The sequence below is a fragment of the Prionailurus viverrinus genome, chromosome B1 (assembly GCF_022837055.1).
Source record: "Prionailurus viverrinus isolate Anna chromosome B1, UM_Priviv_1.0, whole genome shotgun sequence".
Taxonomy (NCBI): Eukaryota; Metazoa; Chordata; class Mammalia; order Carnivora; family Felidae; genus Prionailurus; species Prionailurus viverrinus.
In genome coordinates this window covers 136,907,742-136,979,830 of record NC_062564.1, presented here as the reverse complement: position 1 = coordinate 136,979,830, position 72,089 = coordinate 136,907,742, and the positions used below count along the sequence as shown (strand labels likewise).

Below are 72,089 nucleotides of genomic sequence, written 5' to 3'. Positions count from 1 at the left end.
TGGGTGGAGGCAGGGGGCTACAAGCATTCTATAGTTAAGAATGGAGAATTAAAAGTCTCAAAGACAAAGGTTTGTGATGCCTTCATTCATTATTTAAAAACAAATCTTTTTAAAATGAAAGACTGCAATTCAAGCATTATTTGGTCCCAGACTAATATTCTCTAGGTTCGCTTTACTGGCTGCCTGTTAGCCTGAAAGATGCTATTACTCTCTGGCCAGCAATGGCTGTGCTAACTCTGAGGCCCTGAGGGAAATGGAAAAGTCAACAGCGGTAAGCACATCCCATGTGCATCATTTTTTCTCTAAGTACATAAATCCTGCATAAACCAGTCCCCACACTTGTATCTTCAAAGCCACACTCAACAGAGCCTTATTCTATGATACCTGATAGGAAGACTTGGATAACTTAGTTTCTAAATCTGTGGTTTCCTAAGTGTGAGAACAAAAATGATCAAGCAGCACATGAAGAGAAAATATTAAAACTTCATCTCCTTAGTTTTTACTAGTACATAATATATGGATGGTGACTAATACATGTGTATATTGAAAAATATTACATGCCTTGGAGGAATATAGTCAGAATCTCAGCAGGAAACAGAAGGTATCTTCAAATTAAATAAACTGAGACGAGTTTAATAGAGGAATAACTGGCATATGTTTGGAGCACCACATTTTAGTAAAACCAACAACAGAGGATACATTCCAAACAAATAACTGCAGGGAGGGGCAAAAGGAGGGAATGGATAATAGAAACAAAAGGAGAGGTATGAAGAGAACCATGTGACAAGAGCTGTAGCATTTAGGAGAGGAAACTAACCCACAGCCACTGAACAAGGTGTGAGTCAGAAATAGTACCCTGTCCTCACTTTCTCCTATTCTCCAGGTTTCTTGCCAAACCCTCTGGAAGTCAGGACAAAAGAGCCCATTGAAGTGGTCCATATGGACCTCCCCATATGAACTGGAGAGGTATACAGAAGCTATCCATAGAGGATGTGTCCGTCCCCAGGTATTTTTACAAATAGGGCTATTCATTTGTATAATCAAAAGAGTTAGGATACCACTGCTTTAAATAATTTCACTAGATTCCACGACTATGTTAGAAAAAAGCTAAGCTCAGAACGCTTAGCTATACTTAGGTTCAGTGGTCCATAATTAAGTAAGAAAGTCTGTTCTGCACAAGGGAAGGGAAAGTGTAGCATTTGGGCCATGTTTATTCTATCTCTGCTTTGGGTTATATCAAGCTAGTATTTACTTCACTGGATTTTATTTTAATTCATCCACTCTCATTCATTTATCCATTTGTTGTGCCAGGCATTGTACAGGTGCTCAGAATACAGATATGACCCCTGGCCTCAAGACTGTATAAGTTTATAGAAGGAGACAGACATACAAATAATATGTAGAATAGTATTGTAATCATGCTGAGAAGTCAGAGCAGGTTATGATGGGATTACAAAGGAAAAAATGGTCATTTCTATGAGGTTGGAAGAAGGTCAAGAATTGTAAACATTAGTTTGAGAAAACTAAAGGAGAAAACAGACAACATATTCTAAGCTAAGGAAAACGACTCAGTGATTTGAGAGAATGGAAATATTTCAACACAGCTGAGATTCAGAGTAAAAATGGGGAAAAACACACAATGCAGCTGGAAAGGTAACCGGACCAAGACTGTAGAAACTGATTTGCAAATCTAGAAAGTGAAACTTGTTATCTGAATGATTTTCTATTGAGTGCTTAGTTTGACCAACTCCACCTCAATATATTTGGAGCAGTTACCTTAACTGGAAAATAAAAACTATGGTCATATGCTATCACACAGAATCAATTGAAAAAGTCATTCTGAACTACAGTGTTAATAGCTACCATTATTTTATGGTGAAGGAATCAACATTGAAAAATATGTCCTAAAATCAGTTTTGGATGCTTTAAACACTGTTTCTTTAAGGTTATCTAGACTACTTCACGTAAACCATGTGGCTTAAATAACCTATCTCTGTAATTAGAATTAAAATTTATATTATCAGCTGGATATGTTAATGATAATCAAATACAGTCTAATTAATACAAGGCATTAAAGATACCTCTTTCCTTCTTACAGGTTTTCCTACCTATTGAAATGAAGTCCTATTAAAAGTTCTCAGTCTCACCACAAAAGTTGCAAAGCCCAGACATTTTTCATGGACATCAGATATTGTCACAATATTATTATCCTGATGATCCAACAGTTTCCCAGCTAGCTGACCTATATGGGTGTGAGAGCATTGGCTTTGGCATATTTTATTTCTGAAAACAGAGGAGGCTAATTAATTTGCCCTCTCTATGCTGATAAGTACTAGTACAAATAAGTCTGATTTTCAGCCTTCCTCAATCACAAAATATCTATTAATTGTATAAAACAGTTTAGAGAGTACATTGGCTATTTGACAACTCAGATGCACAAAGAAATTCAATAAAGATGGTTTGTAAGGAACAACGGAGTAAAGAATAAATTCTGAAAGCACTGAAAAGTCAAAGTTGACCTCTTAAAGGAGTACATCAAATGAATGAACAATAAATTTTCCATAAGGTAAAAAGCATATTTTATAAAGGAAAATTGTCTCCCCTGAATACTCAACGAGGCACCTAATGGGCCCAATTCTTTTCTAATACAACTTTCACAGAGTGAATCTGTTCTTTCCCCCAACACATCCACTGGCACTCATATTTCATTAGGTTATTCTCAATCAATATTCTTGCCCTGACTGGCTAAGGCACCACAAACAGGGAAGCATTTGGAGGACTTGCCAGCAGTTGGGTCCTCCTGAGGACAAAGTAAAGTGTTTTGTTGCCTCTTCAGAATTCCAAGGCAAAAAAAGGCAGACACCTTCCTATCTATAGTTACTCTTTTTGAGACAAGCTGGTAGAACTTCTCATTATAGACCAAATCTTCAACAAATTTCTCTGAGGGGTTTTCAGAGTTTACATTTGAGCTAAAGGAGCTTTTACCAAAAAAAAAAAAAAAAAAAAAAAAAAAAAAAAAAAAAAAAAAAAGCTACAGGAGCTTCTAAAGGTCAGAATGATTAGGTCCAGCACCCATCCCAAGTATCAATGGCTATAAGTACTGGACCACCCTGAGCCAGCAGAAATGCAGGGGGAGGTGTGGCAAGTAGGTGGTGAGATCTCCTCTGCCACTGAGGAGATCAAAGCTCTCTTCTCAAGAAACAAAAAGAGCCAGGAAGAGGATAATGATGTCATAAGGAACCTCCTAAAACTCCCATTGCCTTCTTTCACCTGCATCCAGTCTCCATCACAAGGAAAATAGTGAGAAAGATCCCCAGAGTCTCTTCATTGCCTTTCAGTTATTCATCCTCATTTTTTGCTGTAATCTATGAAATCAGTGCAACTGAAGGAGTTGCAGATGGATTGATTGTGAACTGATTTATGATCCTTATTGCACCAGAGAAGTAATTTTATGCATATAACTTCTTTTACAATTACCTCCACATGATTTCAAAGGAGTTCACTGCTTATGGGAGGAGGCCATCAATACGTGACACTTGCATATTCATTCATTTCAATCAGAGATTTTTAAAGACTCAAGGGAATAGTTCAATGCCATTGAAAATTACTTTCTCTTTCATCATGTTTCCCCAATTTTTTTTTCAGAGAAAAAAACATATGGTACAATCACTGTCTGTTCTTATTTTACTTAATTTTACTTTTACTTTTAAGCAATTATATTTAAGAGAGTTAAAAAGAGAGGCTGTGTTTATTAAATGCCAACTATGTGCCTCAAACTGTGCTAGCCCATATTTACATGAAGACTTATATTCTTTCCAAGGTAATAATTACTTTGCCTGTACCACTGGAAAGAAACTCATAGACATTATAAGTATTTGCCCAACATCAAACAGCCAGTAAGTGTCAGACAGGCTGATGTTTGAACTCCTATCTGGCTAACTGTAAAATCCATTCCTTTCCATGACTTCACATTGTCCTCAGCTTTGGGGGATAAAACTCAGTATGTTTTATATTTCTCAATCTGTGAGAAGGTTTTTCAGGGTTCTCAAAAATAATCTTAGACTGTTTACTGCACCCCAAAAGTCTTGTGAAACACACATTCTTAATGCTATCTTTTCCTTTTTTCTTCTTCTTTTTTTTTAACATGACTTACATGGGGGAGTTCCTGGTACCTACCAGGATCTGGGGGCCATGTGTTCAAAGCATTGCTTGACCCTGATAACTCAGCCAAACTAATGCTACTTCAGGGAAGAGATCATAAAATCACTTGGCTCTGGGACCTTGTGTTGACCAATTTTTCCCAAAGTTTAATTACATATAACATCTACACCATTTTACCATATCTGAATGGTACTGAGAAATTATTAAGTTACTGTGTTTTAATCAATTTTAATATGACTCTATGAATATTTTCTTATACTTATTAAATACATATACATAACTAGTAAAAGGGAAAATGTCAGTATTGCAACCAAAGTCACACTTGGGAAGTGTGGTTGTTTTTTTTCCCATTTTTTAATCCATTTGTATATGTGTCATTTGTCCAGGGTCTCATGATACAGTTTTTATTCATTCACCCAAAACACATGTATTGAGCACCAACTGTATAATTGACACTGTCTGGACACTAACAGCCGTGTGGAGAATGGTTTGTGCCAAGTAAAGAATGAAAATATGGAGGCCAGACAGAGAGCTTCTGGGTTATTATAGGAACCCAGGGAGAGGTGAAAGGGCCTGAATGAGATCAATAGTAATGGAAAGGAATGGATATGTTTAAGAGACATTTCAGAGGTAAAAACCAACAGATCTTGGTATTAATTCAATTCACAGTGGTGGTTAGGAAAAATAAAATGTAAAAATGAGCCTAGGACTATTTAAATATTTTAGGTACAATAAATTTTTAATACTTTTTGTCTTCTTTAACAATCTTAAACACAACTGTAAACTCATAAGGAATGGAGAAAATGGTGGGGGGGGGGGAACCGTGCTTAAAACCAGATGTAATATTTAACATATTTAGCAACCTATATGGTACTGGCCACCAAGCAATTGGAAAAAAAAGGTGCTTAAAAGGTCCCAGAAGGCCTCCTTCTGAACTCCAGGAGGTAGAGTCAGGGGAGGGTATGAGAAGGGGTTACATGAGGTAGGAGGTCCAGGGTATAAGCTACTTACCCAGAAGTATGAAAACATTTCAAGATTTTGCCAGTGGTTGCAAAACTCTGGATTATCATGCCTACTTAAATCCCTGTAGTGGCCTCCTCAATTCTCTCAGGTGAAGTCTTTGCTGTAGTTCCCAAGGTCTGGACCATGCGCCTCTCCAGCTTCATCTCAGCTCCAATCCCTCATCTTATCTCTGCTCCCCAACCCACTGAAATCCCAAGCTGCAAAGCTTTCATAAATGCCTCTCCTGAGAACACTCATCTGTCCTTCTTCCAGCGAGCTCCTAGTTATCCTTCTGGCTCCATTTGGATGTGGTATCTCACAGAAGTTTCTCCTGATCTTCCATACCAAGACAGGTTTTCTTTTTACACACAGTAAGTACTTTGTTCTCTCCTTCACAGCATTCAAAAACATTGGGTATACATAATTTGTTGGATAATTATTGTGTTCTGTTTGTCTTCTATATTAAACTCACTAAGCTTTATGAAGGCAGGAACGAGGTCAGCTTTTTTCACCATCCTTTTATCAAAACCTCACATAGAGCTTGCTATTTCAAAGATACTAAAAAGTACCCCAAATTTTTTTCCTCTGTAGGAAGGGAGAGAAGACAGTGTCTATTCACTTACTATTGTTAAGGGGAGGTTTGGGACATTTACATGAAAATTATCATTTCTAGAACTCATATCATATCCAAGCACTGACTTTGGAACTTAATTTTATTCCATTTAAGTTTCACTATAAGTCTGAAGAGTAGGTATTATTCTGTTTTTTAGATGAGGAAGCCAAGGTTTAGAGAAGTAAAGAAACTGGCTCAGCATCACTCAGCTAATAAGTAGAAAAGGAAGGATAAAAAATTCTGCCCCACTGAATGCAAGCTGGTGCAGCCACTCTGGAAAACAGTATGGAGGTTCCTCAAAAAATTAAAAACAGAACTACCCTACGACCCAGCAATTGCACTACTGGTATTTACCCAAGGGATACAGGTGCACTGTTTCAAAGGGACATATGCACCCCAATGTTTATAGCAGCACTATCAACAACAGCCAAAGTATAGAAAGAGCCCAAATGTCCATCGATGGATGAATGGATAAAAAAGTTGTGGTATATATATACAATGGAGTATTACTTGGCAATCAAAAAGAATGAAATCTTGCCATTTGCAACTATGTGGATGGAACTGGAGGGTATTATGCTAAGTGAAATTAGTCAGTCAGAGAAAGACAAATATCCTATGACTTCACTCATATGAGGACTTTAGAGACAAAACAGATGAACATAAGGGAAGGGAAGCAAAAATAATATAAATAGGGAGAGAGACAAAACATAAGAGACTCTTAAATATGGAGAACAAACAGAGGGTTACTGGAGGGTTTGTGGGAGGGGGGATGGGCTAAATGGGTAAGGAGCATTAAGGAATCTACTCCTGAAATCACTGTTGCACTATACGCTAATTTGGATGTAAATTAAAAAAAAATTCTGTCCCACTACAGCTTCCCAAGGTTGGTTATTGAACTTTCCCTGGCACATGTTGGTGTTATAATTATTGCCAGCAGACAACAGATAACAAGAAGGTAGAAGAATTTTGCTAGAAGCTTTTATAGTGAGAAGGCACAGCTGGTGGCATGACCTGAAGTGAGACCACCTAAATCAGCCAGTCATAGAGGGACCAAGAACAGTGGTTCATAATAGACTATATTACAGTAAGTGTGTTATAGTAATCGATGTCTATAAAATGGTGACTTTAACCTAGCAAAAAGATTTATTTATTCTCAAGGAATTCTGTTTAATAAAGAAGTATGTATTTATTTAAGAAGTTTTTCATTAAAATCAGTTCTCTTTTTAATGTTGTTTTAGATATCTGGGAAACGTATCTTTTCCAAAAATGTTCTCCTCTGTCTGGATCAATATGGCATTGTAGTGCTTCCAGACTAGACCACACAATGGGCTCAGAATGTTTAGTTCCCCTCCGAAGGTAAAGGAGACATAAAGATAGAAACCTAATCCATTGATAACCAATCTGATTAGGATGCCTTTTTCCTGTGAAACTGATGGCCATTGATTAATTTACAGCCAATTAGAGGCCTTTGCCTTGGGAAAATCACCCTACTTCTGCCAGAAAAGAACCTTGTAAAACAGGTTGGAAACAAAAGTTGAAACATTGGTGTGACTCATCTCCACAATGATTATAAACACTCACTTCATTGTTCTAATTTCTTCCCTGGCATTTCTTGTGTGAAGCTACAACTTTATTCATTTAGCGGTTTTTCTTATACCACTGATTTCCGATACTCTGTCTCATCTTTTTAAAATGCTGCTTTTAGCCACACAGATGAAACATAAACTTCATATGATCATCATTTCTTTCAAATTGTCTATGAGAATGCAGCACTTAGAAATGTTTCATGACGCATTATTACATTGCCTAATATTACTATGAAGTGAACATGCCCAGTGACCAATGATCATATATGTCAGGACTTATAAAGAATATAGGGATGATTTCTCTGTTACCATCCCATATTTCTTTCACCTGCATAAAAAGATTGGAGAGTATATGCCTTCTCAAAACTTCATATATGCCAACATACATGGGAGGAGGTTTTTCTAAAAATTCCTCTTCTCAAGAAAAGAATCACCTTATTTAGAAATCTTTTAAAAGTATCGCATATATATGGTTCCCTCTCAATTATTTCAAACAACTTATTTTTATTAAGTTTACTTTACCCTATAATTATCTCAATCAATACTAGTTCTGGATGTTTACAAAAGATATCTTATTGAATTAATGATAAAATAAATTAAAAAGTCAAAGAAATTTAATACAATTTGTCACTCTTCCTGGGGGATATTCTCCTAACTGCAAGTATTATTAGATGCTGCTGCAAAAAAGCCTTAAAAAACTACTTAAAATATACACACACATGCACATGGACACAGACACAGAGTACATGATTTTAATCAAACTGTGGCTTGGGATGGAATTTCCAAGGAGAACATATAATATACATGCATTTTTAAAAGTATATAAATCAAACAATTTAGATGAGAGCAAAGATTATGCACTCTGGCAAACTGTGGCAATGACTCTGAAAGTGGTTCTATGATGGCAAAGATGCTCCTCAACAGCCTGGACAATATTGTTTTGTAAGTGTGAGAACAGACAAAATACTATTTCTACATTAACATTATTAATAAAATATGACTCTGAGTGTTATAATAAATAGATACCATATACAGACAACTCTTCTCTATAAGCCTAAACATTTGCATATTCAATTTACTCCCCAAGTTATGTTGGTGATATTCTCATTGGGAAAATGAATGATCACCTTTTTTGAAAGCAGAGATATGTATCTTTTTTTTTTAACTGCTATATTCCCACTGCCTAATAGAGCACCTGGAATATTATAGTTGCTTCAAACTATTAATTAATGTATGAAATATTTAGACCTCACTAGTACATAAGAAAGAAGAGGTGTCATCTTCAACTGAATCCACAAGCATAATAACCTCATGACACCCTTGTCAACAGATCCACTTTGAGATTCCTAAAGCTAATAAAACACATAGACTATCTGAATGGAAGTCATATCAGAGATCATCTAACCCAATCTCTGTATTTTACAGATGAGGAAATCAGAGCAATTAAATGCTCTCCTACAGGAGACATGGACTTGGAACTCTGAGCTTCCCATTCAATGGTACTACTGAGTTGCTCTCTTTGGGTAGTTCATCCCAGTCTGATTTATATTTCAAGTTGAAAGCAGCCAGCATCTTTTGTTTAAGAATGAGTTCTGTTAAGCAAGGCAAACACATATTAATTGGGCCCTAAGAACTGATGGATAAAGAGAGAAACGTAGAGTTTGTAATAGAAAATCTAAGTAGATGCCCTCTCTAAGTGTTCATGATCTGCTATGGGAATTAGTCACCTAATCATAGAGAAATATATTTATCTTTTTGGTTTTGACAAGCTTTCAGTCACTATTGGTGTTGGTTCTGTTGACAGCCCTGGAAGCTGTAAGGCAGAACTCCCATACCAGAGGACCAGAAGGAAAAACACACACAGGAGGTAAAGCAAAGCTTTCTTAGATGCTCACTAAGCAGACCATGCAGTTGTGCCCAAGAAAAATCAATAGAAGTGCATCTCTTTCCTTGCATAATGTATTCTTTGTAAAATATAGATAGATATATAGATATATAGATATATATCACGCTATATCTCTAATAGGGATTCACAAACAGAAATAATGGGTATCTCACTAGCAGTCTTAGCAGAAATACCCAAATTTTTGAGTTTATAAAAATCCATTTGAATGCTGCTCACCTACTGTCAAAATACACAAAAATCCTCCCAGTCTTGCCTCTTTTCCTTTAATCTGTTATTTTCCTCACTCAGATTAACAGCTTCAGTATATCTTAAATTGCCCTGGAATTAGTTAACCATGCATGCTAAATTTCCAAACAGGCTTCAGAGTAGATGCATCTATCTTAAACAGCAATGCATATGTAATTGAGACCCAAGCTATATACATACAAAGCACACATATGCCTTTATAAGCCTTCAAGGAAGAATGCCACGGTCTCTAACACTGCTAATAACACACATGCCTCACCTACTAAGTGCCAGACATCCCCCAAACACTTGTATCAGTTTATATAATGCTCCTAACAACCTGGTACTATCATCTTCCCTCTTTGTACAGATGAAGAAATTGAAGCTGAGAGAGGTGAAAGTAATTTAATAGAGGTAGTAAGTTTTGGTGGGGCCAAGATTTCAACCCAGGTAGTCTGGCTCCAAAATGTATGTTCTTAAATATTACGATGTCATTCTACAGCCCAGTTTGTCAATTATTATTTTTACCCACTTTGTGGGCTTCTCATCTCTTTACTTTTTTTTACTTTAACAAAAACATTTCTTAATACTCTAATCTTTCAGTTAAAATTATAGTTTATATTATGTAAATTATTTCTAAGATTAAGTAAAACAATCTCTGTGCTCATAGAAAACACCAAGATTCTGATGGATCTCCCATCTGAAAGGCTCACAATATAGGCAAATGTGAAATTTCTCTAGATTCCCATATAGTTTGTGGCATTGTAAGTTTGTGGATTATTTGAGCACCAAAACCTTCTTCTTCTTTATTTTTTTTTAAAGTATCAGGGATGACTTAAATAATAAAATATGACCTAGCATGAATTATAGTATCTGAATTCATTTCTTCAACTAGTGTGTTTGTGGGCTCAAGGTTGAAAGCAATTAGGTGTGAATTATTACACCATCTTCTGTGCCCTGGACGGTTTTATGATGATTATAAAATTTTATTATTAATGGTTCACTGTTTTGGGAGGAGTTGTTAATTTAAACGTATATATTTATATTGTTAATTAATGAATAGGACAAAATTGGTTTGGTGAAATCTTTCTAGCGACCAGAAGCAGTTGAGGAGTGGAGATGTTGTTGGCAGCAGGGGTAGTAGCTGAAAGCTATGCCTGGAGAGAGACAGTGTGCTGCAGTTTGATCAATAGCTAGTAGAGTCATGGAAACCATCCTGTTCAACATTTAGGTTTTTAAACCAAGCAAAATAAGGGACTTTCCCAGGATCACACCACCAGTTACTGTCAGAGCCACATCAGCTTGGTCAATGGCAATTCAGGATCCTGGCTCCCAGCCCACTGACTCTCATTTTCAACAACTGAAGATCTGACTGAATAGGAGGGTGGGCATGGATTACATGGTTAGAAACAAGAAGACCAGAAAAAAAAATATAAAAAGTGTTAACAGAGTTTCAGTCTAATTGGGATAATCTGAGTGTCAAAATAATGCCCAGTTGTGTGTATAGAGAAGCTGAAAGAGAAGGAGGGGTCAGGAAACTTCCTGTTGATAAGATAGGTTGAGGAATCCAGGGTTATGATATTGAGATTGTATAAAAGCCCGTGGGATAAGTAACGCTTTCCTAAGAATGCATTTTGTGCATGTTGAAACCATAACTGGACAAACCAATTTACCCCAGCAACTATGGAGGTAATGATGGTGGGAGCCCAAAAACTGGTCATCCACCCCTGGACCTCGTCTTGCCATGCTTTTTAGCTCCTCTCTATCCTTCATCCCAAAATTTTCTGCTTCCTGCTCACTGAAGGGTGAAAATATTTTCTGCAACAAATTTAGTCACAAAAGAGCAATCGAAAACCGACTGGACTTTACCATGGGTCAGGCAAGAGAAAGGATGTGCAGCACTTGGTAAAGTTTTTATCAAAGAAATTGGTGATAGAAGCAACCATGCAGAACTGCTAGTACATGGAGCAGAAGTCTATCTTTCCAAGTAGCAAAACAGGGTCTCATTCCTGTTAGGATTCTCCAGGGGGGTCTGAGACAAATGTCCAAAATGAATTTGACATTGTGAACACAGGTGTATGTGTATGTATATTTTTTTCCTTCCCTTAGAACTCTAAAGGTTTGCCAGGCAAAGCCACACTGAAAGCCGTTGTCAATTCAATCTAACTGAGCAGTGACTGACAGCACCCTCTCAACTAAGCTCTTACCTATTTCTGATTGAGTTATTGCCTGGGCTCCTGGGAGCATGACCTGGTTCCTCCCAGTGTACTATTCCAGTCTCTTGATCAGAGACAGAAACAGTTCATCAGAAAAGAAATACATTTTGTAGAAATGAACATGCTTTACTTCAAGTTGAGTATTGTACCCTTGCTGTTGGAAATAAATTCACTCACTTGGACCATGGCATCATCTAAATCTCTTTTTTCTAGAAAGCCAATGGCTCTCTAAGTTGAACATAATGCTTTTTCCATACCTTAAATGTTTCTCACTGTGAATTCTATTAATATCATAGGCAATTAGAAAATTGAGTAAATCACTCTACTAGGCAATACCCTGTCTTATATAATCCTATGAAAGAGACAATGTTTTGTGATGTCTCCATTTCTTCTCTCTAAGCCCCCATCCTGTGCCGACTGCTAACTCTGTTTTAGGGGAAAAAACTATTCACTGGAGTTTCAAACCCTGAAACCCTTATATCATGTCTAATATTCCAAAAGACAGCTTCTATTCACTTCCTTAAATAAAATCCCAACACTCCACATTCCCCAATACACAAAATTTCCAAAAACCCAGGATTCTTCTATTTTTGTCTCTTATTTTAGTGCAGCCTTTCATTTTTAACCAACAAGGGTGAAAACACCTCTATTATGATAAATCAAGACACATGGCACTAATAAAATGGGTCTTTCTCTCTTATTTTCAATCATTGGAACTTAGTGCTGCTAACATATTTTCCACTTGTGTCTTGATCTATAGTAACCTCTTTAACTCTGTCCTCAGTCTATTTGTTGCACTTAAATGCTATGAAAAATAGATTTCAAATAACATATAAAATTCACTACATGGTGAAATGTAAATACCATAGCTAAAAATGAACTATTCCATTAAGAGGAAAATATTCACTGCAGGCAATGGAGAAATAAATCTGTATTTTAGAGTTAGGTATAAAATACACATTATTTTACCAAAAATTCTTGGGAAAAAGCAAAGGCAGAGCAGGAGGGAGAAGCCTGTGAACTTGTATTAGCAACTACCACTCCCAGTTTTACTTGGCATTGCCTGTCCTGCTCTCCCCTTAAATTTGCAACTCTTGAAAAAATTTTTACTGCAACTTTTCTTCACAGCATATATTTTAAGAAGAAAGAAGTCAAAAAGAGAGAAAACATCACATATTATAATAAAAAATTCAGATTATTTTCCAAAAACATATTTCCAGAAACAATCTGACCTTATCCCAAGGCTGAATTGTGACCCCTCCTCTCGTTCAATATGTTCTTATTTGGGTGGGTTAGTAAATTTTAGACTCACTGATGAACAGGGAAAACATGTTAAAGAAGCATATTCTGTTTCTTTTGTGATAATACACAATCTAAGTCTGATTAGAAAGTTGCTACACATTATTGAATTTTTAAAATATACACTTGAGGCATTTAACATTGAACTAGGTACATGCCTTGATAGATGATAGATAGATAGATAGATAGATAGATAGATAGATAGATCTTATGAGCCAGCTATTGCATTTAAAAATTTTCTCATACAAATCTTTGAGGTCTGGCATAATGCTATCTTTTTACAGAGAGAATTGTCATTTGCTCCTGAAAGATACAGGTAGGCATTAGCAACCTGGGAATCCAGTTCAGGCACTGAGATTATTCTAGACCAACAAGATAATTTGATCTCATTCATAATGTATGTGAATTTTGGTTTCTTTCTGGTTTATCCTTACTTCTAGGATCCAACCCTTTGAATCCCAACCCCAAAACCAGGGTTTACCAGATCCCCCATCCTTCTTAGTCATGTATTCCAATTTTGTGCTCCTAATCCACAAGGTTGTCAAAAAGTACTCTCAGCCACATTTATTAGATGGGCAATCACCTGTAGGTAAAAGCTGAGCTTCCTATTTTAGACACTGGTCTCCTGGCTATCAGATTAGTAATTCTCACTACCTGGTCAGCTCTCCATTGCCTTTCAGCAAAATTTTCATCCAACTTTTCTATACACCCTCATTGGAAGGGTTGGTGCATACTACCTGGGTCACGATTACATTTATACTTTAATAATATTTTCTGGGGGCGCCTGGGTCGCTCAGTTGGCTAAGCATCCAACCCTTGATTTCTGCTCCGGTCATGATGTCACAGTTTGTGAGATTGAGCCCTATGGAGCCTGCTTGGGATTCTCCTTTTCCCTGTCTCTCTCTCTCTCTCTCTCTCTCTCTCTCTCTGCCCTTCCCCCACTTGTGTGTGCTCTCTCGCTCTCTCCCCGCCTCTCTCTGTCATAAATAATAAATAAATAAACATTTAAAATAATAATAATAATAATAATGTCTTCTGTATTTTTATGTTTCCAACAATGTACATGAATTACTTGTATGATCAGACCACAAAAACTATCATTCATTTATTTGTTGTTTTTAAGTAGTATGTGAGCCTTTACATGATGAAAAATTTAAAATATTTTTCTGGGGGTGCCCGGGTGGCTCAGTTGGTTAAGTATCTGAATTTCGGTTTCAGCTCAGGTTAATATCTCCTGGTTTGTGAGTTTGATCTCTGAGTTGGACGCTGACAGAGCAAAGCCTGCTTGGGATTCTCTCTCTCCCTCTCTCTATAACCCTCCCCTGCTTGCTCTTTCTCTCTCTCTCTCTTTCTCAAAATAAATAAATAAAATTTTTAAAAATAATGAAGTAAAATATTTTTCTGCACATTTATAGGTAATGACCATGCTTTTCATATTCAGTAACTTACATAGTTGGGGGAAAAGCATGCAAGATGGGCTATGGTTACAAGAAAAGGAATTTCATCTGTTGCTCTTCTCTATATTCACCACTAGAAGTACTTCAGTGTAGAAGTTCTGCTGCATGAAATGTTGAAAGTCATTGATAATTAAAGAACTATTCACTGTGTACTCCAATCTATTTTCTACAATTCGGCCCAAGTAAAAGTTCTAGAATCAAAATCTAATGGAGTTGTTACCCTGCTTGAAACCCTAAAAAGGTCTCCCTTCCACTCTCAGTGGAAAAATCCAAATTTCTGAGCACAGTGCACATGGCCACTCCACTCTTGCCTCTTACATTCCTACCCTCCCACCCTGTGTCAGCATAGAGAACTACTTTTGAGTCTCCCCAGCTTGCCATTCTCTTTTGCTTCTGGCTCTTTACACACTCCTGCTAGCAGGGATATGGCAGCAGCAAGGGCAGCTCTCTTGGACCTGGAGGCAAAAGGCACTTGCTGAGAGCAGCTACATCATTCAAACTTCCTACCTCTAGATGTTTATAAGAGATAAATCCATGTCTTAAACTTAAAATCCTGTTTAAGCCACTGTACTGTAAAGCCTATTTGTTACCAATAGTAGCCGAAATTCTAAGTAACAGCAAACTTTTTCCCCACATTTCTCATTCCTCAGGTTTCCAATGAGTTGTCACTTCTCCCAGGAACTGTTTTCTGTTTCCTTACACAGGTCAGGTGCCTCTCACAGTAACGCCACCACAGGGCACACCACTTGTATTGAAACTTGTCTGTCTCCAACACTAAGCTGCAGTCTCTAAGGTCAGAGATTGTGCTTCTCCATCTTTGTTTCCCAGCACCAACCACTGGGCCTGGCACATAATAAACACTAAGTAAATATGTTCTGAATTAATGCAAGATCAAGGAAGGATTACAAAGCCTAACTCCACATTATCAAAAGTCTGTGAAAAGTGATTACAGGATGAGTACCCTTGGAAATGCCCATTTTTATTTATGGACAAATATAGATGGGAGTTTTGGAGAGAATTATACCTCTTTGATCACCAGTTAAAAATTGGAGATATTTATAATAAACTACACAGTGGCATATACAATATGATTTAGCTTCTCCATTCTTCCTGAACCCTACTTTAAGATATCTTGGCCTCTGAGACAAACTGAGATTTACTACCATTAGATTTATTCCTTTGAGCTAAAACAGAATGTCTCTGAAAAGACTGCCAAAATGCAAATACGTTAAGAGACTTCAAACCATTAGCACACATATGTCCCTTCACCAGGATTAAATATCAGAATGCATAGAAGATATCAGGACCTTAAGGAAAGGAGACAGACAACTGGATGATTTTGTTAGGAAGAAGAGATTGGGACAAAAAGATATCATATGTGCTCCAATGTCTGTGCTAACGTGTGAAGAGGGCACAGAGCATTAGGAAGCACTGGCTCCTACAGGGAGCAAGGAAGTGTCTAGAAGACAGGCTGGGAGCCAGCAGACCAACCTGGTACACTGTATTATTTATTATTTGTCTTGATAGATTACATGATAGGTTTCTGCTGTTGTTTTCCTTAGGTAGAATTACTCAAATGGTCAGATTATATTCACTGAGCCAGCATCTCATAGTTTCTTTGTTGAAGTCATTTGTCTTGAAAAAGAATCTTCATTTTTATGCCCAAATAGGTATACCCTAGCGGCCTCTTGAGATCAAAGGGAGAAATCACTCAAGCCCTTAGCTGAAGGGAGCAAACCAGATACATGTTATGATATATCCCAGAGAATCCTCTGGGGGCTTCTCCTGATTCTGCCTTCCTATGATGACACGTTCAACAAGAACAGAAACTCACGCCAAACTTAATGCATTTTTATGACCAGAATTGAAACAAGAGTGGCAAATGTCTCTCATTCTTTTATACTGGGTCATGACTGTAATCTCATGGCCCTGCTCAGATGTCAACCTCTTGACTGGAAGGGCAGGTAGATGATACAAGAGTTCATTCTTGTTCCACCTCCAATTTGTTCACTGCAAAGTGAAGAGGGGTGTCTCCATCATAAAACAAGGCATGTGCCTCTCTTTTTGCATTTGACTCCCAGTGTGGACAGGAGGGTGGACGGAGTTGACCCTCCCATGTTTTAATCTATCTGTCAAGTTATTTCTAGAGCTTCAGGTCCTGTAATGTGCACGCGTGCACGCGCGCGCACACACACACACACACACATACACACACACACACACTCTCCAATAACAATCACAAGCATATTTAGCCACTAAGTATGCTATTTGTCAAATGCAGCTCTCCTGGGACTTAAAGCAAATAGCATCTCCAAAGACTGGTTTATATGTACCCTAATCTGAAATCTTATTCTGAATAGTTAACTGAAGAAAAATTTAAATAAACTTGCTGTAGAAATGAGATATAATGTCACATATTTTTCTGAGAATGAAGGATCTTATAAGTCTATGGAATTGACTAATGGTCCTTATTTCATGCAAAATGGCACAAATATCATACTTTGGGATAAAAGGCTGCAGCACTGGGGTTCTTAACCTTTCCATGTCACAAAACCACTTTTAAAGCTATGGACACTTTCTCCAAAATTATAAACATACCCAGACAACTTTCTGTATTATATCAAGGGCTTTATTACTTTACAATTTGTACTCTAATGGTAACCATATATTTTCCAAAAATTTGATTTCACTCTTGGTCAAATTTTGTCAACAATGACTTTACAGTTTAATTTCAGTTGCTTCTTTTATCCTGAGATTTTTTTCTGTTTGAAAAAAAATAGAGAAATGACCACTTTCTTGATATAAAAATGCTGAGCACATAATTATGAATGGATGAATAGATGGATGAAGAAAGAAAGAATGAATAAAGGGTTGTAATTGTAACCTATAGTATCATTTGTTACCAAACCATTGCCAGAATGTCAATATAAATATAAGAATTACAATTGATTTCTCAAGTGTGTTTCTGTGTTCTAAGTCAAAATGGAGTTTTTCACATATTGTTCAGAAAACTTCTAGAATCTTTTCCTCAGAGGTTCTGATCCATTTTATTTAAAACATTTCATGTAACTGGGCTGTAACCCAGGGACATTCTATCACATGGAACACATCCTTTTGCTGACACATCATGGAGAGTGACTACCACACTGCTAGTCCTAAGAACCTGAGCCTTTCATTGCTCAGATATGCAAATCTTGCCTCTTATCTAGAAACAGAAGACAGAAACACATAGTATCACATCATAGACCAAATGTCAGTATGCTCTCAAGATTACTGAAAACAAAAAGCCTACTTGACCAAGATTGCTGGGCCTCCTTCCTTATTCACTGGACAAAGATTTATAGAGCACCTCTTCAGCATAAGTTCCTAAGCTAGACCTCTACAGCACTTGCACTCTTGCAAATCCAAGCAGAATTCCCTGGTGAGCTCAATCTGGTTGGCATCAGATGGGAATTACAGCCAAGTGAATTCTCCATATTGTAACCCTATTATCTCTCTCTCCCTCCATCTATCTCTCCTGTGCTGTGCATGGTTGGGCCTTATGGAAAGTTATCATTTGGATGCAAAACAATTATCCTAAAACAGTTAGCCAGAGTGGTCTGGACACACAGATTTATCTTCCCTCTCCTTCAGTGAAGAACATCTATCTTCCATGACCTCTTGATTACTGAAGCCTTCAGAATATATTCTTTGGTCTGTGACACTGTGCTCAGTGCTGGGCTGAGCATTAAATATCACCCTCTATGATTAATTGGAAGTTAATTAAATCTATCACTGAAACAATGGGAAGGCAATGAGCTATGTAATCATTGCAATAGTAAATGAAATGATGTACAGGTCTCTCCGTCTCGCTTATTGACAATGATGGAGGGGTGGCAGGCCTCAGATGCCTAGCAAGGCTTGCTGCCTGACCTCACAGGCGGCTCTAACTTTCACAGAGCCCAGGGACAAGGCAACTAGAAGCGTGTTCTGACCACCTCTGCTGAATGGGAGAGCCCCACTTCCTGAGGCCTCCAAAGTGTCCTTGTCAGGGCCTTTCTGTCTGCAATAATCAGTGAGATAAGGTATGGGAAAGGCTGACTGGACGGAGCAAATACTGGTCAGAGCAAAAACAGTTCAGTGAAGCCCCAGTTTCAAATTTCAAGGGCCCTTCAAATGCAGTGAATAGAATGCATGTCTATTGATCACTGAATGCTTTTCTCTGTATTTAAAAGTTCAGAATTTGCAAACTGCTTTCACAGACCTAAGGGCATTTGGCCCCAGAAGCCCTCATCATATGGGAGAACCGTGAAGCAGCGAGGTTAAGTGGCTTGCCTGAGTTCATATAACTGGTCAGGGTTTTTTTATTAAGTTAATTTATTTATTGGGGGTGGGGGGAGTGGGGGGGGGGAAGAGAGGGCACATGAGCAAGGGAGGGGCAAAGAGAGACAGGGAGAGAGAGAATCCCAAGTAGTCTCGCTGTCATCACAGAGCCCGATACAAGGCTTGATCTCAAAATAGACATGGGGAAAGCTAATCAGAAACTAAACTGGCAGAGCCAGGCCTAGCCAAATCCTTAGTTCCTGTTTCCTAACTTGACTTAATCTGTGGATGTGAGGACCCAGAAGGCCATGAGGTTTGGAAAGGTAATCCTAAATTGCCAGATTGCCCCTTGAATCCAGATTGGCACACTTCAGCATTTGGAATAAATATTACTTTGTACCACAGGGTAGCCATCCAGATATTAATTTCCTTTAGTCTTCTTGGGCTGCCATAACAAAACACCATACATGGGTGGTTTAAACAACAGAAATTTATTTCTCACAGTTCTGGAGGTTGGATATCTGAAATCAAAGTGCCAGCAAGACTGTGTTCTAAGGAGAGTTATCTTCCTAACTTGCAGAGACCTGCCTTTTTTCTCTCTCTTCACATGTCAGGGAGAGAGAGAGAGAGAGAAGGAAAGAGAGAAAGAGATAGATGTCTTTCTTTTCTTAGAATGCCCCAGTCCCCAGCAGATTAGGGCCCTACTCTTAGGAGCACATTTCATCTTAATTACCTCCTAAAGAGTCTACCTCCAGATACAGTCACATTGTGGGTAGGGCTTCAACATACAAATCTTAGGGGGACACCATTCAGTCCATAGCATAATTTTAAAGTATATTTTTAAAAAAAATTTTTTTCAACATTTATTTATTTTTGGGACAGAGAGAGACAGAGCATGAACGGGCGAGGGGCAGAGAGAGAGGGAGACACAGAATCGGAAACAGGCTCCAGGCTCTGAGCCATCAGCCCAGAGCCTGACGCGGGGCTCGAACTCACGGACCGCGAGATCATGACCTGGCTGAAGTCGGACGCTTAACCGACTGCGCCACCCAGGCGCCCCTGAAAGTATATTTTTAAAGCTATCACTCAAGAATTATAAATTAGGATAACCTCTCTAAACTCTAGTCACCCAATATTTTCTTTTCTTTTGCTAAAGGTCACGCAGAAGAGCATGTTCAGTCCTCAGAATTAACTTGGAACTCACCCTCCCCTTCTTTCCCTTCCATCCTTCTTAATGGGTCAAGCCCCAAGTTCTGGTGGCATGCCTCTTCTATTTGAGGAGGTTTGGTCCTGGAGGAGGTCTGTCCCTACCTTCTCAGATACACAATGGGTGTCAGGGGAGAGGAGATAATTATCAGTGTGCCATGGTTCTCATGGACCCAAGGGACCCTTAAAACGACTAAGGCATTATTTGGGGATCAATTGAAAACAAATTAATTGAATAAAGGTCCCTTATCACAGTACTGAAGTTTAATATCATTTAGTGGAAAGATGTTCAGGTGAACTTCTTATCAATGGTAACCACAAAAGATATGCATCCCCCAAAGGCATTTTTCTTTCTCTTTCTTCCCCTCCTGCTGACACACAATCTGGCCCATCTGCCTAACATAGTCTACCCAAATATCCAGGGCTTTAGGAAATATCACATTGGATCTGAGCACAAAGTTTGGTCCTATTCCAGCTCCTCCCAGGGAAATCACTGGCTCACATGTAGTACAGTGGGTATACAGAAACCAAATCAAAGTCCCATTCAAAAAGAGAGTCTAAAGAAGCAAGGGGTGAGCACACCTGCCTCACGGCCTTTGTACTTATTCTTTCTGCTTGGAGCAACCTTCCCTAAATACCTGGATAGCTCTTGTCCCTACCCCCATCAAGCCTTTGTTCATATGCACTCTGATCAAGTTGGGCTTTCTCTGACCATACTATCATCAAAATGGTGCCTCCTTTTAGCTTATCACTTTCAAACATCTTACCCTACTTTATTTTTCCTTCTGAATATTAATCACTGCTTAATATTATGTTATTCATTTACTTATTTTCTATCTTCTCCTCTTAAAATTTCAACTCTATGAAGTCACGGACTTTGCCTGTTTTCTTTTTTATCTTGAAGCTTTGCACACAGTATGGCACATATTAGGTGCTGAATGAATTAATGAATGAACGAACAAACTTAGAGTGTAAGGTCAAGGACAGTCAAAAGGTCAACATCACAAGGCCAAGCCAGCTATGGAAGCAGAGGATATATGAACATATCTGAGATCTATTACAAGCTGTACACTTCAAGCTACTAGTTTAAACTTCCTGGACCAGAGTTTACTTATCTTTAGTGAGTGCACACAGCACTTTATTTCCAGTTCTAACATTCTATGAGCTATGAGATGAATTTTAAAATGATGATGTAATGTACTGTCAGTCTCAGGTGTCCTGATCTTGAGCCTGCTAGAAGGAGCCAGGCAGAGATAGTTGAAACAGATGTTTCATGGCCATTTTTTGAGTTCCAGATTTTTTTAAGTTGAAGAGCCAGTTTGAGCTATCCCAATTCCCTCAACATAGTGGTAACTAAAATTTGATGCTGTTATCTTTATCTTGAGTCTAATCCTGTGTTTTCCCCAGATATTCACCTTCTTAGTCTTTCATAAAAACAAAAACAATGACTTTCTCATAAACTAAGCAAATAAATAAGTACAATCTAAAATTCTATTTAAGAAAAATGAACAGTATTAAAGAGAGAAATGAAAGCTGAACAAAGAATTTCCCTGGAAATATTTTACATGGTGCAAATGGCATCAAAACATCAAAAAGATAAATAGAGATGGCACATTTTAGCTCAAAAATACCTTGGGCTAATAGAAGGGTATAATTATGTTATCAATGTCACTTCCGGTCATGACTTAGAGTATTATAGCCAAGAGAATATTACTAAAATAATTGGAGAAGTTTTGTTTACTTATTTAGCCTATTGACTTAAAGACTCTGGACAAATGTACAAAATACTCATTTGAATTTCAAATTGAATCCATCAGCTAAAGTTCCATATTTTTTAAAGTCAGATTTGGAAACACAAGCCATTAATTCATAAATAGTCTTATGTAGAGTATATGAATTAGCCTATCACAAAGATAATGACATAACATTATTGAACAACATAAAATAACTTCCTTTTATTTTTCCATAATGTCTAAGTTCCAGGTTTCCTGGCTCTCTCATAATGCCTGATGGTGCCGCAGGACAAATACGTGTGAATTGCAGTTGCAGTATGAAAAGTGACTCCGGAAAAGGCGTGTTGGAGCTTTCAGGCTGATTCCCTGTCAATAGCCTCTACATCAAACTGCCTCAGTGTCTAGGTCAAGCAATGCTTTCCAGAGATGCCGGCACTCTCCAGTCAATGCAAGATCTGAACACTGAGATGTGCATAGTTGGTCTCTTACATCAGGCCCAGTAACAATGATCTGCTTGGGGTGGGAGGTGCACGGAAGGAGGAACCGACCTGATGTTACTTTATTGTGAATTTGTATGATCATAATGGCCTTTCACAGAGAAGTGGAACACTTCAGGGTTGATTCTAGTACTGATCTGTAGGAGATGGATGTTTCCAGTCTGCCCCATCTCATGGTGCTATGATGAGACACAGAGGTTCGAGCTGACAAAAGCATAGGAGTTAGAGAACTTACTATGTAACCAAGCATAACTCCTTCAAAATAACTAGAGGGGAAGCAGACGCATTTGCCCATGTCCAAAGCAAATCCTGCAGCCTTCAAGGGTAAAACAAACTTTGGCAGCCTCTATATTCAATCCAGTTAAAACAGAATTATCACGTTATTTGACATTGTGTAGCCTCTGTATTAAATAAACAGGCAAAGAGGAGAGGATTGCATTTTTCACTTTCACTAGCATAAATGAGCATGCTGTTGCACAGAGTAGGAATCTAAAACAGTTTGAGTCATCACTTTCACAATGGTATTTGTTTTGTGATCTTGATTTTTTGTCTAAGGTTTGAGTTCATTTATCCGAGAATAACCAATAGAAAAGTAGAAATTTGGGTTAAACAGCATTGTTTTCTGTTTGATGCCCAATAATTACCATGACTGGATTATTTGATCAGACTGACACAGGCATTGAATGTCACATTGACATAGCCATAATCTGCTATCTTGATTCATTTATTAAGAAAATAAAGAGAACAAGTGATCTCCATGCTTTCTTTCAGCTATACAACATTTGTGAGGCCTGCAATCACTTTCAACCTTCATATTTTTCACAGACGTTAATTTTCTCAGATATTGACAAGAGAAGGTGATTAAGAGAAAAAGGGCTTTGAAGGCAGACAGCTCTGAGTTCAGACACTGACATGTCACGAATTAGGTATATAGCCTTGAGCAAGCTACTTGGCTTATTAGAGACTCAGTTTTTTCATCTTGAGCATGGGATGATAATATAGCTATATCATAGGATTGGGGTGAGAAATAAATGAGATAATACAGATAAAACAGCATAGGGCTGGAAGCGTAATGAATACTCAGTAAATGTTAAGTATTTTCATTTAAAAAGGCCTTTAAATGACAAAAACAAAGCAAAAAAATATCATCTTCAGATATTGTTTCACAAGTTTGTATTTTAACTTGGGAAGAGAAATAATGTTCAAAGAAATTACCATTGAATACATAAATAGATTCTCATGGAAAGTTACTATCTTCATGGAATGAAAGATGAAGGTCTGTAAAATATTCCTTCTATGAAAACATTAGACAATGAAAGCTTCCTCAGCCTGCCTCTCACTTCGATCTCAGGAAAAATTGTAAATGCCCAATTATGGGAAGTGGAAAGCAATCAACTTTCCTGTTCCTGAGTCAGTTAACTAAGAGCATTAAAATTCCTTCACAAAAGCCCCTCTTCCCAATAGCTGACTAAACTTTTAGATCCTGCCCTCAGGGTGATGCAGACTAATGCCTGCAATGCAATAAGTGCAGACTCAGGAAGTGAGTTTTGTTTTGTTTTGTTATTTTGCTTTGCTTTCCAATGTGAGTAGAAAATTCAGATCAAACATGATCTTATTGTGAATTTTTAAAACTCTCTACCATTCACAGCATCACTTCTAAGATGGTTCCAAGGACGTGCTGTCTTGCTATAGGCCTGCTGGCTTTTAACCCATTATATCAGTATTCATGGCATGTTGGCATCAGGTGTGCTCAGTGGGCACCTGAGAGAGCTGGGTCATGGCTGAAAGCACTCTCGGTGACTCTTCCCACAGGTGTTTTCTGCAGAGGTTAGAGTCAACAAACAGAATATTTGATTTAACAAACCTCTCGCTTTATGAGACATGTTTTTTAAAATTATTACCCTCTCATTTTATTTCTAAAATCAAGCAAAGTCAGATTTGGGCTTTCTTTACATTGTGGTGGGGCACAAAGTAGGAGTCAGGAAGACCTCTGTTCAAATTCTGGCTCTTTGCATTGAATGCATAGTTTGTACACTGGGCATGTGATTTCTCTTTCCGAGCCTCAGTTTCCTGAGATTATAATGCATATAAAGTGATTAGCATGGTGCATAGTTGTAGCAAACAATGAAGAAAGATTTGTTCTACTATCATATTACTACTACTATACAGTCTAAAAAGGAAAAAACAAAATGAAAAAAACTCATCTAACCTGTTCACAAAGCTGGTCCCAAGTAACCTTTCATATGGCTTATTATTTTTTTTCAAGTTGGTCTTAATTAAACAGGTTCTTGTCTTAGAGATAGTACTCAGATACTGGTCTAAGGAAGAACCAAAGAGATTTACTCTCAAATACATCTTTACAGCTTCATCACCATAATACCTAAGCATTCATGTGGACAACATCATTTCATCATAAATGAGAAGGTCGTACTATTGAACTGTAATCCATCCATTGATTTATGGTCCCAAGTTCCTCCAAGGATTTTCACAAATGCCTGTGACGTTTCCTAGTGCTGGACTTTGCATTTGGATCTGTGATTTAGATGACAGATGTGTGAAATCATATGTAGCCAGACAAATCCCGGGTGATAACACATTTGAGGGGGCTCAAGCAGTGATGGATTAAGGCCCAATCAACCAGATCAGCTAATCTGAGCCCTCCTCAGTGACACTGGCCCTGATGCTTTAAAGGGGCACCCCCAAATAAATTACTTTCCAGAAATAATACTTTCTGCTCTGCATCTGATCTTACAGTATTTCCTTTTCCACAATAAGTCCCAAAACCACTGGACAAACCCTGCCTGTTTCTGGAGAATAGATTATTATGTCTGGGATTAACATTTGCCTCTATTGACTGCTTAACTTTACTTGTAAAATCTCATACTCCAAGTAAAAATGGGATTATTAATATGGACAGTTTGACTGATAATAACCATTTTTGAAAGTCTGACAAAAGCAGAAGCTGCAAAACCAAAGACTTAATAAAAGCTTCTTAGATGCTAAAGAGTTCATTCCAAAGAAACCCAGCAACTCACATTCAGATGATACATAAAATCAAGACTTTCCTAGGAAGAAACTAATATAATAATTTGACACTGAAGCCTGTCTCAAGAGTGAACCTTATGGCACCATTTATAGGCTTACTTTCAAAACAGATTATCCCACATATATTTTTATGGAATTAGGAAGGAGACAAGAAAAATCACACTTTAGCATAACAGTAAAGAAAGAGAACAAAAGACAAGCAGCTATACTAAAAGAAAAAGCAGAGAGTGTTCTGAGCTCCTGCAAGAGGATCTCTCTAATGCTGTTCAGTCCATGCACCACCTCAAGAGTGCTCCCATTCAATTTCATAAAAGTCAGGCTTGAATGCTTTACTATTCCATCGTTTCTCTAGGCCTCTCACTTGATTTTTGCTCTCAGAATCAACTTTAGACATTTTTTTCCTCTTTGATTGCTGTTTAAAGTGTTATCTAAATTAGGTCCCTGCAGCTGCAGGCCTCTATGCAAGTCTGTGCTGCATGCCTTGAATACTCAAGAAATTATTTGTAGTAAGGATCCGATGTCATTCATTATGCAGTGGGAGAATGAGAAGCAAGTAAGTTTATATGTCTCTATCTTTGATTTTACCTTGTTCTTGACTTGTTTCCTTACCTGAATTTTTTTTACTACCCTGAAACTTCTCTATGCTATTGTCCTTTGAACCAGGTTAAAGATGACATTCCACTCAGCCTAACAGTCTAGTAGTTCACTAATCCAAATCCCCCTTTGAAACAGGCCTGCCTCCTAGCAATTTATTTTCTTTGCAGAACTGCATCAAAACAAGCTTTTAGCAATGTTTCAAATGGTAGAACATAACCTCAGAAGCTGATTTGTACCCTGCCTCCCTCATCCACTCTTCACACTAAAAACAAAACAAAACAAAAACAAAACACGGCCACTAGTGTAGCTATGAGCATAAGAGGGTATGCTGGCCCATATACTCCAAAGCAATCAGTCAACTAAACAGAAATCAGGAAGGGGCAAGAATATAAAGCATTCTCATCTTATCCACTTTGCCAGTTTCGCCTCTATTTTCAGGACTCTTTCTTTACGGACTTCTTGGAATGCACAGGAAGACAGATGTCGGTATTCTTCTGAAACAATTATTAGGGAAAAAAAGTAGTGACAGGGAGCAAGAGTAACAATGTGAACGGAACAAAGGTAAAATCCATAACTCAAGTAGAACTACTCAGATTAATTTGGGGGGGGAGGGGAATATTATTACCTGATCCAGCGGTCTGCAAGCTACAGACCAAGGGCCAAACCCAGCCTGCCACCTCTTCCACATCCATTGGTCTACTCATTGTCTCTAGCTGCTTTTGTTCTACAATGGCAGAACTGGGCCTTTGTGACAGAAAAAGTATGGTACACAGAGTCTAACATATTTATTATCTTTTCAGAAAGATATTTATTACTTTTTCAGAAAAATTTTGTTAGTCTCTAATCTTCAGCCAATGACCTATATAGTATTTAGAAATTACATTTGCACACTCAATACTCTTACAATCTTTGAAAGCTTTACATATTAAAATTCACCTATCTATGTTTAATATATTAGGGAAAGAATGCATGGGAAGGGGGGACTGTACCTGCACACGTTTTGGAGGGTGCCCTAAAATGAAATATATAAAACATGTTTGCTAGAAGAGCTTCTTGAATACTCAGAGGGTTAGCATATACAGAGCATCAATGGTGTAATCATGGAAAGATTCAACTTGAAACCAAGAGCTAGAAGATAGAGTCCCGGTTATATCGCCTTGGACAAGTCATTTAGCCTCCCTTCCCTCACTTGCGTAGTGGGAGCTCTGATGCCTGCCTCCCAAGGTTGTATAAATCAAATGGAATTACCTATGTGTGTGTAAATCCTTTGTTAAGCTGTAAATCACACAGATGTTAAGTTGTTGTTTTTGTGCAGTGCCCTGAATGCTTTCCATGTACACGGTATTCTGCACAAGTATATCTCAGTGGACTGATTCATGTAGTTAGAATTTTCCCTTAACATCCCTTGCCTCCTCCACCCCACCTTCATGAGTTCTCTATATTTATCAAAGCACCACTTCAAAGAAAGCATCCCTTCAACTTGAGAAGTCTAAAACCAACGATCAACACATAAGATCCTCAGTCCAGGTCCATGTCTGGAGGAGTCATTTCAAAATAATCTTCATAGAAGTTTGCCATTTTCTCCCACCTACTATTTGTAGTTCATCTCATGGCATTTCTATACCTGACATTTCCTCTCTTAGCTGCAGCTCCATTCATACCTGTCCCTCCTCACACCCTCTCTCCCCACTCTCCTCTTTCAATTCCACCCCAGTCCCCTTTGATCCTTTTCTCATTTCTAATTCTGAAAGCCCTTTGAGAAAGGGGGAGGGGAGGAAAACAAAAGGTTAATTTTCTCCAGCCTGCCCAGGCCGACTTAATGTAACAGAAGGCAGCAAATTGTATTGATTTAGTGACATGCAACTGTCCAGAAAGAGCTATTTATACATTATTCAGGACAAACACTGTCATAATGGACAAACAGCAGCAGCATCTGGGATGTTAATGTCTACAAATAAGATTATTCTTTGAAAGGATTAGGATGAAGCATTTTGTGTAATTAGATTTCTCCGTTTCAGGAATGAATTGCCTTTTAGCAGTAAAAGCTGTCACTGAGGGAGCCATTAGCTCCTTATAACTGAATTAAATGCATAATTAGTGACATGATCACATTAGGATTTGTTTCATTTTTAACTAATCTGAGGGGGGGAGGGCCGGGGGAACGCTGGGGAGTGGAGGCGGTGCCATTTCCAGGTCACTGCGGCCTTCCTCAGCTGGGATAGGCCTCAGCTGGTGTGCTGAAGTTGGTAAAAGTCAGGCGTGTGTGAATCAGAGCCCGGGCCTCGCCACGGCGACGGCCGGGCTATTCATCACTGGGTGGTGGGTGACAGTGACTGATGGGCTAGGCCCGGGCCTGGCACTTCACCAGTGCAAGAATCATACGAGCCAGGGAACAGAATGACAGCTGGAGCGCTGTGTCAAGTGGTGGAGAGACCAGAGCTATTAATAATGTGTGCCACATGATCTCGGCCGCGAGAAAACAATGACTTAGACATTGGTGAGAATAAAGATTTTACATTTAGTCCAGGGGTGACTCTTCTCCCTGGCACTTGTAGAATAAATCGCTATGCAATCAGCATGTATGAAAATCAGGCAATGCATATATTAGAGCCCAGCCAGTGAAGGAGGGGATAGGGGTGGGGATTTAAAAATCCGTGCATTGGCTATATATGCTGTTAATCCCATGCTCCTGACATTTCTGCAAATGCCTTGAGGTAGAAGGAGAGAATAAGTAACAAGACAATGAGGAGGGCCTTCATGTTTACTCACTCACTTGATCCTTTCTGCGTGTCTTTGCTGAAAGTCTACTATCCTCAGTGCAGTGTTAGGTACTGTAAGAGGAATGAAGACGCATGGGGCATTGTCTCTGCCCTCAAGGAGCTTAGCAGAATTCAAACGGAGCTGAGACACCAAATACGTGTTGTTGCAATGCACTGACATTTTATTTGCTTTGAATGACCTCTAATTTTGTTTCTCAGTCTGAAAGTTAGGTTGAGAAGAAACGAGCAGAGTAACAAAGGAAGCTTGGTAAGGATACTTCCATTTAAATTGCATATACATGACTCAATAATGTACATGATTTATAAAAATTTTTTTTTTCAACGTTTATTTATTTTTGGGACAGAGAGAGACAGAGCATGAACGGGGGAGGGGCAGAGAGAGAGGGAGACACAGAATCAGAAACAGGCTCCAGGCTCCGAGCCATCAGCCCAGAGCCCGATGCGGGGCTCGAACTCACGGACCGCGAGATCATGACCTGGCTGAAGTCCGCGAGATCATGACCTGGCTGAAGTCGGACGCTTAACCGACTGCGCCACCCAGGCGCCCCAATAATGTACATGATTTAACACCAGTAATGGCAGCACTAGGTAATGGTAACCTGGGGGAGATAGCAGTTATTGAGTTTATGAAGAAGGAGCTCACTCCTGGCTTGGACTGAGCACTCTATTACTAGGGGAACTGACAGTTGTTGGGCATTAGGTTCTGGATGATTTCAAGTTTCTAGCAGTAGTAATGGAAGCTTCTCCAAGGAAGACAGAAATGGAGAGCAACTAAAATGCTCCAGTCCTTCAAAAACTCATCCCTCTTCCCCACCACTGAAGCCTATACCATAACTTCATTTAGAGATCCGTGATGATCAGAATTTACCAGCCCACGGTCATCTTTTGACAGAGTCCACCTTGAAGCCAGAAGAGAAATTAGAATCTAACAATTAGACAAATACCCTTTCAGACCTAAATGCTCAGGATGCTGCGATTAAGATGTGCTGTTGAAGAAAGATTTTTAACTCATGATTGGTAAAGACAGTTGTAAGGATATGTCACTGGTAAGCATGATGATTCGGTAAGATGTTCTTTGTGCCCTCCAAAGAGATGGTTTGAGTTCTATTAAACTCTGTTAACCTTTGCTGTACCAGAAACAGACCACATCAAATCACCTTAACTAATGGCTTCAGCAAAAGTCAACAAAAGAGAAGAAAGTAAAATTCTTATTTCTTAAAGTTATCATTGATAGAACTTAACTTTTAAAACAGACTTTTGTGAATTACTTGAGAAAATATAGAGCTTTCATGATGTTATGCCTAGAAAATGTATGTAAAAATTCACATATAACCTTTATATATTGGTGAGCATTAAGATTTCCTGTTCTTTGAGGCAAATATTGACCTTGACTTCACCTCGGTCAATATTTACCTCTCAGGTCAATAGATCTTGATGTTCACCTCAACAGAAGTCAATATCTACTTATTATCTCATTTCTATCTGTCAGGTAGCAGTGTGTAATCAGTAATGTGAATTTTCTTCCCTTATGCATTTCCTGAGGTTAAGATGGGATTAATTTTGGACCTTATCCTTTCCATTTGCTAAATACCTTCTCCCCACAGGAGTGAACAGAAGTTTTGTACAGAATATTAACTATGTATTTTCATCTTCTTCCCTTGCTTGGTCTCTGATACCCATCCCAAATTAAGGTAGCACATGGGTAGGATAAAATGTTTTCATATGAGAACTTCATTCATTTACTGAACAAATATTTATTGTCCATCATATATCTGAACCAGGCTACATCTGGCATATAGTTGGGATATAGGTAGACATGGCCCATGCCCTCAAGAAACTTACTGTCAAGTGCAATACTTTCCAAATCCCAATTTGGGGGAAGATGTCAGGCAGGCTGCAGTAGCATCACTAGAAGAGTGTTTAGGGTCTTTTTGTTTGGTTTTGTTTTTAGAGAAATAATCATTTTTACAAAGAGCAGCCACATACCCAATGGTGTTCTGGTGAACAGGCCTTTATAGGAAAAAGGAAAAAAGCCCCAATTTGTTGCATTTTCTGACTTCTATGGTATAAACACTCTCTACCAGTGTGAAACCACTGGTTGGGAAAAGATGCACAGAATCACAAGCAAGTTCACACTGGCTCCAGCAGAGCACTGCTACCCTTTGCTTAGTATTACCCACTGTTAACACTTTACCCTCTTTGATTTGTTATTGTTGCTTTATTCTCCTCCTCCTCCTCCTCCTTTTTCTTCTTTCTTTCTTCTCTCCATAATATTTTGGGGAGGGGGGCTTTTTAAACACAGATTCCAAAACCCCAAATCAGGAGAGCTGCAGTGAGATTCTGGATGTGATAAAAATTCCACAGGTGATACTAATGCATGCCCGGGCTAAGCAAGAGTGGCGCATTCTAGTAGAGCTAATATAATTTCACTTACTCAATTTTGAAATTTGGAACCTTTATAGATTCCACCTTGACCTTTATTCAAGAAGGAACCAGATGAATTTTCCTGGACTCTTCTTGCACCATGCCATGGCACCACAGCCTTCTATCCACCTGGCTTTAATGTTTGGTTTGGCACAATCTACCCCTTGACTGATTATTCTCTATAAAATCTGATTTGAACTTTTCCCTCTTCACTCTATTCATGTAGAAAAATTACTTCAAAATGCTGTGTACCTACTCAGAGTAAACTGTGTAAATGAAAGTAGTACATAAAGGAATAAGATATATTGTACTGTTCAAATGATCAAGGAATCCCTTTTAAGTCATTGATAAAGAACTTTAGATGGGCGTTGACATTTTTAATGCTTGTTAATTTACTCGTGGGAATGCTTTTCTGGATAAATTTAGCTGCTAAGCCCTGTCTTAATGTATACAGTTTCAGTAACAGATCTATTTACCAGACAGCTCAAACTGTAACTTTTGGTTGACAAAATTCAATTGCAGACTTTTTCCATGAGAGTACTCAACCACAACCTAGTGATGTATACACTGTTGCGATGAAGCCACTGTAATGTGAAGCAGTGCTGATCTGTAAACATCTTTATCTTGCCAGATAGATACATCCTTTGAGTTTCAGGACTGGACCATCATGCGCAGTCAAACTGCTTTGCAGGTATTCTTGGGAGCAGTACAGTTTTGAGGAAGAACAGAGGTTGACTCTTCCAAAAGTCTTGCCAGCAATCCACTTACTAGCGAGGTCATCTCCAACAAGTTACTTACACTCTTTGACTCTCCATTTGTTCATTGGTAAAATAAGAGCAATAATAATATGCACCTCACATTTTTGTTGTGAAGATTAAGTGAGGCATCATAAATCAATTACCTAACAAAGTCTGATGGATAAAAGGACTGTAATAGATTTTATTTCCCTTCCTTCTGCCTGCTACCACTGCAACTACCACCCATATCATGATCACACTGATGGTAATATTGTACATATATTTTAATGTTTCACATATATGTGCACACACACTCATGTACACACAAATATATAAATACATTTTATAAAGTGGAGTCTCAGAAATGAAGAATGATGAAGAAATGGCAATGGTAATGATGACAATGATTTAAAAATGAGAGAGAAAGAAGATAAGTAGTAAGGGGAGCTTACAGCAATAAAAAAAAAAAAATCATGTTTGTAATTGACGAACGGAATCATTGCTTGGATAAAAAGTGTGTTACATGGGGCGCCTGGGTGGCGCAGTCGGTTAAGCGTCCGACTTCAGCCAGGTCACGATCTCGCGGTCCGTGAGTTCGAGCCCCGCGTCAGGCTCTGGGCTGATGGCTCGGAGCCTGGAGCCTGTTTCCGATTCTGTGTCTCCCTCTCTCTCTGCCCCTCCCCCGTTCATGCTCTGTCTCTCTCTGTCCCAGAAATAAATAAAAACGTTGAGAAAAAAAAAAAAAAAACATTAAAAAAAAAAAAAAGTGTGTTACAAAGTTACCAGAATGGCTTAATATTGGAATACTAAAGAAAACAGAGATCAGTCTTGTTTTTTGTTTTTGTTTTTTTTAGAAAAGTGGTGAATTCTATTTGTTTACTTACAAAAAACCTAGACAATAAATTTTTTATCTAGGTAAAGACTGACTTTATGAAAATTTAAATCTCCAGGAAACAACCTGAAAAGATTTCTCAAGTAGCGAGGGTAAGGACAGCCAGTTGTAAACACCAATAAACTGAAAAGCTTTCAAGTTGTTTTCATGCTGACACCTCCTAAGAGGAAGGGCTAACATAGAAATGTAACTTTTATGAACTGAAATTTACATTCATTCACAAATATAGTAATACTATTTATACTTTCCAGAGACAGTCTAATATTTATGTATACTCACTTGGTATGGTTTATGTTTAAAGTTCAGAATTGAGCTCCAAACCAAATTCTGCAAAGAAACTCCCTAAAACCTACAACTATCCGAGATGCCTCTTCCGTACACCCTGGGAGGGCTCTTTCTTTTCACAGACCCTCAACAACCTAACATGGTTCAGGTGTTTACAGAAATTATTTCAGTCTCATAGACAGATCTGCTCATGGCTTAGGTGACTTGTTTCCACTGAGGGAGGACTCAGGTATTGTATGTAGTCTGCAATTAACTGTTCTCCCTCCCTCACTCCTGCATTTACCTGGAGAGGTAAATAACAGCCACCACAGAATTTCCCAGCTGCTTTTCATTGTCTTATTACTTTATTTTTCATCTACGATGTACAATATAGAATTCAATTGAAAGAACAACAGCTTCCAGTGGCAATGTACTCATTTCCAATAGATCCGTTAACTCCAACACAGTTAAAATGGTGATCATTTCAGTTTTAAACTGACTGTGACGAAAATCAATAGATCTCTTTCACCCCTGAAAAACTGGGTTCAGATCTGAATTTGCTCTCAAGTGAAATCAATTTGGTGGCCTCTTAACCCAGTGTCTGGGAACCACTGGTCCCCATCACACAATCACCCTGTTGCTTTTATTCAGCCTGGTTGCCTTTACTCTAGAGAGACAAGGGATCATAGGTGAGAGAAAAGCCAAGATGGAGTTGAGGATGAAAGTTGACTTAGGGGAAATCTGACAACCACCAGTCAGGTGACAATAGTGCTTTATGGAAGGGGGTTGGGTTTGATGAGAAGGAGGGGGAAGGACAATAGATAGATTCTGTATCTTGATGTCAGGATTCACATCTTACATAGAGCTTCTCTCTTTGACTAATTCTGGATATGCTGCCCATTTCCTTTTCTCTTTTGAAACTGAAGTGAAATTTACACTTAAAAATTCACACTGAAAGTAGAACTAGGTGCTTAAAATAAAAACTTTGAAGATTTATATAAATGCTATTTACAATTTTAAGTCTTCAAGAACCAAAAAGTTAAAACATATACCAAAATCCAAATTCAACCAGGTTTTCATGTGACAAAAATTCTCTGACTTGGTTTTTTTTGTTATTGATGTGCTGAGTAATATGTACATATTTAAAAATATAACATATATGATATATATGGTAATTCTCTTCTTTTGTCAAAGTTATCAGCCACTATCATCAATGTTGAACAAGTAGACTTGTTTTTAAATTTTTTAACATTTATTTATTTTTGAGAGACAAAGAAAGAGCACAAGTTGGGGAGGGGCAGAGAGAGAGAGGGAGACACAGAATCTGAGGCAGGCTCTGAGTTGTCAGCACAGAGCCTGATGCAGGGCTCAAACCCACAAACTGTGAGCCAAAGTCAGACACTTAACTGACTGAGCCACCCAGATGCCCTGAACAAGTAGATATTTTCAATTGGGCCTTTCTTTAAAATATTTTATTCTTTTTTGAAATTTGAGAATTCAGTTTTTCAATATGGTAAAGGATTTAACTTTACTCCTTGTGAAAATTATGCTTTAGATTATAGTCCACCAATAGAGATACTTTGCTTTAATAATAATAAAATATAAACTGAAACTTAAAAGTTTTAATTTCACTTCTTTGGAGCTCTTTTATTCATACTCAATGAAAATAAATATGGTTTATTTTCATTTCAAAGTTGTAAAATCACAATAAATCTGGAGCTTGAGCTTTTATATTTAATTGTTCTTACTATATTTACCTAAATAATTATTACAATCACATTATTTCCCTAAGTTGTACCATAAAATCTGACTACAGCTGACCTTTGAACAACACGGGTTTGAATTGAATGGGTCCACTAATATGCAGATTTTTTTTCAATACAGTATAGTACTATAAATGCATTTTCTCTTCCTTATGATTTTTTAAATAACATTTTATTTTCTCCAGCTTACTTTATTGTAAGAATACAGTATATATTTAATATATGAAATATGTGTTAATTAAATGTTTATGTCATTGGAAAGACTTCTGGTCAACAGTAGGCTATTAGTAAAATTTTGAGGGAGTCAAAATTTATAATAAGTGGATTTTTGACTGCAAGGGTGTTGGTGCCCTGAACCCCTGCATTGTTCAAGAGTCAACTGTATACAGATCCACTGAAGAATTGGTGTGGTTATTGGGATAAAGTCCTCTCTTCCTAGCTAGGCTTATAGGGCTCATGATCTGGCTTTTTACTTTTTCAGTGTCCCGTGTACTTTATTTACAACCAATACTGAATTTATTTTAGTGCCTCAAATTGAAGTACTTTCTTGGCTTCTAGCCTTTGCAGGTGCTATTCCTTATGGCTCTTTATTCTTCTTTCATATCTTCACCTGACCCATACCTATTTTTTTTCTTTTCTCTTTTAAGTATATAATTCAATGATTTTTACTAATTTATAGAATTGTGCATCCATCATCAAAATCCAGTTTTAGAACATTTTCATCATCTCAATAAGATCCTGTGGCACTTTGCACTAAATTCGCATTCCCACACCCAGCCCCAGGCAACTAATAATCTGCTTAATGTCTCTGCCTTTTCTGGGCTTTTAATACAAATAGAATTATACAATATGTAGTCTTTTGTGTCTGACTTCTTTCATTCAGCATAATATTTTTGAATCTTATCTATGTTGTATCATGTATCATTAGTTGGTCCCTTTTTATTACTAAATACAATATCCATTGTATGTACCACTTTTACTCATGTATTCACCAGTTGTACATTTGGATTGTTTCCAAATAGATGATTACAATTAGTGCTGGTATGAATATTCATGTAAAAGTATTTGTGTGGATAGATGTTTTCATTTCTGTTGGGCAGTTACCTATGAGTAGATTTATGGGTTATATGATAAATTAATGTTTAACTTTTCAAGAAACTGCCCAACTACTTTCCAGAGTGGCTGTATCATCATATATTCCCACCAGCAGTGTGTGACGATTCCAATTTCTCCACATCCTCACCAACACTTGGTATTGTCTCTTTTTGACTATAGTTATTTTAGTGGATCTCTTAGATGTGTATCTCATAATAGTCTTAATTTGGATTTCTATAACTACTGATATTGAACATCTTTTCATGTGCTGATTAGCTATTTGTATGCCTTTTTCAGTAAAAGCTTTTGAAGTATTCAGCTTCTTTTGATTGTATTGTAGTTTTGTCACCTGATTATTGAGTTATAAGAGTAATTTATTTATACATTCTAGATATGAGTGTCCTTTATCAAATATATGCTTTGCAAAAATTTTCTCCCCATTCTGTGTCTTGCCTTTGCAATTTCCTAACAGCTCCCTTTTGAAGCACAAAATGTTTTAATTGTGATAAAGTCAGTCCAATTATCAATATTTTTCTTTTACAAATTATGCTTTGGTGCTGTATCTGAAACTTGTTGCCAAAACCAAGACCACAAAGGTATTCTTCTATGGTTTCATTAACAGTTTTGCAATTTTATTTTTGTATTTAGATCTATGATCCGGTTTGAATTGATTTTTTTATATAATAGGAGATAAGATTTTAAATTCATTTTTTTGCATGTAGATATCCAATTGCTTTAGTTATTTGTCCAAAATACTAACCTTTTGTCCACTAAATTGGCTTAGTATCTTTGTCAAAAATCAACTGACCATAAATGTAAGGGTTTATTCTGGACTTTCAAATCTGTTCCACTGATAGGTCTATCCTTATGCCAGTACACACATTTTGATTACTGAGCTTTATAGCAAGTTTTGAAATTGGGAAATGTAAGTCCTCCAACCTTTTTCTCTTTCAAAATTTTTTGGCTATTCTGTCTCCTTACATTTCTATGTGAATTTTAGGGTTAGCTTATCAATCTCTGCAAAAAAAAAAAAAGGCATGCTGGAATTTTGATAGCTATTGCACTAAATTTATATGGCATTGTAGGGGTAATTGCCATCTTAACATTATTGAGTCTTCCAATCCATGAACATGGGATATCTCATAATTTATTCAGATTTTTAAAAATATTTCTCAACAATGTTTCATAGTTTTTAGTGTACACATCTGCACTTTTTAAATTAAACTTATCCCTAAGTATTTTATTCTTCTTGATGTTATTTTTAATGTGATTGTTTACTTAGATTCATTTTTGGAGGGTTCAATGCTACTATGTAGAAACACAATTGAATTTTGTATATTGATCTTGTATCAAATAACCTGGTTGAACTCATTTCTTAGTTGTAGTTTCTGAGGATTCTGACTCCAGGTCAAAATCCTATGTGTGATCCTTCAGTCCTAACTATAAACAATTATAGACTTGGTCTGGCAGGCCTCATGGAGGGCAGCTTCCATTCTCATACCAGCCTTGGTGTACAACCAATGCATTGCAGTTTTCTTAATCCTGCAGCCAAAAACTCCGATCTGAGCCAGCCATGCTCATATGCATATCTGTGTTCTTAACCAAGGTACTTTCATTCAGAGGTGTCCTTATTGGAGGCCTGAAATGAGGCCCTTTCCCTGTATCTCTTCTGAGACCTCCTTATCAGGGCCCTTGCTGAAGCACCTTGCCCCATTTTGACATAATACCTTCCTACTCTTAGCCTTTTTCCTTCTCCTTTTCTTCGTTCCCCACCCCCTCCTCCAGCCCATAAGAGGCAGCATCCATTCAGAACTGTACTGTAGCCCCCTGTACTGTTACCCATCTGTACTGTATCCACCTGACCCATGTCCAAAACCATTCCATGAAGAAAATGGAACACTGAGAGCAAGTGCCTCATTCTGCCTCTTGCTTGCTTGGTCACATTTAGTAAATAAAGACTTGATTGTTACTTTCAGTTTGTCTAATTGTTCTAATTTACGAGCTCCACTTATTGCTTGATAGGTTTCTTTGTATATTCATAATATTTTCAACATATAGAATCAGTCATTCTGAATAAAGAAAGTTTTACTTCTTCCTTTCCAATAGATGACTTTTATGTATTTATTTCTGTCCGACTTTGGTAGATAGAATATACAGTATAATTTTGAATAAAAGTGGTGAGAGCACACATGCTTGCCTAGTTCCTGATCTTAGGAGGAATGAACTCAGTTGTTCATTATTAAATCTTATATCAGCCATAGACTTTTTATAAATGTCCTTTATCAGCTTGACAAAGTTCCCTTCTATTCCTAGTGTGTTAAGAGTTTTTATCATGAATGGGTATTCAATTTTGTCAGTTCTTTTTCTGCACCCATTGAAATGATTATGTCGCTTTTGTCCTTTATTCTATTGGTATGGTAAATTACACTAAAATTGATTTTGGGATATGAAATATGCCTTGTGTTTCTGTAATAAATTCCACTTGGTCATCGTATATGATCCTTTATGTATGTTGCTGTATTCAGCTTGAGAGTATTTTCTTGAGAATTTTTGCATCCACATTCATAAAGAATGATGGTCCATAGTGTTGTTTTCTTGCAATATCTTTGTCTGGCTTTGATATCAGAGTAACTCTCATTTTGTAGAATGAGTTGGGAAGTATTCCTCCTCCCCTCTACTTTCTGGAAGAGCTTGGGAATGATTGGTATTATTTATTCCTTATGTGTTTGATAAAATTCATCTGTGAAGCTATCTGAACCTGGACTTTACTTTGCGGAAGTACTTTTAGTATTATTCAATTTCCTTATATTTTTATAAATATATTTGAATTTTCTATTTTTTCATCTGTTATTTTTGGTACTTTGTGTCTAAGAATTTGATCATTTTATCCAAGTCTTCTAATCTATTGATATAAAGTTGTTCATAGGAATTTATTTGAATCCTTTTCAGTTCTGCAAGGGCAGGAGGAGTACAGATGTCAGAATAGTAAGGGACTCTGGGCTTGTCTTATTCCTTGAACATAGCTAGAGCAAAACCAAACCATTTTGAACACCTAGAAAATCAATCTGAGGATTAATAGAACAATCTTCATAATTTGAGGGAGAGAACATGGCAGCTTCTTTTAACAAGCAAACCAAAGCACACCTAGGATCTAGCTTCCTTTATTTTAATTTTTGAATTTTTATTTCATTGTATTATTATTGTTGTTGTTTCTTCCTCCAAAATGAAAAGATAGAGGAGTACACTTCAAAAGAAAGAACAGGAAGCAATGGTGGCCAGGGATTTAATCAATGCAAATATAAGTAAGATGTCTGAACTAGAATTTAAAACAAAAATTGTAAGGATACAAGCTGGGCTTGAAAAAGCATAGAAGACACCAGAGTTTCCCTTTCTGGAGAGATAAGAGAACTAAAATCTAGTCAGGCCAAAATTAAAAGTGCTATAACTGAAATGCAAACCCAAATGGAGGCCATAAAAATGAGGATGGATGAAGCAGAGGAACAATATAGACAATAAAAGTATGGAAAATAATGATGCTGAAAAGAAGAGGGAAACAAAGGTCAAGGATCACAAAGGCAGAATTAGGGAACTCAGTGATTTATTAAAATGGAATGACATTCATATCATAGGAGTCCCAGAAGATGAAGAGAGAGAAAAAGGGGCAGAAGGTTTATGTGAGTAAATTTTGGCTGAAAACTTCCCTAATATGGGGAAGGACACAGACATAAAACTCTAAGAAATACAGAGAACTCCTATTAAATTCAACAAAAGCTGGCCATCACCAAGACATATCATAGTGAAATTCACCAAATACACAGACAAGGAAAGAATCATTAAAGTAGCAAGAGAAAAAAGTCCTTAACCTACAATAGAAGACAGATCAGATTCACAGCCTATCTGTCCACAGAAACTTGGCAGGCCAGAAAGGAGTGACAAGATATGTTCAATATGCTGAATGGAAAAAAATAAGCAACCAAGAATACTCTATCAAGCAAGTCTGTCATTCAAAATAGAAGGAGAAAGAGAGAGTTTCCAAGACAAATAAAACCTAAAGGAGTTCAGTCCTACAAGACATTTTAAGGGAGACTCTTTAAGTGGAGGGAAAAAGAAAGCCAAAAGCAACAAAGACTAGAAAGGACCAGAGAGCATCAACAGAAACACCAACTCTACAGGTAACACAGTGGCACTAAATTCATCTTTCAGTAATCACTCTGAATGTAAATGGACTAAATGCTCCAATCAAAAGACATAGGGTATCAAAATTGATTTAAAAAAAACAAAAAACAAAAAAGCAAGATCCATTGATATGCTGCCTACAAGAGCCTCATTTTAGACCCAAAGACACCTTCAGATTGAAAGGGAGGGGATGGAGAACCATCTATCATGCTAATGGACATCAAAAGAAAGCTAACGTAGCCATATTTATCTCAGACAAACTAGATTTTAAAACAAAGACTAACAAGAGATGAAGAAGGGCATTATATCATAATTAAGGGGTCTATCCATCAAGAAGATCTAACAACTATAAATATTTATGCTACCAATTTAGGAGCACCGAAATATATAAATCAATTAATCACAAACATAAAGAAACCCATTTATAATAATACCATAATAGTAGGAGACTTTAATACCCCACTTACAACAATGGACAGATCATCTAAGCAGAAAATCCACAAGAAAACAATGGCTCTGAATGACACACTGTACCAGATGAACTTAACAGATGTATTCATAATATTTCATCTTAAAGCGGCAGAATATATTCTTTTCAAGTGTACATAGAACATTCTCCAAAATATATCACATACTGGGTCACAAATCAGCCCTCAACAAGTACAAAAAGATCAAGATCATATCATGCATATTTTCAGATCACAGCACTATAAAACTTGAAGTCAAACAAAAGAAAAAATTTGTAAAGCCCTAAAATACATGGAAGTTAAAGAACATCCTACTAAAGAATGAATGGGTTAACCAGGAAATTAAAGAAGAAATTTAAAAAATACATGGAAGCCAATGAAAATGAAAACATGACAGTCCAAAACCTTTGGGATGCAGCAAAGGCAGTCCTAAAAGGGAAGTATATTGCAATTCAGGCCTATCTCAAGAAAGTCCCAAATATACAACATAAACTTACACGTAAAGGAGCTACAAAAGGAACAGCAAATAAAGCCTAAAGCCAGCAGAAGGAAATCATAAAGAGTAGGGCAGAAATAAATGATATAGAAACAAACACATACAAAAAAATAGTAGAACAGATCAACAAAACAAAGAGCTGGTTCTTTGAAAGAATTAACAAAACAGATAAGCCTTTAGCCAGACTTATCAAAAAGAAAATAGAAAGGATCCAAACATATAAAAATCACAAATGAAATAGGGGATATCACAACCATCACCACAGAAATACAAACAATTATAAGAGAACACTAAGGAAATTATATGCCAGCAAACTGGGCAATCTGTAAGAAATGGACACATTTTTAGAAACTCACAAACTGTCATTTCTGTGAGGACAATAATGGTGTCCCCTCTTTAATTCCTGACTTTGAGTTTTCTCTCTTTTTTGCTTGCCGAGTCTCTATAAAAGTTTGGCAATTTTTAAAATTTTTTTCTTACCAAAAAAACCAACTTTTGGTTTCACTGATGTCTTCTATTGTTTTTATGTTTTCCATTTTTTGATATATGTTTTATTTCCTCCCTTCAACTTGCTTTAGGTTTAGTTGGCTGTGTTCTTTTTCTAGTCCCTTAGGTTATTTTTTTGAGATCTTTCTTCATTACTAATATGGGTGTTTAACACTATAAAAATTTCCTCTGAACACTGTTTTAGCAATCCCATAATTGTGTTTCCATTTTCATTCAATTCATATTATTTTCTAATTTCCCTTGTGACTTCTTCTTTGACCCATGAGTTCTGTAGATGCATTTCCTTTATTTTTCAACATTAAATACAACTCTATTGTCATAACAACGGTGCATCTTTAAATGAGAGCATTGACAAGACATTGTCTCTTAACCTGAATTTGCAATAAAAGATGTTTTCAGAAATAAGTATTTATGAAAATGACAAGCTAAAATAAGTTCTTAAGGCAAATAGTTATAAAACCTGGACAGAGGCTTCTAAGCTTTTCATCTTCTAGAAACAGCTTCACAAATCATTTAGAAAATCAACGTAGAGGTAATAATAATAAACCCCATTTCCCATCCATTCTTGAAGCCAATCTTTCTTGAGAATTGATCAAACAGTGCCTTCTGTTGAAGATTGCAATTAGGCCTGACCCCATACTTAAGTTTTGATTCTGGATCAGTTTTCTGGCCTGGGCTAGTCGGGAGTTACTTCCTTCAGAATTATCAGTGAATTTAAATGAGCATGCATTAACATTATCTTCTCTTTCAGCTCTGCAACAATTTCTGGTAGAAAGTTGTGAATATCTATCTCAGATTCATTTACTGTGACTTTTGTTTTTAAGAGCACATCATTTTGTCACTAAGACAGCCGCCAGGGCAGCATGGGTAGAATACAAATGGAAACCAATTGGAGTCCCACAGGTAATACAGAATACAAGGTTGTAAGTGCTCCCTTTGAACCAACCCTCAATGCCAACTAGGAAGGGAGCTTCCCATACCATGTCATTTGTGACTCTATAGAAAACTACAGATCCGAGGGACTGCAACAGGTCCCAGGAGACGTGCAGAATCAGCGAGCACAGCATAGCACACCATGTGCATTGGAACACAGTGCACTTCTCGGGCTGCAGGATGACAGCCATGGGGCAGGATCCTGGCTCCTCTGCCTCCAGGCCCGCAGGGTCAAGCAGCAAGGACCCATTCACCACCTGTGTGTCCCACTCCATAGAAACTGTATAAAACAGTTGCCTTCTTAGCACCATCGCAAAAGTCACCCCACAGCAGCTTTGCTTGATGTGAGTGAGGCTGCCAATCTTCCTGCAGCCCATGCCTATGTTTTGAACACCTAGATGTGTTTCTTTTTTAATTTTTCATAGATTCCTACCCTCCCAAAATTTCTTTCAGTTATCGATTTCTAATTTAGTACCACTGCATTAGAAAACGTACTTTGTATAATTTTTATTTGTCAATTGTGCTTTGACGAAGCTGGGAAAAAATTTATAGGAAGGCATGATAATAATGACTCATCAAATAAAAAACATCAATAAAGAGATAGAAATTACTTTAAAAGCTCAGTCATTTATCCTGTTTTTGCTTTTTCTGGGCTTTCCCATTCTCCCCTGTGCATTTTCTAGGCCTCACGTTGAGGTAGGGGGCATTAGATAACTAGGTCCTCTCTAGTCTCTCTTGGGAATGTGCATAGCCTTTTACAAGCATACACCCTTCAAAACCACCCAGGCTACGTGAGAGTTTAAGGCTCACTATGGCTACCTTATTTACCTAGATCTCCCTGCTGAATTTCTCGCTAGTATGCATGTCTATTGCTTACCCCACCTCAATGACAACACCAAGCTAGCTGTGAAGCTGGAATTTTCTGACTGTTTGCCACTGAGATTGCTACTGCTTACAATGCCTCAGGGCATGTACCTGCTCCAAATCAAGTCAGCCTCTTCAAGTAGTTCTTACCCCTTACCCTACCCTGGTACAACTTCTATACCAATAGAGCTAAAGAGTTAAAACCCCACCGTTATTTAAGATTTTGTTGTTTTTCTTGAATAAATGTTTCTAAGTTTCTAGAGTCCTTAATAAATTGTTGTTTTTTGAAAGTTTCTTCCATTTCTATCATTGATTTTTGAGAAAGGGACTTAGCTAGCCCCATATTCTGCTATTCCAAAAGTTCCTTTCCAATACCTACCATTTTTATCTTTATCTAACACCAAGTCCTTTAATGTCACTTCCTAAGACTGAATTAAATTCCTCTTCAAAGTCTTGACTTAGGACCCTGTGTTGTTTCAAAAGATTTTTCACATTAACCACAAGTAGCTCTCTGTTTATTAATATGGCTACCTCACCAGACTATAAACTCACAGAGGACAGTGTGTGTCTCTTCTGTTCACTGCTTTACCTCAGCAGCTAGCATAGCATTTGACACATGGTAGACATTCCGTGAAAATAATGGATTTACTTAGATTAATGAAATGAAATTTAAATCCATAGACTCATTTATGGACAGTAGCTATCGTAATTCTGATATGGAGTCAGAACTGAGGTCATTTGATGGTATCTAGGCATAATCTTTGACTCATACCATTTATCCAAAATATCGATGTATGTCAATGAATGTTGATAAGGGGGAGAAATATGTTATTCAAAACTTGGAAGCTCAAAAACATTATAATACATGGTATTTTCCAGTGGGAGGGTCACATGGATGATCGGCCACATGGCAAGAAAACCTGTAGTTACTACCACTTGAAATGTAGTGGTGAAATATAGTAATATTGACTTTTGGGGGCAGTAACTATCAAGATACCTCTGAATAAGAGTATCAAGATACAGTACTGATAAATTTCAACACACACAAAAACACCGCCCTAAATTGTGTAAATATCTAATGCAGCATACCTCATAATGGTGGCAATAAAACCTGTCAAAGATTTTTAGCCTCACATTTAGTTTTTAGCTAAGGAAGCAAAAACAGATGCCAGTGCTATGCTTATTTTAGAGTCTCTCAAAGACATGCTTCTGTTTATTATCAGAAAGAGACTAGGTCAGTGGCAGGAAAGGACAGAACTTTCTCAGTTACTATGTGGTTGTATACAGGGAGGGCTCAGTGAATGCTGTTTGAACATTTATTGAACACTTTAAATTTTATGCAATCGGTTTTCAAACTATGCTCCATGGATTGCCACAGAAGTGCCTCAAAGAATGTAGCTAAGGACAGGGGAGAAGAAGTGAATAGGTTTCTGTCCCCTTCTGTCTTTAACTTTCTCATGACACATGAAAAGATGCTCAACATCACTAATCATCAGGGAAATGCTAATCAAAACCACACTGAGGTATCACCTCACACCTGTCAGAATGCCTAGAATCAAAAGACAAGAAATAACAAGTGTTTGGCAAGAATATGGAAAAAAAGGAACCCTCTAGTACTAGTGGTAGAAATGAAAATGGGTTCAGCCACTGTGGAAAACAGTATGAAGATTCCTCAAAAAATAAAAAATAGAAGTACCATATGATCCAGTTTTTCCACCACTAGGAATTTATCCTAAGAAAATGAAAATACTAATTCAAAAAGATATATGCACTCCTATACTTATTGCAGCATTATTTACAATAACCAAGATATGGAAGCAATCTAAGTGTCTGCTGATGAATGAAAATGTATCGTGTATGTGTGTGCGTGTGTGTGCGCGCGTGTATATAATGGAATATTCCTCAGCCATAAAAATGAATGAGATCTTGCTATTTGTGACAACATGAATGAACCTAGAGTACATTATGCCAAGTGAAGTAAGGCAGAGAAAGACAAACAACATATGATTTCACTTATACGTGGAATCTAAAAAAACAAAACAAGTGAATAAACAAACAAAAAGCAACAGACTGATACAGAGCACATAATTACAGAGCACAAACTGATGGTTGCCAGAGGGAAAGGGGGTGGGTGGATGGGCAAAATGGGTGAAAGGGAGTGGGAGATACAGGCTTCCAGTTATGGGATGAATAAGTCACGGGGATAGAAGCTACAGCACAGGGAATATAATCAGTGGTACTATAATAGCAATGTATGGTGACAGATGGTAGCCACACTTATGGTAAGCACGGCATAATATATAAATTTGTCGAATCACTGTTGTAAACTTGAATCTAAGGTAATTTTGTGTGTCAACTATACTTCAATAAAAATAAATAAGTAAACAAAATAATTTTATCACTGGATTACTGTGATTACTAAATAAAATGTGTATTTGAAAATACTTTACTAACTGTGAAATACTTATAAAGTTGGATAGTATATATAATTGCTGCTCTTGTGAAAACTGTGGCCAAAGGATGATACCAGCACAAGGGGGCACATTTACTCGTATACACATCTCAATCTCTTTGCTATTTATACTTATAGTTTTCTCTACAAAATTATTTTTTCTTTTGGAGGAATTCATAGAATCCAGTGAATTTGGTCCATTATCAGTACAGAGATGAGTTGTCTCACCTCCTACATCTCCTGGCTCCCTACTAAGCCAGTGCCTACAGGGACAGAGTTCATAGCCTACCATGCTATCACAAAACAATGTCCCTCAGGACAAAATAGAAAGAGTTGTAGTTTTTTTTAAATTAAAATATCATAATTCTACTCTGTCTTTCATGCTGCAGTGACACAAGTTAAGGAGGAGCAATGCTTGTTTAAATCTGATTTTATCTCATAGTCCAGTGCCTTAAGAGAAGAAAAAGCACCCCCTTTATTCTGATAATAAAGAATGTTCTCTTAATTTCCTATTGTTGTGTATAAGATTTAGTGCTTACTCCTTAATTTCAGTGTCAGAATGTGAGCTGTAATTAATTTTCATAAAATGGAAAGCAATAAAGTCAGATATTGCTGGCTATAGAGGTTGAGATTGTATAATTTACAATTAGGGGTGGGGGGTGGGAAACAGCCTACACATTAAATGAGTAATAACTCATCTTGGCTTCAGCTTCAGGATTATGAAAGTGGTCAACAAAGCTGCTCAAACAAAACCCCAAGTCTATGTGGTGTTTGGAACCTTCTCAAGAAAGTCTATCAAACTTGATGTCACCTCTCCCTATGCCAACGTTTGGATTGTTTTTATTATCATTAATTAACAATAATAATATGCAGGGACTTAAATTACCACCTAATGAATCACCTAAAACCTTTCCTAGGCATTATTTGCAACAAACTATAGATAATAGACCATAATTCTATATCAACCATAAAAAAAGTCAGCTGCCTACTCATTATAAATGCATGTTCCCTTCATCTTACCATCAGAATTTCCACAGAGAAGGAATGTTTGAAATTGAGAAATAATTGTATGGTGGTTATTTATAAGTGTTAGGCTATATACTAAAATAAAGGATGCTACATATAAAACTATACATATGTAAAACTTTTCCATATTTAAAAGAAAGTATATTCATGTTGGAGGAAATAAAATGGGCACACTATTCTATCCTCTGTCTTGTTTGATTCAGGACATACTTTCTAGGGAATGACTATAGACATGGTCATTAAAAGAGCAGAGAGAAGTACTGATTGCTCAGTTAAACAGAAATTTATTCCAGAAAATATTAGTACAAACTTTACAGTTCACAAAGATCTTTCACACACTTCATCTCAGTGTAATCTTTCAGTAGCCCTAAGGGGAGGTCAGAGTGAACTCTGATATTCTGTGTTACAAGGAGAACACTGAGAAGTGAAGTTGCCTGTCCAAGTTCACTCCATCAGTAAACAACAAAACCAAAAACTGAATATAGGTTTAGGACTCTCTAAATTCAGTCCTAGAAACAACATAGACAACAACAGCTAATAAGACCAAGAGAGAGTTCATGATTTGGTGTAGACCGTATCTCACAGAACTGGCCTCAAGGGCGTTTACAAATATAAAGAGAAAGAAGATGGTCTCCAGGCATTAAAAGAGGAATAAGCACTGCAACCTCAGGCATCATTTGAAAATAAAAGGGAAACAAATGATGATGATGATGATGATGATGATGATGGTGGTAGTATGATGGGAAATTAGGGAAAGGAACAATAACTGAGTTGCACTCATTCCAACCTATTAGATTTCACACCACAGCCAGCAGACAGGTTAATGCATAAATGACACAGAAACTATATGGATCTTAGCTTTAGGTGTAATTAATTATCTACATTACGTTTACCCATAGAAAGGAATACAAATTGGACATGTTCAGTCCCCTATGGATCCTACTGCGGGAACTGGAAAGTAGGTGACTGGTCAACTGGTGGTTACCATGAAAGTGAACAAAGGGCTCCACCTTGGAGCAGTGAAAGATACAAAATAATAAGTGATTATTTGTATATGCACATAAAAAATTAGTGTATATATATGAGAAAAAACCTAGGAGAAAAATTAAATCACAGTATTAATTTCAAATCTCCTGAGAGGTGGTTTTACAGGAAATAGTCATTTTTTTAACCTTACAGCTCTATATTACTTGATTTGTAATGAAGAGTTATTACTTTCATAAAAAAATAATAAACATGAAGATTATATTTTGTAAGAACCTGAGTTGCAGTCTAACTTTCCATGAAATGTATTAGCTAACTTGAGAACATTGCTCAGATTAGGTGTTAATGTAAGCCTACACTCTAGTCTCAGCCTTACCTAAAACTTTCTGCAGGAGGCCTTTCCTGACCTACACCACACACACCACTCCTCTAAATGGCCATTCCTGTACACACTTCCTCCTAGCTCTCTGTCTTCTTCCTTCACAGCCCTTATCATGGCTTGTAGCTACATATGCATGTGTAAGGTTACCGGCAAACTACACTTAAACCCAGGCAAGAGGGATTCTGTCGTAGGCCCCTTGCTTTACAGAACCACACATATCACAGATATCAAAAAGAACACAATTTTTTTTTAGTCTCCAAAAAAGATGGTTGAGAGTTCAGTCTACTTTTGAGTGAATTATGGAAGGATGTCCTGAGCAAGCTGCACCATGCCCAGTTGAGAACAAAGGAGCCTGCGTCGATTGAGGAAGAAGAAAATCTCAGCCTCTGTTCTGGGAAATAGATAGTAGAAGTCCCCTTTGTTTGAAGTTGTTGCCCCAGAACACCCAAAGCAGACAGAGTTTCCCAGAAGACTGCACTCCATCTCTCTCCTCTACAGCTGCCTAAAAGGGGATGAGAAAGTGACTCATGAGACCTCCCAGCCCAGTTCCCAGCACCTGGACAATGTCTGTTCCTATGTCAGTGTCTGATTCAGTCCACCAACCGGGACATAGCCCACCTTCTTTCTTGCCCTTTGCCAGACGCTTCTTGTTGCCACTCAGGGTCACAAGTAGCAGGACTGACTTGGAAGAGAGCAAGCCTCCTTTAGCCTCCATGTTGCAAGGAAACTCCCCAGGGTGTGAGCTTTGAGGTTCCAGAAGAAAACATGAACTGGACAAATGTCAGAGCTCATCACTATTAAGTATTTAAATATTTGATACATGGCATCCATTTGTCCTTTTGCCCCAGGCCTCACAAGTGTCAGATGCATACCTGATTATTAGTGTAATTACTAACTTCCTTCCTAATGGATATGCCCCATAAAATATAAGAATAAAAGATCATATTTATTTTATTTAAAATCCTAGTACAGGGTCTAGCATATGTTAGACACACAACAAATGCTTGTAAATGAACAAATAGCTAAAAACAAAATGTTGGTACACAATATAACCGTGTGCCTTGCCCTAAAAGCACTTGTGATATGTTAATATCTATATAAAAATGTTTGAAAGCAAGTAGAATACAGTGGACATTAAACCTATAATTGGAACTGATAATTCCTGTATTCTAGATCAGGGGTGACATTTATTATATGTTCTGATCAGCACCTACTACCTTTTAGGCTCTTAATAATTGAGAAATGATCATTTCAACTCTGCCAGCAGCCAAGTTCAGGTAAGTCACTTTCTTATGTGTTGCTCTCTACCAAAGGGCAAATGAATGCCTCAGAGAGTTCAGCAGGATCTTACTGATGAACTTCCTTCTCATAAGTTTGAAAATAATTCCATGTTTCATGTGTTGGATACAAGAAAGGACAAAAACATTAGTGACACATGGTAAGGGAAAAACATATGTCTACTGATGGAAACACATGTCTACTGATGAAAGGAAACATGTTAAGGGCAGCTAAACTTATGTTTCATCCTCAATTCATTTCTTAAGCCTTTGAAAGAAACACTTAAGCAACATAATAACAAATACTGCCAGAACACCAGCAACCCTTGAGTAAAACAGAGAAATGGAGCAATGTTAGGAACAGTCTGATTCAAACTAACTTAACTATTTTATACTGTTTTATGGTTTACAAAGCTTTCATACCATTGACTCAGTTGAGATCACACATACTCTGTGAGGTAATGCACTGTCCTGTTTAATGATGAGAAAACTGAATTGGGCTTTAACAAGAATGTTGGTTGACCCCTAATATCTGTCCCATCTTTTCTCCTTCCCTTGATTTGTCCACACATCCACCCACCTCCATATTGCCTTAGATATTGGGAAAAGCTGGCTCCACCCTCAGTCTAAGGGCTAGTTCTGATTAACCAAGCCCACTATGGTTAGCCCATTCCCTTTGTCAATGGCTGGCTTAGGCATAGTCATGTGATGCAACTCTAGTCAATGAGTATGAGGATAAGTCTGACAAACTTTCCTCTTTCTTGGAAACAGACAAAGTATGGGAGACTCTTTTGTACCCATTTGACTGGGATGTGACAGACTGCCGTGGCCATCTTACAGAGGTGAATGACTCAAACCTGATACCTCCAGTTCTAGTCTTTCCCCTATACTTCAGACAGTACATCCACCTGCCTGTTTGATAATTCCATTTGCATATTTAATTGATACCTCAAAGTTGGCCTATTCAAATTAGGTCTTCACCATCTCAGTAAGTGTCACCACCATTCATCCAGATGCTCACTGGCAAATCTAAATCTATTCCTGCCAATTCTCACTCTAAAACATATCCCACATCTGTCCATTTCTATGCATTTCCACTGTTATCATCCTCAACCAGGTCCATAGTCTTTTACCTGCATTACTGCAACTCCTGCTTCTGCTGATTTCCTCCTTCTGCTCTGGTCCTCTTCAGAATCTCGTCTCCATGCACCAGCCAGAGCCAACTTTGAAAAAAGTATATTAGGTCATATCACTCCCTGCTGAAAACCCTCATTTGACTTCTATTCACATTCAGAATAAAATCCAAATTCCTTAGTACTTCCAGTGTGGTTCTATAATAACCCAACCCCCATTACTTCTATAAATTCATCTCCTATCTTCTATCCTTGTCCAGTTACTAGAACACACCAAGCTGATTCCTGCTTGGATCCTTTGCATCCACTCCTTGCTCTGCTTGGTACACCCTCTCACCAGATCTTTGTAGAGGCAGCTTCATCTTGACAGGTTTCAATTAAAGTCTCATATTTTCAAAAGGGTCTATCAATCTGAAGTAGCTCCCACACGCACAAGCTCCATCACATCCCTCAGGTGTATTTTCTTCAGAGCCCTATTATTATCTCATTCATTGATTATGTGTTTATTATCTGTCTTTCCCCACAATAATACAAACTCCATGAAAACTGTAACATTTTCTGTCTTATCAGCTTCACCAGGGCTGAGGACACTGGCTAATGCAAAGTTGGCACTCAATAAATATTTGTTAAATCAATGAATGAATGCCTGTCACTTTGCTGAATGCTAGGAATATTAGAATAAATGTACTTTACCCCTTCTGTGAACTATCTGCTCAATAATTAATTCTAGAATTTTGGTAGATATATTGGGCTCAGAAGTTAGGTAAGGAAGTAGGATATCTACCCAACAAAGAACACTTGCATTAAATTATTGTGTGGATAAAAAGTTACCTCATTATTTTAATACACTGAAATTTGAGGGCTTTATATTAGAGCCAATACCTACGCTGATTAATACAGACAAGTGTGTGGCTTTTACAGTAGTTGATGTACCCTGAGTAAGAGAGAAGAGGAAGTAAAGAGAAAGTAAAAAGGTATGAGGAAAGATCTTGAGGGAAGGGGAAATGTCAAGGTTTCAGAACAGGGGCGGTCATTGACTAGAGAGAAACAAAAAAATAGCATGACTGTCTAAAAGTGATGAGGCTTCTGTATTAACAGATGACATAAAATTTTGCCTTGAGCGAGTTTACGACATATGCATACTTATTTATCAGGTCTGTTTATCTAGACTTCTCCATAAATAGAGACTAATATTGCATGAGCATTTTTTTGCAACCATACAAACTTGTCTTTTCCACCGTCAGGCCAAATCTATCTCGATCTTATAGTTAATCAATATATCTTTCTTGAAAATTAAGTATGTAGATTTTTTTTCTATTATGCCTGTACAATATCATTTGATGCTTTCAAGTTCTACATTCCAATCTAAAGAAAAGGTTTTGAATCTACCCAATGTATTGGCTAGCTCACCCAACTTTGTGAGTATTCACAAACTTGCTAAATTTCCATATTGCCATTTAATATGGTGATTAAAATATTAATTGATGCCATTGCCATGAAAAAAATCTCTCTCTACTGAAGAGGTCTCTTTATCACTTTCCATAAATGTTTTTGTCCTGAGCTGAGGCCGGTTGCTTAACTGACTGAGCCACCCAGGCACCCCCTGAATGTTTTTGTTTTGACTAGAAGTAAACCCACCTGACAACATTCTCATGCATCCCACATTTCTCTTCCATTTCCACAACAGTATCACAGAAACTATTAAATACTTTACTGAATACAGGATATATGATGCCAGAACAGCTTTTCCCCAAGTTTGTTCCATGTAACATTAATACTGGTCAAATAATTTTGGGGGGAGGAAACATTGCCTGAGCCATAAAGTACATTATCCTAAACTGTAGTGGCTCTACATTCTTTTTTTCTTAAAAAAAATCTTACAACAAAGGACCTCATCAATTTTTCAACTATAATTGACCATGGAACTCTTTGTTTTTATTCACACAAAACCTGTTGCTTTCCCATAGAGTTGCTATAAATTTGAAGGCAATATAGATGAAATTGCAGGTGGATTGAATATTGGATATGGGCAGAGTCAAAAACCCCGAAGTTTTGAACCTGAGAAACTATCATATATTGAGATGTGTAATGCTGAAGAAGTAGTCCAGAAAAGATAAAGTGGAAAACTTGAGTTCTATGCTGGATATGCTAAATTTGAGACACCTGTTAGATATCCAAGTAGAAACCTGAAATTAAGGGTCAGTTTTCTGTTACATCCTCTACCACTCAAGTGACTAAATTATTAGCAAAGTAAGTCCAGTTTTACACACATACTTCACTTTTATGGAATGAGTCATTCATCCTTACTCTATTTTGTCTTTGTGTCAGGAAAGCATGATCTGTGTCACCTATATGACCAAGAAGTTTATAGTAACTTCCAACAACAATAGTAATTCTCTTTATCTCTTTCTTTCCTCACACAGATGTTCTTTCATCTTGAGGTTTGTGGAATTCCATACCTTTCCATTCAATTACAGACTTCCTTACTAGTTACCTACTGACGTATATAACAAACTACCAAAAGCTTAGTGACTTCAATAACATCCTTGATGATGGTGGTGGTGTCACTGTCATTACTGTTAAAGTGCTTTTTTTAGTATCTCACAATTTCATGGGTCAGGAATTCAGGACTCAACTGGAAGCTGACAGAGGTTACTCAGTGGTACTCAGCTGGCAGAGGAGCTGGACTAGATAACTTCATGTGCATGTCTAGTACCTTAGTGGGGATAGCTGGAAGGCTGGTCACTGCTGGGGCACCTATGTGAGTCCTCTCCAATATGGCTGTCTCAGGGTAGTAAGACTTTTTACATGGCCCAGCCTAGGCCTAGAAGTTGTGACAGTATTATCTCCTCCATATTCTGTTGATCAAAGCAGTTGCATAACTGACCCAAATTCAAAGAGAGGAAGGCAAAGTTCTCAACTCAAAATGAGAAAAATCTCAAAGAATTTGTGGACATCTTTAATTAGCCACACATTATCATTATGGCTAAGAACTCCTGCTCTAAAACCAGGATTCCAATCCTGACTCTCCCCACCACTTGCTAGCTGCATGACAAGACTAGTTATTTAACCCTTCTCTGTCTTGGTTTCCTTGTCTGTAAAATGGGTTAATAAATGTATTCATTCAACAAATATGTATTGAGCATGTAGTATGCAGCAGATGGCTGAAAGCAAAAAAGAGAATAAGCTGGTCTATGCTTTCAAGTAGCATACAGTCGACTAATGGAAGGAAAGATGTATATTCATTTTCTTTCAACAAATATTTAATAAATACTTACAAAGCACCAATAGAAGCATCTGTGTAAATACCTGCTATGTAACAGAATGGAGTTAAGATTGTAAAGATCAAGTTTTTTTCTCAAGCTGGACCTTAATTGAATGGAACCTTAAAATCATCTATTTCCAAATTTTGGTTTGTAACCCAGAGACTTGACCTGAGCATTCTTCTTTGAACTGACGATTACACAAGAACACTAGTTTCCTTTCTGGGTCCCCCTCATCTTCATACTGGTTAAGAACTATACAACCACAGCCCAACAAACACTTAACAAAGATAGCAGGAGACTCCATTTCTGCGTTTTTTTTAATGTAAATCTAAAATAACTTTTAATTCTGGTGGAATTACTTTTATACTGAATATGAATGTCAGATGAGATACAGGAACCACAGAGAGGTCACTGATTGAAGATCTTCATGGGAATGACAAGTACTACCTGAAACCTCTCATTTCTACTAAATACCCCTTTATGAATGCAGAGTCAGGCTGGTGCTTGATGATAGGGCCAACCTTGAGGATTTCAGCATTAGTTTGATTTTGGCATTTCAATAGTAACCAGTAATAACCCTTACTCTACCTCTTAACATGCAGTCTTTAAAATAATAAACAAAGTAAAATAGACTTCGATGTCATTGCTTTATTGATGGAGTTAGTAAAAGCACACATTGTCAACACTCTGAAATAATTCTGCGAAACTCTTAGACATAGATAACTGGAACTGGAATATAGTTATTGAAAGTTATTGATGTTTTTTGTCTCCCATCATCCAAGGTTCATATATCTGACAAGGTACATAAAGATTTAATTACTTTGTCCTGAAACCCATACAACAATGTATGTTAACTAACTTGACTTTAAATAAATAATTTCTAAAAAAGATTTGATCACTTTGTATTTCACCACAAGACCCTCCTAAGACTTATTTCTTAAATAAAATCTTGCCAAGATTTTATATACTTTGTTTTCAAATAGTAGATATCCAACATATAAGTTTTACTCAAATAAATACATTCTTACGTATTTGCAGAACTAAGCAACAGGACAAAATGGTTAGGAATATGGCTTTGAAGTCAGACAGGACTGTGCTTAAATCCAAGCAGTGCCACTTCTCAAAAGACTACGGTTTCTTAAACTTGCTAAGCTCAGACTCCATGTATAAAATGGGAATAATATGAGCAGAAACCACATAGAGTAGCTAGGGGAATTTAATAATAATTTAAAGCACTCAGCACAGTCCTTTTATATTGTATGTTTCCAATACATGACAGTTGTAATTTTGTCATCATCATTGTTATTTAGGGATGGCATTAAAAGATGCACAGAATAGTGCAACAAATGTCCCAGTATTCTTGTCCCCTTTGGTACCCCAACTCCCTTCAAACTTAGACATGCTGTTTTGTGATAGCTAAACCACTGCAAAGACATGAAAAAATGATTCATTGGGACAGACTATCAAAATACCTTGGGACAGGGTTCTGTCCTGTGACTCTTCAACCCAGCCCTTTGTACATAGGAGATGCTCACTAAATGTTTTTGATAACAGCGATAATGAGATACTTGATTTTCATGTCAAAAACATTCAGCATATTTTAAAGCTATTAACAGCAAGCTGATAACTTTATGCAAAAAGAAGCTAATCCTTTTAAAAATTCTTATAAAATAAAATGAATTTCATGAGATTGCACAGAAACAAAGTATTAAACTCTATTATTAACATGTAATGAGAAGTTTTCTGTCTTTTACAATTTCCAATGACTATTCTCTCGATCTTTTCAAAGTGCTCTTTGTCTCATGAATGGCCAAGCCCTGCCTTATGGAGGACTGCGACCAGAGTCGCTTTGAGTTATAAGCTTCCAACCCTGGTGAATCATGTCTCAGAGTGAGGCAAATACCAGCCCACATGATAATGCCTTTGTTACATTAGGAATAAAGTGGTTGAAAATGGTGAATAAACTACTGATTCATGAGAATTAGCTGGTAGTAAGGGGTAAGGAGATGGGTGGGCATTGTGTTCCCGTCTCATACAATCCATGTCTCACAAATCAAAGGGAGTAATATCCCTGCCACCCACCCAACCCAGATCCTTCATTCGCCTTGAACACGTCCTCCTCACAATATAATTAAGGCTGAAAACCAAACCCCAGATTCCTCACACAGATATTCCTTTGACTTCTATTACATGCACTCTCTGTAATGAGGGGAAATCTTCTGAACTTTTCCTCTTTACAAGCACAACTCTCTCTCTCTCTCTCTCTCTCTCTCTCTCTCTCACACACACACACACACAAACACACACACACACACACACACACACACACACACACACACTTTTCTTCTGCAAGAGTTAGCTCATCTCTGAAAAAGTACATTCACCTTCTTGAAAATCTCTGGAAGAGCAAGGTCAATGAGCTATAAGAGAAGGTCTGCAGACTCCCCAGCCATAGCCCCAGTGTATCCTTCTCAAACTCTGCAAACCAGTCCACAGAGCCCAACACTACTGGAAGCCGACACAAAAACTTCTAGTGCAGTGATGGAATCTAAATGGTTCTCGAGTCTGCTGGATAATGCAAAGCCTCTCTAGCACAGTAAAATTTCAGAGAGCCCACTTGATGAAAATAAGATTACATCCCACTTTTAAATGCACTTAATTGCCTTTATGTGTTTAAAGTGTTTGGAAATATGATATTTGGTTTGAGAATGCAGGCTGTGTGGTATTCCCATCCCTCCTCATCCTTCACTTGATGGACAGCTCTTCAACAAGTTTTTTGGCCCCAGGGCTGGTGAGAGAGAGGTGAGAGAGCAAGCAGGGGGGAGGGGAGAGGGAGAGAGGGCTGGCACTTCAGGAGGCAACTTCCAGTCCGCTTCCTTTCTTCAGCATTTCACAAACCATTATAAGAAGCGCAGTCCTCCCCAATAAAACCAGTCGCCTCTGACATCTTGGCTGCTCTGTATTAAACTGGCACCAAGGCACTTAACCTGCTGGATCGCCTTTCTCCAGACACCTGCCCAGCAGCAGACTAAACAAACAGGGATTCTCCACTGCGCAAAAGTTGGCTTCTTTCACTGGGTCTCCCATCTGTTAAAAAGCCATTGTCTGAGAAAGTGTTCAGCTAGCTGGGGAGCGGGAGCGATTGCATACTGAACTGCCCCCTTTTCCCCATAAAAAGTCCTCGTTAGCATTTTCTTTTCTCCCTGGTTTTCATTGCCTGATTTATTCATTGGTTTCACCTCTTCTCCCCTCCCCCTTGGTTCGGGAGGAGAGCCTCCTTGTCTTCAGTTTCTCAGGGGTCATGTCTTTTCAGTCACCAGGACAATACCCGCTGCTGGCATCTGCTTCCAGATCCAATCAGCCATATTGTGAACACATCCTGCCAGAGAATTGTTCCTCCTTTTGCTCGGCTTTGTTGCCAATTTCATGCCATGTATTGCTCCATGTTTTGTGCTTCATGAAGCTGTCACGGGCATAAAAGTGGTCTGACCAGGGTCGTAGTAAAAGGGGTGGGAATGAAACATCCACCAAAATGTTGAGCAGGCCACCCACAGTCCACACATGCACACACACACACACACACAATCCCCACACTCACACCCAGCCCTCGCACACCCACAGTCTCCACGCATGCACAAAATACGCACAGTCCACACGCACAATTCACACATGCAATACACAGTCACCCCCCCCCCCCACACACACACATGATTCCCACATATCCACAACAGAGATGTGAAAACATGCAGATCTGGGGTCCTCACACGTTTTCTTTACTCTCCTCAAGATTTAAGTGGCACCCTAGTGAGAGATAGGTTATGCTTCTCCAGAGGGGTAGACAGCTTTATAAGGAAACATAGAGTTTGATTCCTTTAATAATGATAAGGAATATATTAAGTGAGGAGGTGGTGAATGTTGTAAAAGTTAAAAAAAGTTTTGATTTTTTCTTTTTTCTTCAGGTATTTCTAGTTACACAGAAACATTAACAATCCTTTGATGCACAATCTTAAAAACAGATTAGTTTTTAAGAAAACTAAAGTATTTTACGAGGCAAATTAAACAACTCCACATTAAAATGACAACACTATGGGAAGCATATTCATTTTTTTGAGACATTAGACTCTCATAAACAACAACAATATATAAACACAGGGAAATGTCAACAAAAACATAGAAATTAACCACTTGGATTTGGGAGAAAGAGGTCTATGAGCCCCCTTCTCTCTGAGTTGTGGTTCCTGGATACAGGAGTAACCCGACTTATCAAGAGACTCTTTGTAAAGTATGGATTAGCCTGCCAGAGCACAAAAGACTCAACTCCATTGCAAAGCTTTGCTGAAATCCAGCTTTCAGGAAGGAGGAGAGCTGAGGTTATGTGTCCTACCACCCAGAGCCCCAGAGCCTGACTGCTGGCCATCAGCCAGCTAAGGGGAAGTTGCCTTTCTCTTTAATGTCATAAGTTAAGGGAAAAGAGGGAGGGAAAATGGAGAATGAAAACTCAAAATCCTCACAATGGAAATTTCACTGATTTTTTTTCTCATTTTATTTCTACAGTGTGTTCTTTCCTTTTGTTTTATATCAAAAAACTCCAGAGACTCTGACTGCAGCTTATTTATAGTATATGATATAGTATATGGTATCCCATGTTTCTATTCCAACACCATGAGTAGAGCCCCTTGCCTTTTTCTATGAGGGCATTTTTTGGTTGTTGTTGATTGGTTGGAATGCCAAAGAGTTTTAGAAAAGAGCAGAGTCCTCTGCATGGACACAAAAAATGGCTGCCTACTGGTTTAATTCTCCTTTTCATCTCCCCATCTCTAACAAACTCATGTAGAGTCCTGTTCTGGTGCTTAACACTTCCCTCATTGGAGTCCCTTCTCTACAAAAAGTTATAAGCTATTATCCAAAATAAATAAATAAATAATGCAAACCTGTAACCCCCGGAGTACATTAAAATGAAGTTTTTAGCATTCACTTCCACCAATAATCACACGAGTAAGGAATACATGTTCCCAACTGAATAAAACAAAGGATGGGTAAACTGTGATCAACAGAATAAAGTATAAGAAAGAAAGTTGCAAAACCCAAACCTGAAGCACCAGTGTTCAGAAGCAAGAAGCTTTTGCTTCTCTGTAGGGGACTGAAGGTGACAAGAGAAACCAGCTCTGGGAATGAGGGAGAAGAGAAGGTACAAGGTGGGAAATGCCAAGACAGCCAGGATGAGCTACATACAGGTTCCCTGGTATGATATGAGAATTACTGAAGAAAGTCTCTATGCCCCAACCCCTTGGCTAATACATGAGATTCTACATGGAGCTTTATTTTTTTCAGTTTGATTTATTTATTTTTAAGAGAGAGAGAGAGAGAGAGAGAGAGAGAGAACATGAGCTGGGAGGGGCAGAGACAGAGGGAGACACAGAATCCAAAGCAGGCTCCAGGCTCTGAGCTGTCAGCAAAAAGCCCAATGTGGGGCTCAAACTCACACACTATGAGATCATGACCTGAGCTGAAGTCGGACGCTCAACTGACTGAGCCACCCAGGTGCCCTTGAAGCTTTATTTAATAAGCCAAAACCTTTAACCATAATTTAAGGATTTCACCCTATTATGAATTGAATGTTTATGTCCCTCTCAAATTCATATGTTGAATCCCTAACCCTCAATGTGACTATATTTGGAAACAGGACCTCTAAGTAAATAATTAAGGCTAAATGGGGTCATAAGGATAGGGACCTCCCTCATCCAATAAGATTGGTGTCTTTAAAAGAAGAGACATCAGAGAGTGAGCTCAATCTCCCCATACACACAAAGAAGAGGTCATGTGAGCACATTGCAAGATGGCGACCACCTAAAAGCCAAGAAAAGATGCCTCGGTATGAAAGCTACCATGTTGGCATCTTTTTGTTTTAATTTTTTAATTAATTAATTAACTAATTAATTAATTATTTTGAGAGAGAGAGAGAGAGAGAGAATACCAAACAAGCTCTGCAACTGACCCCGCACAGCTCGATGCAGGGCTCAATCCCATGAACTGTGAGATCATGACCTGAGCCAAATTCAAGAGTCAGATGGTTAACTGAATGAGTCACCCAAGCATCCCTACCTTGTTGGCATTTTGATCTTGAACTAGCAGCCTCCAGATCTGTGAGAAATACATTTCTGTTGTTTAAGCCACCCAGTCTGTGATATTTTGTTAGGGCAGCTTGAGCTAAGACACACCCCAGGGTGAAGTAATAAGGGTGACTAAAGTTTGAGAGAAATGGTAAAACATATGAGCATGGCATGCCACTGTAAAAAAAAATGGGCTGTCCTTTCACAAACTTCCCTGGAACAGGATTGTGTGGAGTTGGGACTTTTCTCTACCCTGAATTACCTCAATCTTTACTAACCTAACCTTTGAGTTCCTTATCTTCCCTAAGTGATCTCCATTCCTGAAACATTTTTCCTCAGAGTTTTCTAAGAATTAGGACATGTCACTGCCAAAAAGTAACCCCCACAAAATAAAAGTGAAGGAAGCCTCAGTCAAGGAAACTACTAGAAGCTTCCATCTCACCCACCTACCCTGGCAAAGTCTGGACTTAGCTCCCATGTAACTTCACTGTCCACTGGACATTGGTTGAGTACCAACCTTATTTTAGCTGCTACAATGAGCTCTGACAGACAAAGATGAGTAGGTCACAACCCCTGCACTCAAGAGCTTCAAATCTTGAGGGAGACAGGCACTCACATAAAATGCTACATTTCAGTGTGTGTCACCATATAAAAAACGTTCTACAAAAAGTAGAATGGAGAGTGAGTCATTGCCCAGGAAAAGCACTTTCCTGCTGTAAAAGGACATTCCTTTTTCAAAAGCTGAAAGTATAAAAGGACCTGGTATAAGAAGGAAGAGGGGAATGTGCAATAGAGTTGAAATATACAGAGAACTTACAGGATGGGAGGGTTAGGATATGGGTGTCAAGAGAGAAAGCAAGTGAGGGCCATACTGAGAGATTTCTTTCCATGGCACGAAGGACTGGAGAAAAAGGGAGGAGACAGTAATGTCTTGGTGAGATCAGTTCAGAGAAAAAAGAAGATAATTTCAAATACCAATTTCCTAACCTAACCCCTGCATACCCCCAGGCCTTTGTTTCTCTTGTGACTTCATTATTTCTAAATTTTTCAAGGGCCTTTTGAGATTTTAAATACATCCAATGTAACCCGAGTCCAAAATGTGCTCTCTTTTTTGTCATTTCATGAATTTTTCTTTCTTTCCTAGCCCTATACTTTTTATTTATGTTTAATAGGGACATTGAGCCAGCAAGACTCCTAAGAGGGCCGGAGCCAGCTTTGTGCTCTGTGTGAGCGTGTATGTGTGTGTTAAACAATTTCATGGACATCTGTCATGCACAGTTAACTTTGCATTGCTGCATTTTAAGTGGTGGGCCCAGGCTTGGCCGGCAGTGATAAAGTAGCTGGCAGTTTTCAAAAAGCCACAGGATAACAGAGCATGAATCATAAAACACACTACTGTGTAGCAATATCCAAGTTCATTCAATGCAATGAAACCATGCAGAGGCCCTTTATCCCCAGCTAATTATGTGGAAACGTCTAAGACAATAAAGCATCTGGTGGTCTTTCTTCCCCGTTTCAATTTTTCTCAATATTGTGACAGGGGAAAGTATTGTGCCTTTCCCAGGGTAGTTGCAGTGAAGAGGAGTAAAAGCAAGGGTCAGGGAAGAGCAAATAGATGAATTTATAACTTTCTTTTTATTTATTCCTTCCCCATTGTCTCTCTGGAAGTCTTCCTTGAGGGCTGTATTTTGGGATCACTATTCTCATTGCACTCTGCTTGAATCCCCTTTTCTCCCTCTTTAAAAAAAAAATACCACCCAAACTGCCAGACCCTCTATGATTCCCTGTTGCCTGTGGGGCTTTCTCCCCCAATAAGCATCCAGGAATTTAAGTCTAAGATTTATAATCACTCTCTGGACTCAGGTTAAGGGAAGGGTTCATACTTCTAGGAATGAAACCTAATATGTGATTTCCTTTCTAAAAAGAGGTGATGAGAATGGTCCTTGTGATTAAGGTTTTCCCAGAGAGGGTTCCCTGTAATTGCCTTGCACATGGCTCTTTTTGCCATTCTCTGGAAAACACACGCAAATGCCATGTGTTACACTCCTGGGGGTTTTGATGAAAGCCCCTTTATAGCTAAGCACTGTGCAATGAGACCCGAGCCAGAGTCTGATGAGGTGACTAATTGGTACCACTAGCTTAAAAAGCTAATAAGTTAATTAGATTAACTTCGTTCATGTTTGCACAAGGCTTTGAAGAGGGAAACACTACAGGAGCCCTAAGCTTCTCTGAATTGAGATCTGATGCAGCTCCATGCTGAGTACAAGCTTTCCCCTGGAAGGACATGAGTCTACCGTGGTTATATTCTGTTTTGGTTTGTTCCATTATTTAATTCCTCAGCCACCTCCCAATCTTCCTCAAAAGCCAAATTAAAGTGACATAATATGCCTTTAGTATCTCCTAGTGCAAATTGGTAGTCATTATAAATATAAATTCCATTCAAACCATTAGGAATGTTTTCATTTCCCCACTTTCTCTGTGCATTATTGTAATAACATCCAAATCATTTTAATGGCAACTCAATAATCAAGTCAGATTCTTTTCAATGCAAAAATAGAAATAATTGCAAGGTAACTTAACTGAGTGGTATTTGCATTTTCTTTGAATTGCTTAATTATCCCACACCTTGAAAATGCAGTGAGGCCTAGAATTACAGTATCAATAGTATTTTGTGTGTAAAGTTTTAGCATTAAGTTAATTTTGTATGCATCATCAATGTCTCCCCTCTCATCAATCTATCTATCTATCTATCTATCCATCTATCTATCTATCTATCATGTATGTATCTATGTACCTATCTATCTCAGGTATTCATTCACCAAACATTAAACAAGATACTAATAATGTAATGCTCAAGAGATACACAGTGATGAAGACAGAACACAGCCTTCAAGGAACTTTTCATTTAGGACATATAACATCTCCTCTAGGTAAAGGACCTCAAGGCAGAGGAAGAAAAGAGATGATTGAGCTGAAAGACCTACAGGAGACTTCAAGGACAAGATGGCTTTTGAGCTGAACCTTAAAAAGTTTTCATGAGTAGAGATGGACGAAAGGACATACCCTGAGTGAAAGAGACTGCATAAACAAAGTTTCTGACAAGAAAGGGCACATGGCACATCCAATTAGCAGAAAATAATGCAGTATGCAGGGGCACACACAGAGAAGGAAGTGAAAGATGGGGCTGACAAAGCAGATGAGATTGGATCATGAATAGTCTTTCTCAGGTTTGTGGTCTTTGTGGATGTTTGTTTGTCTAAGCAGGAAAGGAATCAAGCAAGAAATGACTGGGAAAGCCAGTGAAGGCATTTTTGAGATTGTCCCTTAAAAGGCAGTAAAGATCCAAACCAAAGTGGTCACAAAAGGTAATAAAAAAGAGGGGGAAAAAAGATACATCAAACACTCATGAGACTTTCAAGTGAAAAAATTTTTTTCAAGAGTAGATTAAAAATAAAAATATATAATTTAATCACATAAAATCACATTTTTTTATTTATAAAGTTTTATCATCTCTGTATGGTAGGTTTAAAAGTGTCTGCCTAGGGGGCACCTGACTGGCTCAGTCAGTAGAGCTGATCTTGGGGCCATGAGTTCGAGCCCCACTTTGGGGACAGAGTTTACTTTTTAAAAAGTGCTTGCTTAGGACTTTTGTGACTTATTTTTCTCAGCAATAAAGATGTATCAATTGTAAAATAAAATATTTTTAAATATATCAATCAATGTCAAGACAGGAGCATCCCTAAAGAAAAAACATAATTATAAGAAGTAATTCAGATAAAGTGATCATCATGCTAAAACAAACAAACAAAAAAAACGTTGAAACTTGAGGTGGCATAATAGACAAGTATCACAGGAATTTAAGGTGAGATTACTTTACAACATAACTAAATAACTCTGGGTCAGGTGCTTAACTTCTCCAACTCTGTTTTCTCATGTATAAAACATGGTAATAATAGTGCCTCCTTTACAGGGTTCTTGTTAGAATGAAATGAGGGCCTGTGCAAAGTGCCTAACTTGTGTTAGACACTCAATAAATGTTAGTCTCCTACTCCCTCACAACCCAGTGTCAGAACCTAGTACAGTGTCTGTATGAAGGCACAGAAAGAGAGAATCATGACACAATTTCTCATTATTCACTTCACCTGGGGAACCTAGAAACCCAGACTGTTGAGAGAAGAAGTACAGTACCAACCAGAACTTCCATTCTGCATCCCTGCTTCCAACAAGTTGCCTCCTCTTTCTCCTCTTAGCCTCCCCACATGTAGTTCTCGGCTGCATGCAAGCTTGGATGGAGACATAGAAATACCATCTTTGCCTGTGTTCCTTGGCTAGGGTAGTCATAATAAAGTACCACAAACTTGGTAGCTTAAAAAACAGAAGTTTATTTCTCTTGCAGCTCTGGAGTCCAGAAGTCCAAAATTGATGTTTTCATAGGGCCACATTCACTCCAAAGGGTTTAGGGGAGAATCTCTTCCTGCCTCTTCCAGCTTCTGGCTTTCTTTGGCTTGTGGCAGCATAACCCTAATCTCTGCACATGGTCTTCTCTGTGCCTCCATGTGTCCTTTTCTATCTCTTACAAGGACCCTCTTGTTGAATTTAGGGCCCACCATAGTCCAATCATCTTGATCTTTATCTTAATTACATCTGCAAAGACCATATTTCCAAATAGGGTTGCATTCTGATGTTTCCAGTGGGTGAACATGAATTTTGAGGGGTGCTATTTAACCTATTTAACAGTGTTTTAAATAAAATTGGTTTTTCTGCCATCTGAGCAAGCATAAAAGAAATGACACCCTTGTAGCAACAAGCATACCTAGTGCTCAGATCTTGGTTTCTAATACCATTCTCCCATGAAAGGAATTAGGGCTCCTTATAGGAATGGCCAACTCTAAAAGTGGGGCAGGAAACATACAAGATGATCTTGGAACATTTTATAGTGTCAGAGAGTAAGAAAGTGCTAACATACACACACATACACACATGCACACAGATGCAGATATGTCAAAGAAGCACGTACATGAGTGAGCCCATGCCATACCACGAGTAGATGAACTGTCCACTCGAGTCCAGTCAACCCACAGAGATAGGAGAAAGAATAAGTCATGTTGCTTCAAGCCACTAAGTTTTGGATTTGTTTTACAGCAATATATAACAAACACACATATATTTTCCTTTTATTAAATTGGTAAAGACATGTTTTTTAAAGTTTTAGTGCTGTTAAGAGTACATCAAGATGTGACCAGTCAAAATTAAAATGGTTACAATTTTTCTGACAAAAGAAAAAAAAGGACCATAGGAGAAACTTAAAGAGCTCCCAATGACCAAAACTAGAACAATTTGAACAACATAATAAATAAAGTAGTATTGAATTATAGCACAAAGTATAACATGAATATCCATGAGTAGTCCCTAGTGATATATATAACAATTGAATAAATTAATAAATCAGAGACAAAACAAATCTTCATTGCAGAACTCAATTTTTGTAGATGCTCTACCTTCAAAGGAGGAGGGCATGATACCCAGTGCTTATGTGGGCTGCATATAGTGGTTTCTTTCGAAAGCATACGGTACGGAAAGGGGGTAGAAAGAGCAGCTTTCCAGTGGAGAAAACTGACAAATACTACATCAGCGAAGTGACCAAGGGTCAACATCAACAGTCATAAATCATGTTGATAGTATGTACCCTTGACATGATGTGATAAAAATGTCACTTTACCTCTATGGTCTCCCTCCTAATAACCCATAACCCCAGTCTGATCATGAGGAAAACATCAGACAAATTCCAATAGTGCAGCATCCTACAAAATACTTGACCAGCACTCCTCAAAACTGTCAATGTCATCAAAAACAAGGAAAATCTGAAAAACTGTTACAGCCAAGAGGACCCTAAGAGACATGATGATTAAATGTAATGTGGTATCCTGGATTGATTCCTGGAACAGGAAAAGGACACTAAATAACTAGGGAAATTTAAATAAACTATTGGCATTAGTTAATGTATTAATATTGGTTCATTAATTATAACAAATGTATTGCACTAGCATATGATATTAACAAAAGGAGAAACTGAGTATGAGGCACATGGGAACTTTCTGAACTTTTTTGCTGTAAATCTAAAACCGTTCTAAAAAAATAAAATCAATTTTAAAACTATATTGCTCAAAAAAATCAAATTGCGCTCACTCTCCTTACACAATGGTAAAAATTTAAAGGAAGCTAATGAGAACAGATTGTGTTTGTTTGCTTTGTCTACTGATATAACCTAAGAGCTTAGAACATATTTGGGCAAAGTGGAGGCACTCAACAAATTTTTTTTAATTTCTAATAATCTATTCCTCAGATAGTTACTGAACAACCCCTATGTACAAGCTGTATACCAAGCACTGGAGATAAAACTGAATTTGAAATTTATTTCCAGACCTCTTATAGAATAAATGGTTTGGGGGCACCTGGGTGGCTCAGTTGGTTAAGCGTCCAACTTTGGCTCAGGTCATGATCTCATACTTCACAAGTTCAAGCCCTGCGTCAGCCTCTGTGCTGACAGCTCACAGCCTGGAGCTGCTTCAGATTCTGTGTCTCCCTCTCTCTCTGCCCCTCCCCCGCTCATGCTCGCTCTCTTTCTCTCAAAAATAAATAAAAACATTTTCAAAATTAAAAGAATAAATGGTTTTAACAGGAGATATTTCTAATTTACAAGATACGTGTGACATTAGCCCTGCTGCCCCAATTCCACTCTTTCAGATAGCTTTATTCTTATTGATGGTGACCAAGAAAGCAATATTCTCCTGTTTTAGGCTTTTAATTGCACGAAAAACAAGTTTATTAAATAAGGTGAATTTTTCAGCAAATACTTTTGAATGAATTAAAACACAAATAAAAATTTATAAAGAAACTTAAAGAGGCTAAAGCTTTCTGCTATTTTCTGACTTCCTATTTCTCATTCATTTTGTTCTATTTGGACTTTTTGGCATGCTTCCCAATCAGGGAAAGAAATTTCTTTGAGTAAAATGTTGCTGAGCATTTTAAAACTTTCTAGATCTAGGGGCGCCTGGGTGGCGCAGTCGGTTAAGCGTCCGACTTCAGCCAGGTCACGATCTCGCGGTCCGTGAGTTCGAGCCCCGCGTCAGGCTCTGGGCTGATGACTCGGAGCCTGGAGCCTGTTTCTGATTCTGTGTCTCCCTCTCTCTCTGCCCCTCCCCCGTTCATGCTCTGTCTCTCTCTGTCCCAAAAATAAATAAAAACGTTGAAAAAAAATTAAAAAAAAAAAACTTTCTAGATCTTTCAACAGCTTATCAATGAATGACTCTAAGTACAGCATATTTCTTTGCCTACAGACACATCTCTTTCCTACCCAGTGTGCCCATAGATATTAGCACAAGGATCTTCTCACAAGACACACTTCAGGTCCATTCTAACCAAACCTTTTCGGGGGATGAGTGACCTAGACTCGGGCTAATTTACATAATGCTCAACACCTGATGATGATTCAAGGCAGCTATTCACATATTCACAAATCATTAGAAACATCTGATTACAATTTTCAATCTTTCGAGATGCTTGGGTGGTTCAGTCAGTTAAGCGTGTAACTGAATTTCAGCTCAGGTCATGATCTCATGGTTCATCAGATCAAGCCGCATGTTGGGCTCTGCAGCAACAGCACAGAGGCTGCTTGGGATTCTCTCTCTCTCCCTCTCTGTCCCAACCCCACCTGAGTGTGCTCACATGCTCTCTCTACCTCTCTCTCTCTCTCTCTCACCCACCCCCCCTCAAAATAAATAAATAAATAAACATTTAAAGAAAAACAATTTTCAATCTTTCCATTGCTAGTGGCTGCCTTCCTGGTTGGCAATTTTCTATTTAAAATATCAGTTGCCTTGCTTGCATATTTAGAGATGAATAAAGTTATATTCTTATGTTTTAATCTATTTGTTTAAATGTAGGGTTAAAGAAAGGCAGCACTTTCAAGGTTCAATTCTTCCAGCTGAGCAAATTCACCCTTTTGACTGAAACTCTGAGAAACTTTAAACATTAAGCATCTGAAAAACAAAGAACCAAGGCAAACAATGTTGAAATGAAGGAAATTTAGAATACAAGACTTTAAATGGTTTCTTGATTATCAGAATGTCAGATGCTTGGATCACTGGGCAGAAATCACTTCCCAATGTCACAGAGGAGAAAACATTAAAAAGAGTGGCCACCCATTACCTAATGGTGATTTCCGTGCATTAAAAGGTGATCAGAGAATTTAAAAACGTTAATTAGAAGAGACTTATTTAATCATTTCTTTTTTGACAGAGAAGAAGCAAGTCCAGATAAAACAGTTAACTTGTCCAGTACAATTTGGTGCCACCAAAGAGAGCAACCAGGTACCCCAAGAGACACAAGGAGCCACTGGGTGCGCTTTCCATACCATGCCATCACAAGCTACAACCTACTGAAGGTTATTTATTAAACACAGGTCATTATGAAGAAGAGCACATTCTCCTTTCAAGTCTGTTTTTCTATCTTTTGTTGGATTCATCTTTTTTTACAGTTAACTTTGCCATTTATTGAACACTAGCTGTACACATGGATGTGCACTGGCATGTGTTTGAACACAGGTGTGTATATACAAATTAGCCAACAAGAAGTCCATGCATGCTGACTCTACTTTTCTACTTCCATTTTTTTCAATAATCCTCTGAGTTTGTCTTGCACTCCCACTATTCTTCACTCTATGATCTCACTGGTAACTCTTTAAGTTGCAAATCTATTAGGTTTTTCTCTGTCACAACCTCCTGACTCTTCTGGTGCATTTGTTTCTGTTGATCATCTCCTTTTTAAAACTCCTGGTTCATAGTCACCTTGACACTAAGCCATCTGTTAGTCTCTTTTTCTACTTGCCTTTACTCTTGCTCATTCTTCATGACTTGTCTTCTTCCTCCATCATTTAAATGTCAGTGTTCTAGCCTTAACCCCCACCAGACTCATCTTCCACAGAGGCATCTTAACTACTTACCAGACCTTCTAAACAGCAGCCCCTTCAAGCTTTTCATCAGCAAGTAGTGCCATCCTTCCTTTTTTTCTTTCTTTCTTTCTTTCTTTCTTTCTTTCTTTCTTTCTTTCTTTTTCTTTCTTTCTTTCTTTTCTTTCTTTCTTTCTTCCTTTCTTTACCAATTAAATACTACTTAGTTTTCTCAAGACAGTTAAAACACCATGAAGCTAGTCTTCCTTACTGAAATCCCCAACGCTGCTTCATAGTCTAATAGTACAGACACAGGTTATATGTTATCAGAACACGAGAGGGTCACTTACATTAGTGATTGTGAGCTCAGGAGTTAGACTGCCTTTTATTTTTTTGTAATGTTTATTGATTTTTGAGATAGAGAGAGCACAAGCAGGGGAGGGGAAGAGAGAGGGGCAGACACAGAATCTGAAGTGGGTTCCAGGCTCCATGCTGTCAGCAACAGAGCCCAACTTGGGACTCGAACTCACAGACTGTAAGATCATGACCTGACCTGAAGTCAGATGCTTAACCGACTGAGCTACACAGGTGCCCCTAGACTGCTTACTTTTAAATCTTTACTCTTCCACAAAATGCTTCAGCTTCCTCATGGGGAGTAATATGAGGAAAATAACAATACTGATCTCCTATAGTGCAGTGAGGATTAAATGCATTAATATATGTAAGAAATCTAAAACAGTACCTAGGACATATTTAGTTCTCAATAAATGTTAACTATAAGAGTTACTGTAGCATGTTACCACACTGAATTAAAATTATTTATTTGCTTGTCTAACTCTGTTATTAGAATATGAGAACCCAAAGGATGGAAGCAGGTCCCATCCAACATTCTATACCCAACTCATACCACAGAGCATATAAACAGGTGTGTAAACTGCTTGTTGATCAAATAGAGTACTTAGGGAAGAATAAATGGAGAATGAAATAAAGTGATATTGATCTGGGAGCATATTGCAGTTTCCCTGGCCAGATAAAGGTATGATGCCCCTACAATGAAGATGGGAAGACTACTAAAAATAGAAAAAAAAAAACAGAGTAATAGGAAGAGACTTCAACTACCTGGAGAGCTTCAGGAGACTACAAATATTGAAAGCAGGGCATCAAATAAATAACTGACTTGCATGAAACATAGAGAAAAATGGAAGAAATGAGAACTATGAATGTAATTCAGACCAACAAGATAGAGCCATTTGGGAATATAAAAATAGAATTTGAGATTAATCAAATTTAACAAAAATATATTTTGTAGCTATCACAAACTCCCAGATACTGTGTTTTTTCTCTTCTGTCACCTCTTTCCACCTTTCTTTATAATTAATTTACATGAAGATAGCCTCTTTTAAGTTGTTACTCTTAAAGGGAAAATACCATACCTTTCATATTTTGCCTCTCTCATGGCATGGCATGCAGTCTTCTTCACCCAGGAATCAATTAATATTATTGACTAAATTAAAAGAAACCAAGGGGGAAGTATAAATGGAAAAGAAAGGGACATACGATTGTCAATTTGCATGTGGAATTGGCACAATTTAGTAACTTTTTACATATCCTAGGGTAACAGCAAGGAAACATGAAAAGCCAAGTGTTCTAGTCAGGAGATTAAGAGAAGCTGACACAATTTTTAGGATTCAAATGTCATTTACAACAACTGATTTCAGAAGCAAGAGAATGAATGTGGTTCAGACCAGCTGACTGGGGATGTTTGGTCAAATATCCAAACATAAGAACCCAGGTTATGGATGACTGGATGGTTCTAGAACCCAGGAGAAGATTCTGGACTAAAGTCATAGATATGAGAGTCAGTTGCAGGAAAGTAGGAACTGAAGACACTGAGGGAGGTGTGACTTACACAGAACAGGAAAAGAAACAAAAGAAAACCTCCAAGATTATAACTACAGTGGCAGAAAGAGAGCACAAGAGAAGACAGAAAAGGGTATCATGAGTGTCCAGAGGGAACAAAGCATGAAAGGAATTTCTTGAAGGAGCATGTGGTCAACCATGTCAAACACACCAGGGTCAGAAGAAGCTGAGAAAGGATGAGAAAAAGCCATTGGCCTTGCAGGGAGCAAGTTTAGGAGCCTCATGGAGTCAGGGTGGCCATTGTGAAAAGCTAACAATGTTCCCTAGGAAGAAACTCAGAATGGTTGGGCAGCTAGTTCATGTTAGGGTAGAGATTTAAATGAAGATCTCCAATCTCCCAGGTGGGAGACATTTTCACTACACTCTCATTGCAACATGAACCTTAAGCTTCGCAAATAGGAAACAAAAAGAAAAGAAAAGGGTTACACCTATTCTTGTTCTCCTTCCGGTTACTTCTTCTAGTACATCTATCATCCCTCATGAAGATATAACATGCATCCTTCCTAACTAGTCTGTAATAAATTATTGTTTTCTATGAGAAAGGTGGCAAGTGGATGTTTCCAAGATTGTTGGACAGTATAGTTTTCCTTATGACACTGACTTTCACCTTGCCATGAATACACTAGATTTCATGTGGCCAAAATCACATGTGCAGAGAGAAATTGGCAGAAACAGTGGCAGTGGTGGGAGCAGGGGTGCAGTTTTTCCTCTTAGTTTCACACAGGCAGAGTCTACACAGCCAAAGCGAGCTAGAAGGGAGGACTGAGTGATAATCTGGCAAACTCAGGCAGTGTAAATACCCAATCCAGCCACTTAGGCCTCCAGGCAAAGAAAAACATTTTCCCTGACCCTGCCAACTTCCCTCCTTGTGTATGAAAAATGCTCCAGGACGTAGGCCTAGGGGATTCATGGATCCCAAATGGTGGCAATGCCAAGTTGGCATGGGACTATGTGAGGCCTCTCTCCAACAGCACCTTGGATTCCACCCTCTCCACTCTTCCCACCCCCACCATTTTATTCCTCTATGGCACTAAGAGAGTATTTGGGAAGAAACACCTCTGTGCAGCCACTAGGGGACTGCTTAATGCACTGTATTAGTAATGCAGTGTCAGGGGTCTGGCCAACATAGATTCACTGGAGAAGGATCCAGATGCTATGGTTATAGGTGATTTAGCAAAGCCTGGGTAACTACAATGCTGCATTTATTACTTTATGCATTGGCTTCACTTACTGACTGGCTCCAGCCAGTTCTAGTGGAAGAAGATATTTCTCATCAGTAAGTCATTTTATGCTTTCCTTGGATTGCCTCTTCTATAAATCTGAGTCCAAACTGTTAAATTAAAATGGAA

At 37.9% G+C, this 72,089-nt stretch overlaps 1 pseudogene; it reads right to left on the bottom strand.

Annotated features, from left to right (window-relative positions):
* Positions 1-42,104: 42,104 nt before the first annotated feature.
* On the bottom strand, positions 42,105-48,802 carry LOC125164841 (protein Mis18-beta-like; annotated as a pseudogene).
* Between the last annotated feature and the right edge of the window lie 23,287 nt (positions 48,803-72,089).